Source organism: Triticum aestivum, chromosome 6A (assembly GCF_018294505.1).
Source record: "Triticum aestivum cultivar Chinese Spring chromosome 6A, IWGSC CS RefSeq v2.1, whole genome shotgun sequence".
In the NCBI taxonomy this organism is placed as follows: domain Eukaryota; kingdom Viridiplantae; phylum Streptophyta; class Magnoliopsida; order Poales; family Poaceae; genus Triticum; species Triticum aestivum.
In genome coordinates this window covers 23,552,273-23,615,956 of record NC_057809.1, presented here as the reverse complement: position 1 = coordinate 23,615,956, position 63,684 = coordinate 23,552,273, and the positions used below count along the sequence as shown (strand labels likewise).

The window sequence follows — 63,684 nt, the reverse complement described above, 5'->3', positions numbered from 1 at the left end:
GAAACTGTATCTTACCTTTGTTATAAAATGAGAGCTCTACAAGTTTTTCTAAAGTGATGCGACGTTTACACTTGTTGTCACGCATGAGGACACCACGTCAGGCAGGTTCATCTGATGGGCCGAGCCGGCCGAAGAGAAAGAAGCGGCCCAACCGTGTATTCGACCCAACGACCTGGGAAATGTGATATGTAGTCAAGCGAGGTTGTCTCAAAAAAAAAAGTAGTCAAGCGAGGAGGGTGATCGGTATCGCAGAAGTGACTGGGTGTAGTCTTTCCCATTTTCCCTTCCTCTATTTCCCGAACCCTAGTTCCTCCTCTCTCCCCGAATCCCCAAATTCCTCTACCCCAATCTCCCTGAATCGATGAACTAGATCAAGAAGAGGCACGTAACAGTTGTTTATCTTGAAAATCATAAAAGGAAAAACAATAGGGTTTAAAATACATAAATGCGCCAAGACTACGACCCAGGATCGCTTGATGGGCAAGCATGTGGCGCATAGACAACTTGGTCTTTTCCCCGTTTGGATTAGGGTGCTGGTTTTTGTTAGCGCACTGGCGTTCCATGCCATGCGGTCGTGTTGTGGACTTGTGGTAGTAGCTCTTGTGTCCAGTTTTCTTTTGTTTCTTTACTGTTCTTCTGAAACTTGATATTTTTTTCCATTTCTGTTTTAACATTATCCATGTTTACACTTTTCCTTTTCATTTTTGGAATACATATCAACTTTTACATAGTGAACATTTAACGTATACAGGTTGAACATTTTTCATATACACGGTCAGCATTTTTCGATACATGCTTAAACTTTATCCGAATACGTGTTGAACATTTTTAAAATTCATATTTAACATTTTTTAATAGACAATGACCATTTGTAAACACATATTGAACGTTTTTCAAAAATTTCACATTTTTTTATAACATGTGAACATTTCCTGAGTGCTAATGAACATTTTTCTGGCACAGATATGTTTTTAGAAAAATTGTGCGGACAATTTTGTACATTTCATGAACATTAAAATTTCATGAAAATATTTTTAATGGGTGAATATTTTTAAAATTTCATGGACAATATTTTTATGTTACAAACAAATTTAAGAATTACATGATCACAATTTTAAATTTTCATGACTTTTAAAAAAACTCAAAAACATATTTAATGACATGAACATTTTTCTTAAATGGCATGAACGTGTAAAATTGCACGAACAATTTTTTACTTTCCATTAACATTTTCTAATGTGGTAAACGTTTATAAATTTTAATGTCTAAACATTATTTACAAATTTATAAGCATTCTTTCTAAATTATAAAAAACCGAGTTGGTGATGATGGTGTGCCTGCCATCTTGCAATATAGACCGTTTGATCTATATCTGACGGATAGAAAGCAAACTATGGCAATTTTGCAAAAAGATACCCGCACCTCTCTCCACATTTGCAGATAAGGCCTTTCCTTGTTCATCCTTATCTCCCACAACCTCATTGTTGAGCAATTAAAAAAGGAAACCTCTGGAACAATCTGGCATGGTGGCCGCATGGGTTTTTACACTCCTCCTCACCCTATCTCTTCTCTTTCTCGAGATATCATTAGTTTTTGCACATGGGATTACTTCCGCATGGGTCAATCACAACATGTGTTTTATAAAAAAATGCATCTTGACGCTCCGTGCAATGCACGGGCATCTTGCTAGTTCTTTCTAAATTGTCATCAACAGTTTTAGAAAGTGTTTTATATAGACGTTATTTTTTTCTTTTCAAAAGAGAGAGCTGACAGACAGCAGTTGTTGACAAGAACGAACTGCAGTGTGCTCATCTTGAACAAAACATATCAACTGCAACGGCAACTGATTTGTATTCTGTCATAAGCTAATAGAAGGGACGTACACAACCGAGAGCAAACATTTGGTGCTCAGGTACCATAGTGCTAGTTTTTTTATATATATTTAGAAGTTTCTAGAAAAATCAAAAAAATTATGTGAAAACTTGAATGTATTTACTAGGGATCCATGAAATTTTGTTTATTAATTTGTAATCTGTACAAAGAACAAAATTCTGGCCAAAAAATAAACAAAAGCGACCCATTGGAAAATATATATTTATATTTTTATACGCCACATGTGAAAGTAAAATATTGTGAAGTTTTGCACATACGGTTTATACATGTGTGTATACAGGACCCTCTAAAAAAAGTCTATACAACAACCCCTCAAAAAAATCCAAGTCTATACAGCAAGCTGAAGTATATATATAGTAAAAACTATATGTTGGGATAACAAAATATACACTCCTAAAAACAAAAGGAAAAGCCAACGCAAGGCTCCATCAAGCCGATAGGTCAATGGCTAGGAGGTGACGCAAGACGGCGGCCCACTGCAATCAGAGAATCCATCATGCTGCCCTGCCAGCCCATGTGGTTGTCAGTGCTGCAAGAAGGCCAAAATTTAAACACAAAGTTAGAGGGACATCGTAAAAAAGACATGCTTGATGATCATCTTGTTATGCGTCGTCCGACGGGTTTAGGTCATCACCACGAACACTAACCATAAGAGGCATTTCCTCCCAACAAGTACAGTTGGCCCGACTTTCCAAGAACTTAACTTAGGCCCCAGAGACCCACGGTCAACTCTCCATAGGAAGCGGGTAGCGGTATGCCAAGCCAACATAGAAGAGCCCCAACGAGGTCAGGTGACAGGATATGACGCCCGGAGTGTCCGGTAGCATTGGTGGGAGGGCCACCCATAAGGCATCCGAAGCTACTGTTTCCTTGGATTATCGAAATGGTATGTTCCAATTCTTATTGTGGGTGGCCAAGGAAATCAGAATCATCAGGTCTGAGCAGATCGCAAAAAGATCAGGAAACTCGTGCAAAGCGGAAACCTGCCAAGCCATTGGTCCAGCGAGAAGATGGTCCCTTCTCCATTGCCTATGATGACGCTGAGCCCAAGGAGAATACCATGTTTGATTGATTAGAGAGACTTATAAAACTGAAAACCTTCCCTACCCCTATGAACGCAGGCAAGAAGAGAATGACCCTACTGGTATTTCACTTTACTAAGTTGCAACCATAAGGCCCTTCATGCCGAGAATCCGCCACACCCATCTGGAAGGCCTCCTTGGAGGCCTGAATCCTCCAACTCCAACTCAAAATGGCAGGACCTTCTGTGTACAAACTAGCCCTAACTTAGTCGCCACCATTTTCTCTCTCTCATCCGTAGAGACTCCCCGAGGCACTATTAATGACCTGGCCAGTGGTGTTGGAGAAAGATGCTGGCCAACAAGGATGCCGCGCTGAGGCATTGGGTCGTTGTTGCCATGTCACGTGCTTGGTGTTTTGCGAGCTTGATAGCGGTTATGTCTATTCTTTCCATACAATTTGTATGCATATATGCTAACTATGTGAAAGGGTTTCCGTGTTATTAGAGAGATAAACAGAAGACGTCCAAGCTAGCGTTATACCATGACGACAAAGGAGTTTTCACTCCAGTTACTAAAAGAAATTACGGATAATTTTTCTGAGAAGCACATCATTGGTCATGGTGGCTATGGAGTAGTTTACAAGGTATGCCAATATGATTATTACCTACGTCGATCTTGTTATAATTTCAAAATGATATAATTGTATGCACCTTCATGAACCAATGTAGCAGGGAGTGCTGGCTGATGGGGAAGAGATTGCTCTCAAAAGGCTTTATCCCGTGCCTGGGCTTGATGACACGCAATTTACGAACGAGTTTAATAATCTTATGAAGGCCCAACATCCAAATGTTACCCGGCTGATTGGCTACTGTTATAATGTAAAAAATGAACGCGTTAAGCTCAATGATAAGTATGTTTTTGCCCATTCGGATGAAAAAGTTCTATGCTTCGAATACTTGAAGGGTGGAAGCCTTGACAAGCACATTTCAGGTATGATGGTGCTCTACTTAAACCTTACTATTATTTTGCATGTAAATCAAAATTAGCCTTATTATTATTATTTTTAGCGTCTTGGTAATATGATGCATGTTTACTTCCACAGATGAATCGTGCGGACTCAATTGGCACACCCGCTTCAAAATTATTAAGGGCATTTGTGAGGGCTTAAATTATCTTCACAATGGATCCAAAGATCCTATTTACCATCTTGACTTGAAACCCGAGAATATAATGTTGGACGAGAATATGGTCCCCAAAATTGGAGATTTTGGTTTGTCGAGACTCTTCCCTTCAGCGCGAACCTATGTCACAATCAAAGTCATAGGAACAATGTAAGTTGATATGCCTCATGATATATAATCAGCTTGTCTGGAAAAATATTGAAAGAAAGTGCATTGGATACATACCATGCAGTGGATACATGCCACCAGAATTCATCGAGAGACGCGAAATTACATCAAAGTTTGATATATTCAGTTTGGGTGTTACAATCACGAGGATAGTGGCTGGATATGACGGCTACTCCAAATGTGCACGCATGTCTCTAGAAGAATTTATTAAGCATGTATGGAAGATATCTTGTATTATGAAAACATTTTTTTCCACATATATTATATTCATATTGTGATGCATTAATTTTCATGCCACCTTTCGCATTGTGTTCCAACTTTGTAGGTGCATGAAAACTGGGAAAAACGGTTACAAGACACAATGTCGTCGTACACACCAGAGCAAGTTACAACATGCATCAAAATAGCATTAAGCTGCGTGGAAAACACGCGTGAGAAAAGGCCTAATATTGCCGAAATTGTTGATAAACTGAACATGGTTGATACAACAGAAAGTTTATCTACAAGCCAGGTATATACGTTGGGCAGAAACATATTACACCCCTTTCCATATTGATCATGTATGTGGCCACTAGTGCCACAATTGTCATTTCTGAGAAGGAGGTACACGTGATTGACCGCATCACATATCCTCTATAATTACCCACACGAACTTCCCACTCATGATGAATGCTTACTTAATAATTTCATTTTGTTCTTTACCTAGTAGTCGTTTTGTACATTTATTATGGGAGTGATAAGTAGGCAAAGTTGATAATTAATCCGCCCATTTGGAAATAGATGGTGTTTTAGACATGGACACCGTGTCCAACATGAATTATGACCATTACTTTTCATATGAATATATAAGTAAAAAATATGTAAGTATTATATTAAGAAAATATTTTCCGTAGAAATCTGAAATCAAATGATGGTGTACTCCTACTAACTAATATAGAACTCACTGAAAATTGTGTTTTAGATAATTTTGACACGGTACTCCTACTAACTAATTAAGCTACTATAGTGATTAGGAAAATATATATATTTCACCAAAATTTTCTTAATAAACACAATTTTCAGTGAGGTCTAGATTAAACTACCGAATCAAACTGATGTACTCCTACTAATTAATAAGCTACTATAGTGATTAGGAAAAGATATATCTTTCACCAAATTGTTTTTGAAAAAAAAAACAGAGCCCCGCGCCCACCCACTAAATGATATCAATTTTGAACTACATATAGTGCAATGTGCATGTTGGGTTTGATATAAATTAAGTCACAACAAATTTATTTTCTAAGATGAAAAAAAATCATTTGATGCTACTATATAGTATTATTGATGTAAACTCTTTTTAAAGAGTAGATTCCATTTTGTACACAGCTTACAAGATGCCTTTATAAAGGACTAATCATCTTAAGTGCTGTATGCCTGTATATGCAGATCGCCAAGAAACGAAGCTGGAACTCAGGTAATTATCTTGATTAATATAGTTCGTCAAGAAAAAACCTAGAATATCATCTGGTCTCTAATTTCAAGTTGCTATTGCCCAAACCAATATCTTCTCATCAGTCTAAGTAGCTCCAAGATCGTGATTAACTGGCAATTGCATCCTGGACCCCAGACATTCTTGTTGAATGAATTTGAGTCTATCGAGAACTGAAAGAAATTATGTTCACCGACCAAACTTCATCATGAATTAAAGAAAGAGCAGTTTTAGCATGCTCCCTCTTACCCCCTCTTACTCCCTCTTTTCACAGGAGAGGTAAGAGTATGTAGTAAGAGTATGTTCAGATCGACTACATACTCTTACCTCTCCTGTGAAAAGAGGACACTTAAGATGAAAAAATTATCAGCGCCCTTGGTGTTCAGTAAACTGCTAGACTTTTCTTTATTTTTAACAGGTGATCAGTTTTTGAAACACCTACCAGAGCGGCTCAGCTTCTTCCCCGTTGGCGCGCGGGACGTTTTGTCGGCGCCGGCTGGCCCTTTCTCCCGCTTGTCCCCGCTCGGAGCCGGTGCCACGCTGGCGGAGTCGACGAAGATGCTGGGATGCCACGTGTACAGCAAATACTTCGGCTCGCGCAAGGCGCGGGAGCGGTGGTGGCGATCGCTGCTGGTGCTCTGGATCATCGGCTCCACGCTCGCCTCCTTCCACCTCTTCCACTACATCAACTCCAACGCCGTCGAGAAGCGCCGGGACTCGCTCGCCAGCATGTGCGACGAGCGCGCCCGCATGCTCCAGGATCAGTTCAACGTCAGCATGAACCACCTCCATGCCCTCGCCATCCTCGTCAACACCTTCCACCACTCCGGGAATCCTTCCTCCATCAACCAGGTACGGCTGGCTCAACTTCTTCTCGCTCTGCTCTCCGTTCCACCTTCAACGGCGACGGCGGAGTCGATTTATGTTTGTTTTCGTTGGCTGCAGGTGACATTCGCGACGTACATGGAGAGGACGGCGTTCGAGCGGCCGCTGACAAGCGGGGTCGCTTACGCGGTGCGGGTCACGCACGCCGAGCGGGACCAGTTCGAGCGGCAGCAGGGGTGGAGCATCAAGAAGATGTACTCCCCGAATTCGCAGGGGGAGGGGGACGCCGCCGGGGCGATGATCCGCGAGCCGGACGAGGAGTACGCCCCTGTCATCTTCGCGCAGGACGCCTACAAGAACGTCATCTCATTTGACATGCTCTCCGGCGCTGTGCGTGAGGATTTGCTTGCTTTCGTATATATCTCGGTTGTTTCCTTTTTTTTCCCGCTGTCAAGCTAACTAGATTTATCCTTTAGCCTAGTGCCCGCCGTCCGTATAAAACCGGAACTGCTGGTGCTCACCATGTGGTTTTACAGCTCAGCGCTGTTGCATGTGTTTTAACAGTATTTTCTTTTACCAACTTACAGTGTGGTTAAAACTAGTCATGATGGCCTTCCCTCAAAAAAAAAAACTTACAGTGTGGTTATTTATTATCTTGGTTTAATTTATTTTGAGGAATAATTGTATATTCGGAATCAATTATGTGTCATGCTAATTTTCCTGGGAACATTGTTTGATGCTAAAGAGGGGCATTTGGTTTGCTTTCGTACAGGATGATCGCGAAAACATCATACGAGCTAGAGAATCTGGGAGGGGTGCTCTGACTGCTCCTTTCCAGCTACTGAATGGCCGCATCGGTGTGATCTTGACATACTCTGTGTACACGTCCGAGGCCGTTGTAAATGCGAGGCCGCAGGAGCTCATCCAAGCTGCCATAGGGTAAAATCTACACGAGCATCTTATTAAAGCCAATATGTTATATATGCAACAGATTCTCTAACTGGTTGCTTTTGCTTGCAAACAGCTATCTAGGTGCCATAATTGATATGGAAGCACTTGTTGATAAGTTGCTTCATCAGCTTGCGGGGAAGCAATCCATCATGGTAAACGTGTATGATACTACTTATGAGTACCCAATCCGTATGTACGGTTCGAATGATAAAGGCAGTGGGATGTACCATAACAGCTCGCTCAACTTTGGCGATCCGTCTAGAAGGCATGTGATGCATTGCAGGTGATTGATTTTTCGCGTTCCCTTTTGTAAGTCCTGCAATAGAGAATTAGGGATGCATTCAACATACTTTTTTTTTTTGCAAGTGATGCATTCAACATACTGTTCACGTGTCTTGTTTAGAAAACTGATCACCTGTTAAACATAAAATAAAAATCTAGCAGTTTACTGAACACCAAGTGGTCTTCATTGGGTTGGCCAGCGCATCTGCGTTTGGGTAGGAGGTCCCAGGAAATGAGGGCATCATCTTAAGTGCAAGAAACTTAAATTATAATACGATGAAATATGATAATATTAATTAATACTCCATGTTTAGAAACAATATGGTTCTAATCCCGTTTGATTGAATTCAAACAATAATTTTATTGTTTCATGTCTGTACCAGTGTAATATTTACAATCTTGTGACACCACCATATATTTTTAAGCTAGTCACTGATATCCCATGATACTAATAAAAGGAGGATGTACCATATAGATGATTGGTGGTTTTGCATTTTTGTGATAAGTTTGGCGATATTTTTCCTTTTATAAGATATTAATATATTTTAGCTAAAATACAATGGCCTATTTTACGGTGACCTCTTTAGGTACACTTGGGAAGATGGACGGTTAGGTGAATGATTGACTTTCTTACTCTGTTCAACCTAGGCTTCGTAGGAGTAGGTGATTATCAATAAGAGTCTACCAAACAGATAGGCTGATGTTTTAATATCTCTCATCTTTTTTGTTGTATTATATCTTTATCCAATAAATCACTACTAGGAAAAAAATATAAGTAGGGTCACATTCGTGATGGGTAGGCTCAGGACCCCACCATTGGTATCTTGGTCAAATACTAGTGGCGGGTAGGAATTATAAACGCCATTGGTGTATACACATCAGTGGCAGACCCAAAATTTCATCTGCTGCTAGTAAATTCTTACCAAAGTAGCCGTGGGTTAAATGCACGAGTGGCGGATGCTCCTAGGTTGCTCGCCGGTGTACTAGTACCACTTGGAGGGCACATATCGCTGACCGCCACACGTATATTTCGCCCTAGGATCAAATTTGATCAAAGTTACCAGTGAAGGGTTCATATCGCCGCACGCCACTAGTGCAATCGCAATAATTGAGGTGGTTGGGCTAGTAGCTTTTCCCACCCATCTTCTTCGTCACTTTCACTTCTCGAAGCTCATCTCCTTCTCCCTCTTATTCCTCTTCCACCATTTCCCATCTAGCCACTCTCACCTCTACCACCTTATGGGACCCATTTTTTCATGTAGCTAGCCACTCTCACTCTCTTTGCCATCTTAACCCATCCATTAATACCCACACACACACTCTCTCTCTCTCTCTCCCATCTCCATTACAAACACTCTCTTTCTCTCTCTACCCTCGTTAATCTAGGTGGAAGTAGCTGGGCCCACCAAATTAAACAACCCCACCCCCTCCATAATAAGTTTGTTGGCTACCTTCCTTAATTAATTAGCTAAGACGCATCATCGATTCAACCTTCACCACCACATTGGATACTTTTCGGCGAGTATTTTTGCAAGACATATGACGCATGAGTATAGTATGGGCATATATTTGGTTGTGTTATGCCAGGGCCATTGAGCCGAGGCAACATTTGGTTGCTCGCGATGAATTTGCTTCCTCTTTGTTGTCTTTCTTTTTCAAGGAATACAAATAAGCGCCAACATTCTGACGAAATGCTGATTCATTTTCATTTCATTGAATTTTTGGCACTCAATACATCCCATTTTAGCAAAGATCATGCCAAAAATTCAAATTTGCATCTTTTTAGAATAAACTAATGAATTCAATTATGTATTTGTTATAGGTGGCGATGGAAAGATGGATCAAAGTTGGATGTATAAAACCAGACCCTGGGTGTCAAAAAAATCCTTTCAAGGTTTGACGAAGTTCTTAGAGGTTGCGGTGCAAGATATGACACAAAGGGGTGCCAAAAAAATATGTTGTACATGTTGTGTTTGCAGAAACATTATTCTCTGTATACACTTGACTCTGGCAAGTTGCATCAACACTTGTTGTAAATGGTTTCATGCCTGGTTGTACAAGATGGCAAGTCATATTGAGGAGGATGATTGGATGTCAGATGAAGAAGCAGGGCATGTAGACTCAGAATAAGAAGGGAGATGGAGCACCAAGAGGCCGGACATGATGAATAGTCTAATGGACATGAAGAGGCCTAATCAGTGAAGTGTCCAACAGACATGAAGAAGCTGAAGCGGACACGACACACATAGGAGGAAAGTTGGCCGGAATGGTCTAGGGCCCTCATGTGCAAGAGTTGATTATGGAAGAGACTACCAGTGCGAGAGGGGCTTGTGGAGAGGCTGCCAAACTGGAGACTCTTAGAAAGACTCAAAAACTCCATTGTACATGGGTTGCAAGCCGAAACACACCCGCCTTAGTGTCACAATCAATCTTGTGGACATCAAGGCAACAACCAATAGCTCGGACACGTCCCTCGATATGAACCTAACGTGCTGCCTAAAAGTATCGATGATGCCAAGAAGGTGGTGTGCCCTCTTGATATGGAGCCGATAAACTACCACGCATGCAAACTACATCTTCTTTATTGGAACAAGCACTCTAAGCTTAACTCACAGAATATAGCTTCATCAAGCGGGTTGGTGAAAATATCGATAAGTTGCATCTTGGTGCCAACATGCAAAATTTCAATGTCTTTGTGTGCCACATGATCGTGAAGAAAATGATGACAATATAAATATTCTTGGTTTAGCTATGTTGCATGGGGTTCTCAGTGATCTGGATTGCACTTTCATTGTCACATAAAAGAGGCATTTTGTCACATTCACTAGTAGAAAACCGAACATTAGGAGCGCCTCCTCCCCCCCCCCCCCCCCCGAAGCGGTTGTTGTGACCAAACAGAACAAAGTCGCCTATAATACCACCATCGGATGTGGTTATTTTTCCTATCCAAAGCACTGGACGCAGTCAGGATAACAAAACCGCCCACGATATATACTGGAGGTAGTTGGTAATTAGTAACCGCCTCTAGTTTCCCATTGTCCAATGCTACAACTGTGAACAACACTGACCCCTCATCACTGACCGACCACCATTCATTGGGCATAGATGAGGCCTATCACTGACTGGCAACGAAATGCTCGTCGGTGATATGTTGTTGAAGCCATGAATGGGTGGTTAGTGATGAGTCAAGGCATGAACCACATTATGTCATCAGTGAACGGCTTATCATCACTGACTGGTCAAATTCCTTGGCCAGTCAGTGGTGCAGGTACTTCCACTGACCTCTGCTTTTGTAGTCGGTTCGTGATGACTCTCCCACAAAAATGCTGGATTATCCAGTGTTATCTCTGACTATGTCTTTTACCGGCCCATCAGTGATGATTCACCTATATATAATCCGTTTGAACAAATAGCAGTGTGTATTCCTTCACGCGCCATTTCGCCAGCTAATGAGGTGGTGAGCTGCCTATGTCTTGATAACTGCGGCTTTTTATGTGCTCTTAGTCAAAGGCTTCTCCGAAGCCTCTGATCCACCCTTCCACATTAGTTTGATCAATGCATTATCATGAAAACACAAATTGCATATGTGTGCAAGATCGGTTTTGTCACCCTTATTTATTATTTTTCGATGTGAAGCATCCTTGTACCTTTGGAAGTGCTAAGTAATTGTATATATCTTTGGGGTAGATGTCTCAAATATGGATGTTTGAGAATAGGGCGACAGATGATTTCATCGAGAAGTTGGAAGGGTTTCTTCAAGTCTCCCTCCTACACATGGAGGTTAATGGCAGACAAAAGATGTGTAGTCTATGTCGTAGATGTGACAACACGAGAATGGCTGGATAGAAAGACGAATTGCAATATCATTTGGTGAAGAGGGGTTTTACTGATGGTTATACACATTGGACATCGCACGGTGAGTGTCATGCATGCTGCCAAGCTTCGTGACATCGAATCATCTATATGTATGACATTTAAAAAACAATTCATTTCTTTCTTATTCGTATTCTGATATTGTGGACAAAGATTCAAGAATGGGTATCTCTTTGGGCTCTAACGAACATGAGGTGGCCATTCCGGTTAATGAGTTGTGGACTTGGAAACTGATAGGGCTTGTGTTATGTTACAAAAAATCATCTCGGTGACACCTCCCGTGGATGATGATCCATGTGGGTTGTTAATTCCTATGGTCCAAGATTTGTGCGTAATTTAACCCCGAGGAGGACATGGCACCAGAGAGTCATGTTGTTGACTCTCTGGTACCTCTAAATTCAAAGGTCTTGTACCCGCAATAAGAAGAAATGTTATCTTTCCGCGGTGCATTGTAGTATCCATAATAAGGTCAAAAATAAGTTTCATGGCGAATGAGTGGAATATTTTAGTGGTCTTCGACACTTGTCTAAAAGATGGTTTCTTTCAGAACTTCTAGAGAGCAGAATTTGGACTTCATTGCTCTCATGGAGAGGGGTTGTTCGAATTTTGCCACATGTTTTCTAGACTTCTTATGTGGTGGTCTTGGTTACTGGGTTTTCTTACCACCAAGGGGAAGATCCAAGGGAATTTTGCTAGGTATGAATAATTCTAAACTTGAGGTTCTGGATATGGAGGTTGGTGATTTTGTGGTCAAATTTCATGTTTGCTTGAGAAGTGATGGCTTCTCATGGGCTCTTGTGGCTGCTTATGGGGCAATCCAGCATGAGCTTAAACCCGACTTCCTTACTGAGCTTTCTAGGATTTGTGGTTTGGAGTCTCTACCCATGTTGGTGGGTGGTGATTTTAGCATTATTTGAAGACATGAAGTGAAGAATAACAATAGTTTCGATGTGAAGAGGCCTTTTATGTTGAATGCCACTATTGAGAGCATAGACCTCAGAGAGATAGCTCTACCTGGCTGTCGGTTTACTTTGACTAACAATTTACCCTCACCAATCTATGAATTGTTAAATCATGTCTTGATGAGTGTTGTGTGGGAGAAAAAGTTTTCTCTGGTGATGGTTCGTGCTCTCCAAAGAAGTATCTCTGACCACAGTCTTCTTCTTTTGGATTCCGGTGAGGCGGCTCATCGGGAAATAAGCCCACTTTTTTCCTTTCAAACATCTTGGTTTGAGGGAATTAGACCGCATCAAAGACGACGTTCAGCAATGAGCAAGGGCGGGCGCCAAAGGATTAGACCACATTATCCTTGTAACCGAACTTAGTAATGGGGCTGAGCACCCCCGTTAATGCGGACACCGGCTAGCGTATTGTAACGCCCTCGATGCGGCTATATCTCCCACGTGTCGAGGCACGACTTAGAGGCGTAGCCGCATTGAAAGCAATGTCGCAAGTCGGGAAATCATCACACATCCCATGTACATAAATAATATAAAGGGGAATAACATAGTTGGCTTACACTCGCCACGTCACATCAAAGTACATAAATAACATCCATCATACAATCACTCATGGCCCAACTACGGCGCCAAAATAGAAAAGACCCCCAACATGCGACAAGGCCCTGAATCTAACCCCGAATAGGCATCCCTACCGATCATCCGGAAAAGACACATAGTAACGCTGAGAGTCCTCGTCGTACTCCCACTTCAGCTCGAGCGCGCCATCTGGAGCGGTATCATCTGTCCCTGCATCTGGTGTAATAGTAATCTGTGAGCCACAGGGACTCAGCAATCTCGCACCCTCGCGATCAAAACTATTTAAGCTTAATAGGTAGGAAAGGGGTCATGTATAAGTGGAGCTGCAGCAAGCGACTAGCATGTATGGTGGCTAACTTATTCGCAAAAGAGAGCGAGAAGAGGAGGCAAAGCGCGAGCGAGGAACTAGGGAGCAACCTGCGCAAACATAACTCCAACGTCGTGTCCACTTCCCGGACTCCGCCGAGAAGAGGCCATCACGGCAACACACTCAGTTGATTCATTTTAATTAATTAAGGTTCAAGTTATCTACAACCGGACATTAACAAATTCCCATCTGCCCATAACAGCGGGCACGGCTTTCGAAAGATCAATCCCTGCAGGGGGGTCCCAACTTAGCCCATAACAAGCTCTCACGGTCAACGAAGGAATAGACCTCCACCCAAGACACACCGATCAGACTCGGTATCCCGGTACAACAAGATGATTCGACAGGTTAAAACAAGTCCAGCAACACCGCCCGAATGTGCCGACAAATCCCGATAGGAGCTGCACATATCTCTTTCTCAGGGCACGCTCGGATAGGTCAAGCTACGAGTAAAACCAACCCTCGAGTTTCCCCGAGGTGGCCCCGCAGGCTGCCTGGTTCGGACCAACACTCAGAGGAGCACTGGCCCGTGGGGGGCTAAAATAAAGATGACCCTCGGGCTCCGGAAACCCAAGGGAAAAAGAGGCTAGGTGGAAAATGGTAAAACCAATGTTGGGCATTGCTGGAAAAGCTTTAATCAAGGCGAACTATCAAGGGGTTCCCATTATAGCCCAACCGCGTAAGGGACGCAATAATCCGGGAACATAACACCGATATGACGGAAACTAGGGCGGCAAGAGTGGAACAAAACACTAGGCGAGAGGCCGAGCCTTCCACCCTTTACCAAGTATATAGATGAATAAGATAACATAGCAATATAATGATATCCCAACAAGTAAATAAATGTTCCAACAAGGAACGGCTCCAATCTTCACCTGCAACTAACAACGCTATAAGAAGGGGCTGAGCAAAGCGGTAACATAGCCAATCAACGGTTTGCTAGGACAAAGGTGGGTTAGAGGCTCAATCATGGCAATTGGGAGGCTGACAAGCAAGTGATAGGCATCGTAGCAATGGCAAAGCAAAAGAGCGAGCAAACTAGCATAGCAAAGATAGTAGTGATTTCGAGGGTATGATCATCTTGCCTGCACAGTTGTCAGAGTTGACTGGATCCTCAAAAGCAAACTCAACGGGCTCCTCGTTAGCGAACTCGTCTCCTGGCTCTACCCAACAGCACAAACAAGCAACAAGGATACAATCAACCACGTGCAAGGGCAACCAATAATATGCAAAGATGGTATGCTATGCGGGATGCGATGCGGGATGCAAAATGCAAGACGTGACAGGAAATGCATGAACCTGGCCTCAACTTGGAAAACCAAGTGTGCCACTGGATAGAGAGGAAGAAATCCCCTGAAAACGATATAAAGATCATGGAAATCGGAGCTACGGTTTGGAAATGGCAAGCGTTTTACGAAACGAACCGATCTGCGATTTACAGCAAGTAGGCTCCTAAATGCAACGAAATGAACATGCTATAGCCACCAAACATGAAAACAAATTGCATGGAAGGGATGTACTCAAGAAGCTTAACAAATCACCAGGACTGAGGCATAGGCAAATTCATCCATTAAGGGGTTCAAACAAGTATGGCAAAACTGAATAAGCAAAACAGATTTCAGACAGCGAAATTAACGCTAGTCTGGAATTTCAGACCACGATGCTCTCTTCGGAGCAGCAAAACAACATGAAGCATAACCTGAACATGGCAAGTAAGAGCATGGTATGGAGCTACTCAACAAGCTTAACAAAACACCCAAAATGACCTGGGGCCAAAAGGGTTCACAAAATACTCTAACAAGCACACGAACATCGATGAAACACAATCAGTTTTCAGACTTAGTGAAAACTGGGACATGCTGAAATTATAACTCACGGAGGCATGTAAACGAGCTCGATGCTCTCACTACGGTGCAAGTCATGGCAAGGCAAGCATATATCCATTAAGAAGGCACAAAATGCTAGCTAGACATGGCAAGAACAATGGCATAGCATGCATGGATCACTAGCAACAACACCGGCAAAATCGCAAAAGAGTTCACGATCTGCCCAAATTAACAACTATGCAAAAGTTGAGCTCGATTGAGTCAACCTAGGGTGCTCCAACATAACAAGTAAAGACATGGATGGATTAAGCACAACAAGCATAACAAATCACTCTTACTGATCATCCTCAAAAGAGGCACGGATCACTAGGAAACAAGCTGGACATATAGCACCATGAACTAAAACATCCCAGACTTAGTGAAATTACTAAGTCCCTGAAATCAGCAAACTCAGGTACCCCTCTTTGCAAGCTTGCACAAGACAACACACACATCCTAAAAATGCATGGGAGGCACCTCTGGAAAGAAGACAACATGCTTAACAATTCATCCCAAAGGGGCACAGGCATATCATGCACACAATAATCATGGCAAAAATGACAAAAGTCAATGTAGAGCTAACGGATCTGCAATTTAACTCATGATGCCTCTTTCTAACAGCATTTTGGGCACCACGATGACCTCAAATGCAAATGATGCAATGGAATGAAATGATGTACTCGTCGAGACAAAGATTTTGATATATCATATGTCCAAAACGGAGCCACGGGTGCAAAGTTATGATGCGTCAAAGAATGCATAAAAAACTGGGAGGGGAAGGAGAAAGTCAACCGGTTGGATTAGGGTTTCACTGTAGCACCGGATCTGGATCGGGGCGCGGTACTGTAGCTCGCCGGAACGCGAATGACGACGGCCGGCCGGAGAGGAAGGAGGGAGCTCGCCGGCAACGATGGGCGGAGGAGGCCGGAGCCGGTGGGGCGACGGCGCCGGCGTGGAGCTGCGGGTGAGGCCGGGCGACGAGGGCGGCGAGGGGCGGCGAGAGGTGGCCGGCGGGCGACGTGCCGCGGCGGCGTGGCGGCCTCGGCGAGGAGGACGGCGGCCGGCGATGGCGGCTGCGGTGGCGCGGGTCGCCGGCCTCGGGGAAGGAGGCGGCGGGAGGTGAGGAGGAAGGACGCGGGCGGCGGCGCGCCCCGATGGGCCGGGCGGGCCGGCTGCGGGCTCGCCGGGCCGCGACGGCGGGTGGCGGCGGAGGTGCCACGTGGCGGCACCGGAGTGGGCGCGGGCGGACCGGACAATGTCCGTCGGCGGGGAAATTGGTCCGGCGCGCGCGAGGGGGTGGATCTCGGGTTTGGACGAGGGGGGTCCGGATTTGGAATGGGGGGTCTATTTATAGGCATAGAGGGAGCTAGGAGAGTCCAAATGAGGTGCGGTTTTCGCCCACACGATCGTGATCGAACGACCGAGATGATGGAGCAGAGTTTGGTGGGTTTTGGGCCAAATTGGAGGGGTGTTGGGCTGCAACACACACGAGGCCTTTTCGTTCCCTCGGTTAACCGTTGGAGTATCAAACGAAGTCCAAATGACCCGAAACTTGACAGGCGGTCTACCGGTAGTAAACCAAGGCCGCATGGCAAGTCTCGGTCCAATCCGGAAATGTTTAATCCCCACACACGAAAGAAAGCTAGAAATGGCCACCGGAGGAGAACGAAGCGCCAGAATGCAAAACGGACAACGGGGAAAATGCTCGAATGCATGAGATGAACATGTATGCAAATGCAATGCACGTGATGACATGATATGAGATGCACGAAAACAAAAACAACACACGGAGACAAAGACCCGAACCCGAGGAATAAATATAACTTAATGTCGGAAACAGCAAGAGTTGGAGTACAAATTGGGAAAGTTACATATGGGGCGTTACAACACTCCACCACTACGAAAAGATCTCGTCCCGAGATCTAGGACTGAAAGAACTCCGGGTACTCAGAACGGAGGTGATCCTCGCGTTCCCAGGTAGCTTCACGGTCGGAATGGTGTGACCACTTGACTTTGAGAAATTTGATTGACTTGTTGCGAGTTCTGCGTTCAGTCTCTTCCAGGATTGCAACTGGATGCTCACGGTAAGAGAGATCTTCTTGGAGCTCAATGTCCTCGAAGTTGACGGTGCGTTCAGGCGTCTTGAAGCACTTTCGGAGTTGGGAGACATGGAACACATCATGAACATTGGCAAAGTTTGAAGGAAGCTCAAGTTGATAGGCGAGGTCGCCTATCTTGCTGACAATCTTGAAAGGTCCGACGTATCTAGGGGCAAGCTTCCCTTTGATACCGAAGTGACGAGTCCCTTTCATAGGAGAGACGCGGAGGTAAACATGATCTCCGATCTCGAAAGCCAAATCACGGTGCTTGCTATCATAGTAGCTCTTTTGGCGGGATTGGGCTGCTTTGAGGTTATCACGAATGACCTTACACATTTCTTCTGCCTCTGTGATTAGGTCATTACCCAGCAGCTGACGTTCACCGATTTCAGACCAGTTGAGAGGTGTACGGCACTTCCTACCATACAGAATTTCAAATGGGGCCTTGCCCGAACTTGCTTGAAAACTGTTATTGTATGAGAATTCAGCATAAGGAAGACAATCCTCCCACTTCATGCCGAAGGAGATAACACAAGCCCTGAGCATATCTTCAAGAATCTGGTTGACACGCTCGACTTGACCGCTTGTTTGAGGATGGAAAGCAGTGCTGAAGCGAATGCTGGTGCCCATGGCCTTTTGAAAGGAATCCCAAAACTTGGAGGTAAAGATGCTGCCACCGTCTGAAGATATCACTTGAGGAATACCGTGCAGAGAGACAATTCGAGAGGTATAGAGCTCCGCCAATTGAGCTGCAGTGATCGACTCTTTGATAGGCAAAAAGTGAGCCACTTTGGTGAGCTTGTCGATGACAATGAATATAGCATCATTGCCACGCTTGGACTTTGGAAACCCTGTCACGAAGTCCATTTCAATGTGGTCAAACTTCCATTCTGGAATGGCAAGAGGTTGGAGGAGACCTGCTGGCCTTTGGTGTTCTGCCTTCACTCTTCTGCAGACATCACATTCATTCACGAATTGAGCGATCTCGCGCTTCATTCGAGTCCACCAATAAGTTTGCTTCAGATCTTGATACATCTTCGTGCTACCAGGGTGGATGGAGAGGAGAGAGTTGTGAGCCTCATTCATGATCACTTTACGAAGTTCACCTTTGGGCACAACAATTCGATCCTCGAAGAAGAGAGTGTCCTTCTCATCAAGTCGGTAGCACTTGTACTTGGACTGACTCTTTGCAATACCGATCTTCACCTTTTTCACCATAGCATCGAGAAGCTAGGCTTGGCGAATCTGGTCTTCCAAGGTAGGAGAGACTTGAAGGTTGGCGAGGAAACCTTGAGGAACAACTTGCATATTAAGTTTGCGGAAAGCTTCACAAAGCTCGGGTTGATAAGGCTTGAGAATCAGACTGTTGCAATATGCTTTTCTGCTCAAAGCGTCAGCAATCACATTGGCCTTGCCTGGAGTATACTCGATACTCGGATTGTACTCTTGAATCATTTCGACCCATCGAGTCTACCTGAGGTTGAGATTAGGCTGGGTGAAGATGTACTTGAGACTCTTGTGATCAGTGAAAATGTCCACTTTCCTTTCCAATAGAAGATGTCTCCAAGTCAACAATGCATGCACAACTGCCGCCAACTCAAGATCATGAGTGGGGTAGTTCTTCTCATTAGGCTTCAACTGGCGAGAGGTATAAGCAACAACTTTCTTCTCTTGCATCAGTACAGCACCTAGACCTTGGAGAGAGGCATCACAAAAGACCTCGTACGGCTTGGTTTCATCAGGCGGAGTTAGAATTGGAGCAGTGATCAATTTCTCTTTCAAAGCGTTGAAAGCAATATCACACTCCGGAGACCAGACGTACTTGACGTGCTTCTGAAGAAGATTTAAGAGAGGCTTCGCGATCTTGGAGAAGTTTTCAACGAATCTTCGGCAATAGCTTGCGAGACCGAGGAAGCTACGGAGTTGCTTCACATTCTAAGGAGGTTCCCAATTAACAATTGTAGACACCTTCTCAGGATCCACGGAAATGCCCTTGGCAGAGATAATATGACCAAGATAAAGAACCTCATCGAGCCAAAATTCACACTTGGAGAACTTGGCGTAGAACTGATGTTCCCTTAGCTTGTCAAGAACCAAACGCAAGTGTTTGGCATGATCTTCCTTGTTCTTCGAGAAAACCAGAATGTCGTCGAGATAGACCAAAACGAAATCATTGGTGTAGGGGTTGAAGATGAAGTTCATCATGCGAGAGAACGTCGGAGGAGCGTTGGCGAGGCCAAAAGACATGACAGTGTATTCATATGACCCATAGCTTGTTCTGAATGCCGTCTTGGGAATATCTTGCTCACGAATGCGAATTTGATGATAACCCATACGGAGGTCAAGCTTGGAGAATACTTGGGCACCCTTGAGTTGTTCGAACAGCTCATTAATGTTGAGAAGTGGGTATTTGTTCTTGATGGTCTTCTTGTTCAATGGACGATAATCAACACAAAGTCGGTCCGTTCCATCCTTCTTCTTCACAAAAAGAACACCACAACCCCACGGAGAAGTACTAGGCCGAATGAGACCCATTCTTTCTTGAACATCGAGTTGTTTCTTCAACTCCTTCAACTCTTCGGGGCCGAGCTTGTAGGGACGTTTGCACACAGGTTCCGTACCGGGCTCAAGTTCAATAACAAATTCAACCGGCCACTTTGGAGGCATGCCTGGGAGTTCTTCTGGGAAGACGTCTTGATACTCACAAACAACCGGAATCTGCGAAATAGCATCCAATTCACCCTTCTCATTGAGAGAGAACAACTGGATGGTATTACCCCGAGCAGCAAAGACAATGACATCCTCAGACGAATGCGTCAGTTGAATCTGCCTGGCTGCACAATCAAGCTGAGCTTTATGCTTAGAGAGCCAGTCCATCCCAAGAATAAGATCGATATCAGAATTGCCAAGAACCATTGGAGAAGCTAGAAACTTGAAATCGCCCATCGTGATAGAGACATCTGGCACCTCCAGACTTGCACTCAATCGTTTGCCAGGAGAAACGATATCCATTTGTTTACCCAAATGAGAAGAAACGAACTCATGCTTGGTAAAAAGTGGCTTTGACATGAAACAATGTGATGCACCCGTGTCAAAAAGAACTCTTGCGGGAATAGAATTAACTGGAAAGTTACCCATGATGACATCTGAAGAATCCTCTGCCTAAGCTGCATTCAGCAAGTTGACCTTAGCGTGCTTGGGTTTATGCTTGACCACAGCTGTACTTGCCGATCTGACAGGAGGAGGAGGAGGAAGACGCCTCTGGTTGAAACACTTGTTGGCGTAGTGACCCTTCTGTTGGCACTTGTTGCATGTGACCTCTGAGAGCGGACGGTGGTACAGAGCACTTGATCTTGGAGCTTGAGATGAAGTCTTGTTCTGAAAGCCTGGGTTGGGTGGGTGGGATGAACCACTGCCACCTTTGCTCTTCTGCTGATACGGCTGACGGAACGGAGGAGGAGGAAGCCAATACTTCTGCTGCTTGGACACTTGAGTAGAGGAAGAAGGCGTAGTGTCTCTGACTCGCTTCCTGGAAGCATCACACCTTAACTGAGCAGCCTCTTGCTTCAGTGCCATGTTGTAGAACTCATCGTATCTCAGCGGCTCAAAGAGGACAAGAGCGAGCTGAATTTCTTCACGAAGGCCACCTCTGAACTGATAGATCATGCTCTTCTCATCAGGAACATCCTGCTTAGCAAAACGGGCGAGCTTCTGGAACAACTTGTTGTAGTCATAGACAGACAAAGAGCCTTGCTTCAGATTGCGGAATTCTTCACGTTTGCTTTCAGTCACACTTTGAGGGATGTGATGAGCTCGGAAATCACGACGGAAATCATCCCAAGTGATCAAACGTCCACCTCTGGAATCCCGGTACTGCTGGAACCACTCTGCGGCCTGATCCTTGAGCTGGAAAGAAGCGAACTTGACGAAATCTTCAGGTCTGACGTTGCTGCATTCAAAATGCTTGCCCAGATCGACTAACCAATCATCAGCATCGGTAGCATCAACGCAGTTGCTGAACGTCTTTGGACCATTTGCGAGGAACTGGTTCAGAGTTGCAAAATGGTTCTGGTTGTTGCCTTGATTCCCTTGACTGCTTTGATTCCGCTCTTGGATGATTTGCATGATCAACTGTGTATTAGCATTAGTAGCGGCCATCACAGCTTGCCATGCTTCCGGAGGAGGCGGAGGTGGTGGCGGATCTTGATTCTGGTTCTGACTGGTGCTCTTAGTGGGAGCCATCCTGAAGAGGTTGACCACCGTTAGCACATAGACAGATAAATGAAGCTGAAACCAACGGAATGAAAATTGCAACATAAAGTCTTCACATCCGAACAAAATGAACGAATGCACTTCTCTTGAAGTGGTCACATATTCCTAAATTGTGAAGCCACGAAGAATCAGGTAGAAGAGGTACATCAACGAGGGATGGAATCAACATATGACGTCGAAGCAGAACGAATACCACAACTCGAAATAAAACCAAGGGTTGGCTTGCGGAATAAGCCGGAACAAATATATGATAGAAATTTCGTCCGAAGTTTTCGTGGTGGGACCTACACGGGCTCGACCGTACAGCACCATCATGTACAAGGCAGTGCACATGACATACGAAGCGTCCCCGAGTTAGCATAGCCAAGGACTCTTTAAGACACAACGAGGCCACTGTAAAATCGACCGTGAATAGGCGAACCACTAGACGTCGAACCCCAATTTCATATCACACATCTGTCGGAAAGATATCCTAACAGCTACTTGAATTCCCACCTATGAAACTCCCGAAACTTTCTGGTTATGCAATCAGGTGTTGGGGATACAGGGGAAGCATAATATCTCACCCAAGCTAGCAAATCCTACATCCAGCTGCATCCATCCTTCAACACATAACCAAGAAACCTTCGGAAACCATCTATCTCAACCTTCGAAAAGCATCCGTTATACAAGTTATGGCGATACTCCCGAACTCCCGCCCTAGTACTGGGTGGCGTCGAGGTTATCTCACCAACGAACTGCATAAAGGAGATTTTCGATGTCGCGCACATATCTCAAGTATACCAGAATTGCAACGATAGAATTATGATGACAACACCTCAGAGCTCAACTCCCCGGGACACTTCCACTAAACCCCTGACAGGAGGCACCAAGACAGTATTCTCATCATAAGCCATCGGAACAAAACCAAGATACTCGCGTGATCCTAAAAAAACTTTTTAGTGAAATTTGAGAAGAGAAGAGTCAAAACTCTACGTCAGGATGCCTTACCAGAGCGATGAGGAGACTAGGAAGTAAAAAAACAATTCCTAAGCTCTCTGATATATAATTCCTAAGGACTCAAAACATTTTTCTAGACACAACTCGGCTGCTAAAAACGATCAAGCAATGGGGGCTCCTAAGGTCGGGGAAGGCTCTGATTACCAACTTGTAACGCCCTCGATGCGGCTATATCTCCCACGTGTCGAGGCACGACTTAGAGGCATAGCCGCATTGAAAGCAATGTCGCAAGTCGGGAAATCATCACACATCCCATGTACATAAATAATATAAAGGGGAATAACATAGTTGGCTTACACTCGCCACGTCACATCAAAGTACATAAATAACATCCATCATACAATCACTCATGGCCCAACTACGGCGCCAAAATAGAAAAGACCCCCAACATGTGACAAGGCCCTGAATCTAACCCCGAATAGGCATCCCTACCGATCATCCGGAAAAGACACATAGTAACGCTGAGAGTCCTCGTCGTACTCCCACTTCAGCTCGAGCGCGCCATCTGGAGCGGTATCATCTGTCCCTGCATCTGGTGTAATAGTAATCTGTGAGCCACAGGGACTCAGCAATCTCGCACCCTCGCGATCAAGACTATTTAAGCTTAATAGGTAGGAAAGGGGTCATGTATAAGTGGAGCTGCAGCAAGCGACTAGCATGTATGGTGGCTAACTTATTCGCAAAAGAGAGCGAGAAGAGGAGGCAAAGCGCGAGCGAGGAACTAGGGAGCAACCTACGCAAACATAACTCCAACGCCGTGTCCACTTCCCGGACTCCGCCGAGAAGAGGCCATCACGGCAACACACTCAGTTGATTCATTTTAATTAATTAAGGTTCAAGTTATCTACAACCGTACATTAACAAATTCCTATCTGCCCATAACCGCGGGCACGGCTTTCGAAAGATCAATCCCTGCAGGGGGGGTCCCAACTTAGCCCATAACAAGCTCTCACGATCAACGAAGGAATAGACCTCCACCCAAGACACACCGATCAGACTCGGTATCCCGGTACAACAAGATGATTCGACAGGTTAAAACAAGTCCAGCAACACCGCCCGAATGTGCCGACAAATCCCGATAGGAGCTGCACATATCTCTTTCTCAGGGCACGCTCGGATAGGTCAAGCTACGAGTAAAACCAACCCTCGAGTTTCTCCGAGGTGGCCCCGCAGGCTGCCTGGTTCGGACCAACACTCAGAGGAGCACTGGCCCATGGGGGGCTAAAATAAAGATGACCCTCGGGCTCCGGAAACCCAAGGGAAAAAGAGGTTAGGTGGAAAATGGTAAAACCAATGTTGGGCATTGCTGGAAAAGCTTTAATCAAGGCGAACTATCAAGGGGTTCCCATTATAGCCCAACCGCGTAAGGGACGCAACAATCCGGGAACATAACACCGATATGACGGAAACTAGGGCGGCAAGAGTGGAACAAAACACTAGGCGAGAGGCCGAGCCTTCCACCCTTTACCAAGTATATAGATGAATAAAGATAACATAGCAATATAATGATATCCCAATAAGTAAATAAATGTTCCAACAAGGAACGGCTCCAATCTTCACCTGCAACTAACAACGCTATAAGAAGGGGCTGAGCAAAGCGGTAACATAGCCAATCAACGGTTTGCTAGGACAAAGGTGTGTTAGAGGCTCAATCATGGCAATTGGGAGGCTGACAAGCAAGTGGTAGGCATCGTAGCAATGGCAAAGCAAAAGAGCGAGCAAACTAGCATAGCAAAGATAGTAGTGATTTCGAGGGTATGATCATCTTGCCTGCACAGTTGTCAGAGTTGACTGGATACTCAAAAGCAAACTCAACGGGCTCCTCGTTAGCGAACTCGTCTCCCGGCTCTACCCAACAGCACAAACAAGCAACAAGGATACAATCAACCACGTGCAAGGGCAACCAATAATATGCAAAGATGGTATGCTATGCGGGATGCGATGCGGGATGCAAAATGCAAGACGTGACAGGAAATGCATGAACCTGGCCTCAACTTGGAAAACCAAGTGTGCCACTGGATAGAGGGGAAGAAATCCCCTGAAAACGATATAAAGATCATGGAAATCGGAGCTACGGTTTGGAAATGGCAAGCGTTTTACGAAACGAACCGATCTGCGATTTACAGCAAGTAGGCTCCTAAATGCAACGAAATGAACATGCTACAGCCACCAAACATGAAAACAAATTGCATGGCAGGGATGTACTCAAGAAGCTTAACAAATCACTAGGACTGAGGCATAGGCAAATTCATCCATTAAGGGGTTCAAACAAGCATGGCAAAACTGAATAAGCAAAACAGATTTCAGACTTAGCGAAATTAACGCTAGTCTGGAATTTCAGACCACGATGCTCTCTTCGGAGCAGCAAAACAACATGAAGCATAACCTGAAAATGGCAAGTAAGAGCATGGCATGGAGCTACTCAACAAGCTTAACAAAACACCCAAAATGACCTGGGGCCAAAAGGGTTCACAAAATACTCTAACAAGCACACGAACATCGATGAAACACAATCGGTTTTCAGACTTAGTGAAAACTGGGACATGCTGAAATTATAACTCACGGGGGCATGTAAACGAGCTCGATGCTCTCACTACGGTGCAAGTCATGGCAAGGCAAGCATATATCCATTAAGAAGGCACAAAATTCTAGCTAGATATGGCAATAACAATGGCATAGCATGCATGGATCACTAGCAACAACACCCGCAAAATCGCAAAAGAGTTCACGATCTGCCCAAATTAAGAACTATGCAAAAGTTGAGCTCGATTGAGTCAACCTAGGGTGCTCCAACATAACAAGTAAAGATATGGATGGATTAAGCACAACAAGGATAACAAATCACTCTTACTGATCATCCTCAAAAGAGGCACGGATCACTAGGAAACAAGCTGGACATATAGCATCATGAACTAAAACATCCCAGACTTAGTGAAATTACTAAGTCCCTGAAATCAGCAAACTCAGGTACCCCTCTTTGCAAGCTTGCACAAGACAACACACACATCCGAAAAATGCATGGGAGGCACCTCTGGAAATAAGACAACATGCTTAACAATTCATCCCAAAGGGGCACGGGCATATCATGCACACAATAATCGTGGCAAAAATGACAAAAGTCAATGTAGAGCTAACGGATCTGCAATTTAACTCATGATGTCTCCTTCTAACAGCATTTTGGGCACCAAGATGACCTCAAATGCAAATGATGCAATGGAATGAAATGATGTACTCGTCGAGACGAAGATTTTGATATATCATATGTCCAAAACGAAGCCACGGGTGCAAAGTTATGATGCGTCAAAGAATGCATAAAAACTGAGAGGGGAAGGACAAAGTCAACCGGGTGGATTAGGGTTTCACTGTAGCACCGGATCTGGATCGGGGCGCGGTACTGTAGCTCGCCGGAACGCGAACGACGACGGCCGGCCGGAGAGGAAGGAGGGAGCTCGCCGGCGACGATGGGCGGAGGAGGCCGGAGCCGGTGGGGCGACGGCGCCGGCGTGGAGCCGCGGGCGAGGCCGGGCGACGAGGGCGGCGAGGGGCGGCGAGAGGTGGCCGGCGGGCGACGTGCCGCGGCGGCGTGGCGGCCTCGGCGAGGAGGACGGCGGCCGCCGATGGCGGCTGCGTTGGCGCGGGTCGCCGGCCTCGGGGAAGGAGGCGGCGGGAGGCGAGGAGGAAGGACGCGGGCGGCGGCGCGCCCCGATGGGCCGGGCGGGCCGGCTGCGGGCTCGCCGGGCCGCGGCGGCGGGTGGCGGCGGAGGTGCCACGTGGCGGCACCGGAGTGGGCGCGGGCGGACCGGACAATGTCCGTCGGCGGGGAAATTTGTCCGGCGCGCGCGAGGGGGTGGATCTAGGGTTTGGACGAGGGGGGTCCGGATTTGGAATGGGGGGTCTATTTATAGGCATAAGTGGAGCTAGGAGAGTCCAAATGAGGTGCGGTTTTTGCCCACACGATCGTGATCGAACGACCGAGATGATGGAGCAGAGTTTGGTGGGTTTTTGGGCCAAATTGGAGGGGTGTTGGGCTGCAACACACACGAGGCCTTTTCGGTCCCTCGGTTAACCGTTGGAGTATCAAACGAAGTCCAAATGACCCGAAACTTGACAGGCGGTCTACCGGTAGTAAACCAAGGCCGCATGGCAAGTCTCGGTCCAATCCGGAAATGTTTAATCCCCACACACGAAAGAAAGCTAGAAATGGTCACCAGAGGAGAACGAAGCGCCGGAATGCAAAACGGACAACGGAGAAAATGCTCGAATGCATGAGATGAACATGTATGCAAATGCAATGCACGTGATGACATGATATGAGATGCACGAAAACAAAAACAACACACGGAGACAAAGACCCGAACCCGAGGAATAAATATAACTTAATGCCGGAAACGGCAAGAGTTGGAGTATAAATTGAGAAAGTTACATATGGGGCGTTACACGTATGTCATTAGAAGTAGCTCCCTGTACTTCATCCTCCTTCGATCCTATTAATGAAATGATACGTATCAGGCGTATTCCCCCCCTCCCCCCCAAAAAAAAATCTTATACAATATTAATGCAATGCCAACTATACATATTGATGAGCTAGCATCTGTACTCCTAATTAAAAGGGGAGTTTGTGCGTCGTTTCATTGGTACCCAGGGTCCACCATCGATCGAAGGACTTCCCGTCACGCCCCCACCGATTTTCCTATCCCGCTCTGGTTTTCTCCCCTATCTAAAATCAGGCCCAACCCACCCATGCAACAAAAAAGAACCAGAAAACCAGGCTACCCCTCCTCCCCTCGTGCGATCCTAGGCACGCATGATGTGCTAGGGCCTAGGGCACAAAAGCACATGCAAAATCGCTGTGCAAGCCCATTACAGGCATATCGAGATCTTCGAAATGCCCTGGGGCTGCCACCAGTTCAGGTCACCCAGAGGACGAGGCAGAAAGGTGACCACTACAACCCCTTCATGCTGGATGGTGGGGGCTGTATTGGATACCACCGCTGCAGGAGTGAGACTGAGAGTGACCTTGTGCAGCACGGACATAACGTCCCTCAGAACTTGCACAGGCTGGATTGCCCAGTGAGGGACGTTGGTTTATTTCGGGTTTCTGGAATGTTTTCGACAATTTCCAAGGACGACTCCAAGCTCGCCTTGTTGACAATGAGTTCAAGGCCATGTATGTATACGAGGAAAGGGGCCAAAACTGCGTCTTCTCACCCGTGTGGAACCAGAACCTCGAGAAGGACATCCTCTATAAACCAACTTGAGGATGGATTGGCACCACACAAGAACCTATACATAATGTTGCACAATGATAACGAGCAATTCGGGAAACATTCTAATAAGAGACACAGAGATAATGAGGAATTTGAGGAACCTTGGCACTCTAGAAGATATGAAAAACAAAAATTTACACTGAAGTTAGTACAAAGTTGAGACACTTATTTTGGGATGGAGGGAGTAGTAAGCAAGCCTCTTCTCATATATGGGCAAAGTCTTCAAGATGATACTTAATTTGATTAATTTTTTTTGCAAACATGTTGTTTCACATAGAAATAATTGTACATTGAAAAAGCATGTCTCACGATAAACTAAAACCACGACACTTATTTTGGATCAGAGGGAGTATCATTTTTATGTTTTGGGTGCTACAGTTGTTCCTTCCCTATGGATAACCAAACATAAATGTTTGGCTGGTGTAAAATTCTGCAGGGATTTTCATTTTGGATGGCAAAATTGGTTTGATATATGATGTTGCATAGAGTTATGACGGCCAGGGTCAGTGGGGCTCGTGTGGGGGAAGAGCAATGTCTTCGTAACACGGAGCGCACGCGCTGTAAGTGCCACGCGTCATATGTCTGTTGTGCCGTGGATACATTTTGGTACTTTTTATTATTACGGAGGGGCTAATTCTTGCCCTCCCAAAACTACCAAAAAAAAAGAACTCTAAGTTCAGGTTGCAGGACGTATATATTGTTCTGCATCATTATCCATTTTCCCCTTCTGTTTTCCTACCAAATTGTCATATACTCCCTCTGTCCCAAAATAAACTTTGTACTAACATTATTACAAAGTTAGCGTAAAATTGAGTCACTTACTTTGGGAGGGGGTATTCAGGAACGGAGGGAGCAGTGACTAGTCACAGAAATGTGCTTGATTAGATTCAGATGCCTAGAACTCACCGCTAAATAGATATATCATGATCACCTAGAAATCCACTCAGGCCTCGATTGGAATGTCGTTTCCAGCGCTTTTACACCTGTAAAATATACAGACCACGACCCGTCGTTTTGATTCTCAGCTGGAATTAGTTCACGGCTGGTAAAATACACTTGTAAAACAAATACAGGTGTATAAAAATACACCGATTCCAAACAGGGCCTCAATCTGTGTGTCCATGCCGTGCAAAAATCAGCACACTTGCACACGTGCAAAACTCACCGCTAAATGTGTTTGACTTTTTAGCACAAAAAAGCAGCACACAGTTTTCCAGATTGAAGGGCTGATGCACCAAACTGCACAATTCAAACCCAACTCGACATTAAACTACATCTCTGCACATCAGTTCTCCCAACCACAGCTTCTGTCTCCAGATTCATGATTCACTCACGCAAGGCTCGGAACATACGAACTTGGTAAGGGAAAACATTAGAGATTTACAAAGTGGTCAAAAACGACATAATCTTGTTCTACTGGCGAGCTCTTCGTCCCAGGAGCCTCTCTTCCTCTCCGGTGAGATCAAGTTTAGTACAGGTCATAAAATGGTCTCGTGAAAATTGGCCGCATGCGGTTCCCGCGTGGAAACCCTGATGATCAGCTCACCCTGTTTGTGCACATCAAAATTGCCTCTTTCAACCCTTCTTTGTCTAGTGACGTCTCCACCATCACCTGCACAGGAGTAGGCCAACACTACGTACGTGAGCAGCTGGAATTTTTAGTATACTTGCACATTCAAATAAGCATGACGTCGGAACTTGGAAGTCAGTACCTCTTGCACATTGTTTCCATATCGTGCAAGGACCTTATATTTCTGACCAACCAGAGATGCCATATATACCTGATGAGTAATACGGAGTAGACGGCTTTAGTTCCATGAACCAGGCTGCATAATTGTGTGACCACTAAACATTTCAATATTTCATCGTACCTGAAACGTTGGAGCTAATCCCGGGCTCCGAAAGAACCTTCCTTTGTAAACATCTTTAACTTGCTCTATGTTTTTCAGCTCCTCGATAAGGGAATCCACCTCAGGCCACTACAATAGCATATATTTCAATTTCCAGTACTCTCGGATCATGCTCAATGAAACATTCAAACATAAGCTCGTGCATACCTCAAAATCTGCTTGTGCGGGTTCGAGAGATCCATCAATTGATGCTTCATCGCCAATGACTGCTTCCAATGCCCCTACTGGCGGACTTGGCTGCATAGCAGGGGAAAAGACAAGAGCAACAACTGAGAAAAAAAAAACTATCTGAAACTAGTGACTAAACACTGAGAAAACACGAGGACAAGGGAGGAACCGCCGAACATCCCAGTACCTTTACATCTTTAAGTGACAAAAAGATACGGCTATTGTTGAAATCCAGTTGAATAACTTTAGCATCAACAACCTGCGAACAAAATAACGTTAGTAGCCAATATTAAATATAACTATGAGCATTTTAGCGCCACTGAACTGCGTTGTTAAGTATAGAGTGACCCATGTAAGAAATGAGGAAAATACATGGTTATTTCCAAGGAAAACATAACGTCATTATCCAGAGATTAGAAGCTTCAATAGAAAACTTAGAAGAGCAAAAGGCTAAATAACAGAACTAATCACAATTGCTAAAGGATTACCTGACCAATTCTGTAAGAAACTGATGGATCTAAGGTCTCATCCCAGGACACTTCCCACTGTTGAATCAGTGCAGGAACTCCTTCAACCTTTGAAAGAAATAGTTAGCTGCTGAACTTGAAGGAAAAAGACAAACAACAAAAGGCATGAGACCTACCTCAACAAATATCCCAAAGTAAACAAATCGCTTGATAGTGCATGTGACTATATCTCCAACATTAAGCTTAGCCTGCATAATAAGAAAATTATATTTATGGCTGTGTGCCAACAGGATCAGATACACAGGCAATGCCTTCACTCTAATAGGATACTAATGCTGGCAAGGATCTTTCAGCTCAAGGAATGACAGTGTCACCAAGACTAAATTTTTCTGATTATATTAATGCAAAGGGTGCAGCTAGTAAGAACTACGATGCACGTACAGGAAGCTCAATAAATGTTCTTCTGCAAAACTTGGCTAAATCAATGAGACAATTCGACTTGAAATATTTAATAGGTTTCTGTGATTTCATCATAAAAATCGAGAATTTCAAAGAGTCCAGAAGTACCATCAGGCTTTTCCTTTTCTGAATCAACTCGTCACTTTCTTTTGGCCTCATGGAGAAAAATAGTCGCTTGGAATTTCTATCAGCCAGGACAACAGACACTCGGAGCCTCTGCAAAACGATGGAAATGTTACAAAAGAATGCAAATGAGTAGTTGAATATTGGGACACGAGGACCAGAGTCATACTTGACCGATAAATGATGATAAGAACTTGGATTTCTCTTCGTCATATGTTCGGAGAAGTTCTTCAAACTTCAGCCTAGACTGCAGAGTTCCTTGGTCCTGATGAGCTACTTCTGAAACTGATTCTGGTTCTATGCTCCTATCATTAACCTCGGAACCTTCCTCCATGCTCATACTCTGCTTGTACAAGGAAGGATCACCACCCTTCCTTCTTAACCAAGTCTCAAAAGCTAAGAATTTCCATTTTGTAGCAAGATTACGATATGGTAAGAAACCTATCATTGAGTCGAGTGACACCTGGTGAGGATTTCAAGACAAAGCTCAGACAAAAACAGGGATATAATTTGATAAGAATAAGCGATTTCAGAAGGACCAAGTACATACCACAAAACCCTTCGCACTGCAGTTAATAAGTTCCACCTCAACCCTTTCTCCAGTACTTGCATAATGCTCTAGCCTTGTCCAGTCACTCTCAGTAATATCCTGTATTAGTGATTCGGTAGCTCAGTATTCATATTAGCAAGAACCAAAAAGGCTAGTAGGGGGGGGGGGGGGGGGGACTATCTCCTCCCACAAAAGTTGCATTCGCTCCAGTAAGTTCCGTTGTTATTTGTGCACAACAATCAGATGATGAAGCTCAAATATCTGGAGATTTATATTACCTCTAATGTTGATGATAAGACATTGCCCCCATCGTCAACGTAACTTTTTTTATAATCACTATCACTTTTCTTCTCAGCATCCACTTGAGATGGTGAAGTTTCAACAGGCAGGTCTTTCCTACAATGTAATAATTGCCACATTAGCTCGGCAGGTGAATCAACATGGAGGAAACCACAAAGACAATATTACTTCGCAAACACAAGAGCAGAGACAAAGGGGATAAATAGTGCAACTCGAGCTTCACCGAACCATTGGATACCAAGTGATGAAAATGTTCATAAAAATATAACTGTAGTGTTCCATCAGAATGTACCTCGGTCTTCCTTGCAAGAAAGCTTGCATAGAAAAATTATTGTCGGCCACTGATGGTTTATCCAGAGCAGGAGAGTCTATTTGTTGAGTTAAACTTTCCTCAGATGGTTGCAGTCCTTGAGAATACTAACATAACATTAGCGCCATGGATGATAGAAAACTAATTACAGGTCTCTTATGCCTTCCTTACCTTCCTCGCGTTCATCGGTATCCTCTCCAGCAGCAACTAAGGTTGACCCAAGTGCATTAGCAGTCTCTTTTGCGGCCTCTGGCTTTTGAAGAAGAGAAATGTTTGATAAATCCTCATCCATATCCTTCCTCATTTTCAAGTCAAGATTTGGTTTCATCTTCAGCTCCGGCTCCTGTTCATCATCTTCACTCTGATGCACAACGGGTTTACGCAAGGTGACGTCCACAAGATCCTCTGTTGCGGTATTTCCAACCTCACTTGTCTCTGTTCCTGCAGCTAAACTCTCCTTGCTAGGCCAACTATCTTGCACCAGCTTAGCTTGAACTTTTGGTTTGCTCCCCATTGGCCGCATCAAGGTCAAAGAAGGCTTATTTACCTTTGGTTTGATCGCTGCTGGTCTCACAAAAGTCAAAGGAGGTTCTACTTGCTTCGGTTTGCTTCCCGCTGGCCGTATCATAGCCAAAGAAGCCTCATCCAGCTTTGGTTTGCTCACTGCAGGCCTTGAAACACCCAAAGGTTGTTTTTCTTTCATTGGTGCGCTTATTGCCTCTCCTGTGGTGGCAGTCTTGTCCGTCTTATTAGCCTCCATGAACTCCTTCAAAATAACATCCAGCGTGTCCTTTTTGCTGGCAACTAGTTTCTCTACATCGAGGGATGAAGCATCGGGGTCTGACTTCTTGAGCAGTATCTGAAGGAGTAATTCCAGAACATGTAAGGGGTCACAATTGCTGAGGATAATCAAGCGACATAAACCAAACGTTTCAGAAGTTCAGAACACAACACCAATGTGTACTGCCAACTTGTCATATTGTGTGACAGACGGGTTCATGGTTGACAGATCGTGCTTTAAATCTCTCTACTTCCGTACTTGCAAATAAAAGTAATACAGCTAGCATACTTGCATTCTTGTAAAATGACAGTAATTAATACACCTACTCGTATAAGGAACTGCTTATGAGTCTCTGACGAATAACAACAGGGAACAGTCTGTGTCGCCAGAAACTTCCCAACAAATATAAAACTATAATTGTCTATTAGAAACAAAATATTTTAGAAAACTAGTTTGGCATGATTGATATAAACTACTCCCTCCGTCCCATAATATAAGAGCGTTTTTGACACTACACTAGTATAAAAAATGCTCTTACACTATGGGACAGAGGGGGTAGTAAACTGTGAGTCCCAACTTAAACTGAAGCTAATACACAGGAGGGCCATCCAAAATCAAACACAGATAACAGCACATGGGGCAGTATATTTTACTGAAAGTTGCAGTGGTTTGTCACCATGAAGACACAAACTAAAGTAATGGCAAATGCAGCTAAATTTGAACACTAAACTACGCGCAAACATTTCTACTGAAGTGCTCACCAGCGATCATACCGCTATAAAATATCTGACCATCTCATCAAGTACTGTAGTATATATGGATTTGCATTCTTGATTTCCAGTGTTCAGGTGAGACAGTATTTCAAAACCTTATCCAGAGCCTAGGGACGAGACAATTCGCGGCAATACTACTAATTAAGGAAGCAGAGCAGCTACCTTGGCGAGGGTGAGCTTGGGGTCCTCCCCGAGGAACCGCCCGAACTCGAGCTCCATCATGTCCCACTTGTCCAGAGCCGGCAGGTCCCCTCCGTCCCCGCCCCCGCCAGCGCGCGGCGGCGGCAGCGGGCGGACGAGGCGCACCCGTCCGGCGCTGGCGCGCGAGGAGGAGGAGGAGGAGGCCCCTCTGCCGCCGCGGCGCCGGAGCGCGACGGAGGGCCGCGCGGCCGCGAAGACGCCGGCCGCGGGGGCGGCGGCGAAGGCTTCCATGGCTGGCCGGAGAGGTTTATTGGCGGAATGGAGAGGCGCGGTGGTGGTAACGGATAAACCTGCGGCCTTGGCCCCCCCTTCTCTCCTTGCGGGGAGGCCGTGAATGGCCGGATTTCCGCCGCGTGGTGCCCCCTGCACCGTCCGGTCGGAAATCGGGGCTAGTTTCCGGTTTTGCTTGCAGAACATAAAGCTTTTTTATATATTTATTTTCATTTATGCTCTCTTCTTTTTATCTGCAAATCATTCCATTTGTATTCTTTTGTTGTTGTCTAGATTGAAGTTATTCTCTTTGTTTCGAGAAACTAACTGGCCTCAGACCGTCAGTAATATGCACCAAGAAGTAATCATCTGGAATGACTAAGCACCAGAACTAGATCAGTACTGCAAGTCCATTTTTAATAGATGATCTTGGCCTTGACTGCTTCCATTCAGTGGCGGAGATAGGGGGACCAGCAGGGGCCCTGCCCCCCCCCCCCCCCCCCTAACAATATGGATGTAGTGCTAATTTGCTGATGATCAGTGCAAAAATCAGTGATTATCTACTGTTAAAAGCTTATTTTTCATTGTCTTGGCCCATCCCAGCCTGTTTTAGCGGCCTACGGCCCAGTGATATAAATTTCCTGGCTCCGCCACTGCTTCCATTGCGCACATATGTGGCTAGGGTGTAGGAATACTCATGGTCAGACGCACAACAGAGAAAATATATACATATCATGGGCAAATATACAACGGCAGGATAATTTCTACAAACATCAAAATCACACCTAGCCCGACTTCCGAACACCGAGGACATATCTGGTGCACCTAGGGAACTGGCCCAATCTGGGTACACGAACAGAATATATATCTATCTTGTTATTAAATTAGATCTGCTGCAGCAACAGGGTTTCTCAGCCAAGTTCAGAAATTGGGTTGCCGTCCTTTGGGCTTCGTCCTCTTCGCGAGCCCTAATGAATGGTATTCCGAGTGTGCCCATCAAACTTGGAAAGGGGCTAAGGAAGGGAGATCCCCTCTCACCCCTGCTTTTCGTCATCACTATTGACCCCTTGCAGTAGTTGCTAGACAAGCTACAGATCAAGGCCTTCTGCATTGGCTCCGTAGACGGGCCATATCTGTGCGAACTTCTCTCTACATGGACGACACGGCCATCTTCGTCACTCCTATCAAAGAGGACATCGACAATCTTACTGTGATCTTGACCAACTTCGAAGATGTCACGGGTCTCATGGCTAATCCTCTAAAGAGTATCGTGGATCCAATTCGATGCATGAACATTGACCTTGATGACATTCTGCAAAGTTTCCCAGCCACCCCTGCGGGCTTACCTTCAATGATATGTACCAAAAAATAATCATCTGAAATGACTAAGCAGTAGAACTAAATCAGTACTGCAAATCCATTTTTAATACATGATCTTGGCCTTGACCGCTTCCATTTCACACATCTGTGGTTAGGGTGTAGAAATACCCATGGACAGACACACAATAGAGAATATATATACATACCATGGGCAAATATACAACAGCAGGATAATTTCTACAAACAGCAAAATCACACCTAGTTCGACTTCCAAACACCGAGGATGTGTCTAGTGCACCTGGGGTACCGGCCCAATATGGGCACACAAACATAATATATATCTATCTTGTTATTAAATTAGATCTGATGCAGCTACGGGGTTTCTCGGCCAACTTTAGAAATTGGGTTGCCCTCCTTTGGGCTTCGTCCTCTTCGCGAGTCCTAATGAATGGTATTCCGAGTGTGCCAACAGAACTTGGGAAGGGGCTAAGGCAGGGAGATCCTCTCTCACCCGTTCTTTTCGTCATCACTATTGACCCCTTGCAGTAGTTGCTAGACAAAGCTACATATCAGGGCCTTCGGCATTGCCTCCGTGGACGGGCCACCTCTATGCAAACCTCTCTCTACGCGGACGACGCGACCATCTTCGTCGCTCCTATCAAAGAGGACATCGACAATCTTGCTGCGATCTTGACCAACTTCGGAGATGTCACGGGTCTCATGGCTAGTCCTCTAAAGAGTATCGTGGCTCCAATTCGATTGACGAATATTGACCTTGATGACATTCTACAAAGTTTCTCGGCCACCTCTGCGTTATTTGGGTTTACCTCTATCCATGCACAAATTAAAGAAGTCAGATTCCTGGTGGACAAAGTGGCTGGGAAGCTTCCACCCTGGCAAGGTAGAAATATCAACATAGCTGGTCGTTCCGCTCTGGTCAAGTTGGTGTTATCCTCTCAAGCCATTTACTATCTAACCGCTCTGGACATTCCAACCGAACCAAAGAAGATGTCACTAAGATACAGAGAGCTTTCTTGTCGGCGAGCATGGATAAGGTAACAGGAGGTCAATGCAAGGTCAACTGGAAATTGGTTTGCAGAGCTACCAATCTGGGTGGTTTGGGTATCCTCGATCTAGACAAATTTGTCAGGGCTCTCAAGCTGCGTTGCCTGTGGTTTCAGTGGACCGATCCACAGAGAGCGTGGGTGGGTTTCGACATCCCTTGCGATGACCAAGAACAAGGATCTTTTCTATGCGGCGACGACAATCACTATGGGTGACGGAGGTTTGACAAGTTTCTTGGTTACAAGGGTAAAAGTTGAAAGACAACGCACTAGGCATCTTCGCCGTCTCCAAACAAACTAAAACAAGTGTCTCCAGTGCCTTAGTGGACAATAATTGGGTACGTCATATAGACAGTGGCGGATATAGGACCCTGGCCGCGGGGGGGGGGGGGGGGGGGGGGGCCTGGGCCTGGGGCGTGAGATTGAATTACTTCATTGACTCTAGCCCATTATGCACTGTAGCAGCACTGTAGCAACCTGGGGCCCTGGGCTTGGCCCAATCCTGGGTCCGCCCCTGCATATAGATATGCATGAGGGTCTCACCGTTGACCTCATTCAACAATTTTTCAACTTATGGGTCAAGGTTCAGGAGGTGTCGTTAGTGGTCGGAACTAAGGATATCATTCGATGGAAATTCACTACAGATGGATGCTACTCTGCCTCCACGGCTTACAGAATGCAGTTCGCAGGATTAATAAAGTCTGATATGCCAAGGATGGTCTGGAAAATATGGGCCCCACCGAAAATTAGATTGTTCTCATGGCTCATTTTGCAGGATCGAGTGTGGACGGCGAATAGATTATCTCGGAGAGGTAGGCCAAATTGTGGTCTTTGTCAGCTGTGCAGAAGAGAACCGGAAAATGGCGGCACATCTTATTTTCAAATGCCGCTACTCTGTCAGGATTTGGGAGGCAATATTTGCATGGCTAGGGATACAATCACAAGTTAGCGGTTGGATCACACTTACATCGGTGGCAACGTGGTGGAACGAAAGGGGCGGCCTTTTCGGCGTCAACAGGAAGGCCTACAATTCTTTGAAAATGGTAGTATGTTGGGCACTTTGGAATGAGAGAAATGGGAGGGTGTTTCGCAACAAGGCCTCCTTCCCCACAATTGTTGTTGAGTCGATTAAGATAGAGGCGAGATTATGGGTACTTGCAGGGGCAAGGTTACTGGGTAACATTTTACCGGGAGAGTGATCCCTTGTTCTTTATTTGACCTTTGTGGTCATGTAACATGTAGACTTTGTTCTTCTCTTCTTATTAAATGAGATGAGGCAAATCTTTTGCCTCCGTTTCAGAAACAGAAATTAAATTTAGCTAAAAATTGAAAGCACACCTCAAGAAACCAAAAAGATAAATCATGACATAATAGTAGTTATTTTAAACTGGGCTGTGGATTGGGCCAGTCACTATTACAGCTGAATTTGTTGTTTTTGTTTCTCTTGATGTAGGTTGAATTTACCATTGCAATTTTGTGGCATATTAGATCTGTGCTATTTCTATGTACTCAATTATTTTCATAATACGCGAGTTTTTTGAGACACAAAGCTTTGTTAAAGTGTTGTGCTATTTCCCGCACCAAGATTTTTTGAGGCACCAAGATTTGTTGTGTCTAAAAGACCAAAGCCCAAGATCGGCAGTAGCAGAACGTACAGCATGGCTGATCGCTGGCCTATTCCCGCGGAAAACGACGCCATGGCGATGATTACAAATGGTCCACAGAAGCAGCAGGTGCACTGTGTCCCAGTGCAAGCAGAACCTGTGATTTCCAACTGTGCCGGTTTTTTGAGGGATCTCACATAGTCCTAACAGAATAAAGCATAGATAATGCTCTCCGCCACATATCCAACAAACAGCTGCAGCAACTCCGGGCTCTATTCTACCCTTCTGGATGAGTGACCATACTACAGACCAAAAGCACCATATGGAAAATGGAACCAATACACGGCTCATTTGTCACAAGTACCACAAATAGTTGGGAAAAGAATCATTTATAAGATCTTTTGGCTCATGGTTCTGATGGTTAGATCTTTTGGCTCATGGCTCTGATGGTCATGTATATATCATCATCCGTTTTCTTTTCAGAAACGAACTGACTTCAGCGATATAGCCCCCCCACCCCCCAAAAAAAAATAATCTGAACTGAATGTAAGCACTAGAGTAGATGAGTAGTGCAAGTCAACTTGTAACAGAGGCTCTTGGCCTTTCGCCTTGCTACTTCCCTTCCACACACTTGCAGTTCCATAGGGTGTACCAATAGCAGGTTCAGCCATGGCCATGGGCAGACATACGACAGGGTAGAAAATATGTTGACAACAACGGTAGGATAATTTCCACATACAACAAAATCACACCAAGTCCGACTTCTTGCAGTCTTATAGTTAACCATATAATTCAGCAGGTACTATGTGACAAACTGACACAACAATCATTGTCGGATCAAGGCCAAAGATTGCAGACAAAACGGAGCCAAAAATGGACCAACTTAGTGGTCAATTGTCGAGTTCGCGTCCGAACATCAGCACCATCTTGAATCATCAACGCATCAGCCTGACCTCCAGCATTCGCTTCAACCGCTTTTCTGACCCAGCTCTATGCGCTTGAACTTGCAGCGCCGCCTTGTTCCAGCATCTCCTCAGCCACATTCTCAACACCTGTTCAGTATCTCAAGGTTATGATGCATGTTCAAACTGCATACATTCATGAGCTTGTGAGCAAAGAGGAACAACAGGATTGGCCCTATCATTGGGCAGTACTTGGTACACTGCTTACGTAAAAAGCATGTGATAAAGGAGAATAGATGAGATGGGATATTAGGACCTAAAACAAACGACACAAAATAAATGGGAAATCCACCTTCGAGCCAATTGATTTATCGACCACAAAGACTCGCTTGCTTTTACCTCTTGATATAAATGTAAATGGCAGCACAAATTTGAATACATGGATAGACAAAGGCTATGCATGTAAAACATAAGCAAATGTATCCTAAAAGAACTTAAAAGTTGTAAATTAACTCTCAGTATATGGTAGCTTCGTGTTGCAAGGTTCATAAATTAGTCAGAGTCCCAAATTTCTAACTTAACTCTCAATAGTCGATAAACAGGCCCGTAGCAGACACCTGTGCAGTCTACTACACAGGGCCCAACTTAGGAGGGGGCCTAATTTTTTATACTACTAATAAATGCATCTAGCAATTAGTGTTAGCTGGGAATCCGTCATTGTTATATTTGGGTCGAATATATTATGTATGCAAGGGGTTATGTGGACTTGAAGTTGTAATTGATGTGGTTAGGTACGAGTTGTGTAGGAGTCGGACATTTGTATTGAAAGTGCGTTATATCGACTAGAGGTTTATGAAAGTCTTCAAAACGTGGAAGTTATGAAGACAAACAGAATGGACAAGCCTATCACTATGCAGCGGAAGTTAGATTACACAAGGCAAGCCATGGTCAAGTATACAATATAGTGAAAGCACAGTGACAACAGCTTCAGTGTAATGAGGATCAGATAGGAAAAAGTTATGAAGCCAAACAAATCATACAGTCAAGTTGTGAAGACAGAAGATAAAGCTAGCATGCAATGGCTTCACAATGTGTAATGATAAGTAAGGGGAGGTGAAGATGAAACCAGTGACACGCTGAAGACAATGGTTTGTTGGACCAGTTCCAGTTGCTGTGACAACTGTACGTCTGGTTGGAGCGGCTAGGTATTTAAACCAAAGGACACACAGTCCCGGACACCCAGTCCTGAACACGCAGCTCAGGACACCCAGTCCTCACCGTTTTCTCCTTGAGCTAAGGTTACACAGACCTCGCCCAATCACTCTGGTAAGTCTTCAAGGTAGACTCCCAAACCTTCACAGACTTCGTTCACCAGCAATCCACAATTTCTCTTGGATACTCAGAACGCGACGCCTAACCGGCTGGAGGATGCACAGTCCTCAAGTGTAATAAGTCTTCAGATCACTCAGACAAGAAGACTTAAGTGATGCCCAATTACTCTGGCTCTGGGTGGTTAGGGCTTTTCTCTTCGCTAGGGATTTTCTCTCAAAGGCTTCGAGGTGGGTTGCTCTCAAACGACAAAAGCCGTGCACTGAAATCTGAGCAACCAACCGTTTATGGTTGTAGGGGATGGACTATTTATAGCCACTGGACAACCCGACCTGATTTGTCCGAAATGACCCTTGATCACTAAGGAACCGACACGTGTACCAACAGTCGGATTTCGAACTCACACGGCAACTTTACTTGGGCTACAAGCAAAGCTGACTTGTCCGTATCTGAACAAGATTTGCTCTCATAGTCTTCGCTCGAAGACATAGGATTTGAATTAGGCATCACTTCAGTCATCCCGACTGGTTCTCTTGGACCCCACTTAACAGTACGGTGGTTCCTATGACACAACATGAATGAAGTAAAACTACAAAGGATCTAAGTCTTCGAGTTCCATAAGCTTCATGGGGAGTCTTCACATGTCATTGTCTTCGACATGAATGTCTTCATAAACCACCATTGTCTTCAATGTCTTCGTACATTTTTAGGGGTCATCTCTGGTAGCTAAACCGAATCAATGAGGGACTTCTACCTGTGTTATCCTGCAATTCTCACAAACACATTAGTCCCTCAACTAGGTTTGTCGTCAATACTCCAAAACCAACTAGGGGTGGCACTAGATGCACTTACATGTATCCTAGCCTCTTATATACGGAGGGGCACCACACATTGTAACCCATGATGACTTGATAGCAACAAGTACGCGGGGGAGCCGACGGCTTGTGCCGGCGCCCGGGCGGCCGGTGTTGCGGTATCTTGGGGAGGAGCGCCCGTAGTCATGCCCCGGGGATGTAGCCATATCGATGAACCTCGTTAACAAATATCGTGCCTCGGTGTGTCGTCTATGATCTTGCATTAGTGTTTTATTCTAACAAATGGTATCATGAGCAAGGTTGCGAGAAGGCTATGCGGAAGATCATCCGGAGGTACGAGGATCATGCTCGAAGGGTGCCATGAAACGTTCGATTGGCGCAAGGTGGAGCATGGCGGCGATCACGGATGCGGTCGGTGGTGTCGGACACTTCGGGCAGGAGGCCTGGACCGTTCGATGGGCTGCGGTCGGTAAGGATTGGCTAGACGTGGCGATCGGACCAGCGTAGTGGCTGTTGAAGACGTTGCGGAGGCGGCGGATTCGACTCGCGATCAGACCGATGACCAGACGTGGGGGACAGCTGGATAGATCGGAGTCTGAGACGATGCACTCGGTGTTGTACAAGGGCGGTGGTGCGACACTGCGGACGAATTGTGTCAACGATGCGGGTAGCCAGGATACGGCACGGCTCGTGCACGAACGACAGGTGGCGTCTGTTTCAGCAAGGTTGGCGTACAGCGAATACGCTCGGCAGGGCAAGTTACAGATCGCTGGTGAGAACCAAGAATCAAAGGCAGAGGCTGTTGTCGGAACTAGCGACGGATAATTTTTTGATGAAACACGGAATCATCAAGGAAAGAAAAGGTTGTGGTTGCTGGCGTTCGTACGGAAGACGAGCCTCGTGTGGCTGTCGGTCTCGAGCAGCGGGACACGCAGGCAAAGGGCAACACAGGATCAGCAGGTCTACTCGGATGAGGTGCAGCGCAAGTTACGAATTCGTACTGGCACAGGAGTCCAGGGCCAGCTGATAAACGGTGTACGTGCGTGTGGATCGATGTTTTGGTCCAGGGGACAAGCCTACCGCTGGTTATGATTGGAAAATAGAAAAGGAAGAGACGTGTGCATGCAAACTGGATCCGTTTGAGACTTGTTTGTAGACTTGGGTTTCCGTGTGAGGGAAGGAAAAATAGCACCACTGTATCTAGCGTATATAAAGGGCTGGGGCGACGGAGGCAGCAAAGGCATAAGACCTTTCCCAATGCATTGATGCTAAAGCAAGATGCTAAGTGCATTACAATGCTTAGTAACTAATGTCTCCAATGCATCAGTGCTTAAGTATTGTAGCTAAGACTCATCTATTTAATTGTTTAGTACTAATAGAACTTTTTCATGTATTGGTTGGTAGTCTTTTTGCCTAGGTTCACGTGCTTAGCATTGGTTTTTATTGGGGTCACCATAATGCTCTCTCTCCTCTTTAATTGCTTTGCCACATCATTTTTCTGCCTATGTGGCACCCTTAGCACCTGTACACCGTGGAGCACTGGGAAGGGCCTAAAAAACCAATCTGCAGGTTCAGGAAAAGGTGGAGGTGTCTAGTTTCGGTGACGGCCACGGTGATTTCTGAAGGCAGATTGGGTGCGGTGCAAGTCAGGTTTCTTGGTAGATCGCGGACTGCCGCGTGGCTTCAGACGAGGAATACGGGATCAGTAATCTTTTTCGTGAGGAAGTCACAGAGGAAAACGAGAGCGGTCAGACCGGTGGCAACAGGTCGGTTAGATCGCGGCTCGGCATGGCGTCGAGGTTCATCAAATTTGATGTGGAGAAATTTGATGACATGGATAACTTCGGTCTATGGCAGACAAGAGTCAAGGATATTCTGGCGCAGTAGGGAATCTTGAAGGGCTTGGAGGAGATGAAGGCGGCCAAGGTTGACAACGATGCATGGGAGGATATGCAAGTCCAGGCGGCCGCTACCATACGGCTTTGTCTTGCGGATCAGGTCATGTATCATGTCATGGACGAAGATACTTCTAAGGGAATTTGGGACAAGTTGGCAAATCGTTATATGTCCAAGTCAGCGACCAATAAGTTGTATTTGAAGCAAAAGTTCTATGGGCTGAAGATGCAGGAGGGGTCGGATATTGTGGAGCATGTGAATGCCTTTAATCAATCGGTCACGGATCTAGCACGTCTGGATGTGAAGATTGAGGACGAGGATAAGGCACTACTTCTTGTTTCATTGCCACTGTCCTATGAGCATTTGGTCATTACGTTGACACATGAAAAGACAACCATCAATAATGAGGAAGTCACTGCAGCGTTGCTTGGACATGAGTTGATGAAGCAAAAGAATGCTGCAGAAAAGGGAGAGTACTCAAGGTTTAGGGTTGGCAGTTAAAGGTTATCAGCTCAGGAAGGGACAAGAGGCAAAGAAGAAAAAGAAGAAAAAGGTGCAGTGCTATAGGTGCAAGGATTGGGGACATATAAAGAGGGAATGCACAGAACAGAATGGTGGGGCAAGTGCTAATGCGGCTACTCATGGTGATGGCTCGGACAGTGATAGTGATGTTCTCGCAGTATCAAATAGGCGGTCAACAAAAACTGAAGCGTGGATGTTGGATTCAGCTTGCTCTTTTCATGTGACGCCCAACAGGGAGTGGTTCTCTTCGTACAAGTCTGGTGAGTTTGGTTTAGCCTATGTGGGCGATGACACAGGTTATCGTGTTGCTGGAGTAGGTGACATCAAAATCAAGATGTTTGACGGAGTTGAGCGGATACTTCGGGGAGTCAGGCATGTGCCAGGCTAAGGAGGAATCTAATTTCGCTTGGTGTTCTTCATGATGGTGGTATGGAATTCCGTTCTGATCGGGATAAGAAGGCCATGAAAATCATGAAAGATGGGGTGACCTTGATGATAGGAGAGAGGACGGCTTCGCATCTTTACAAGTTGCAAGGGAGCACTATTGCAGATGGAGCCATGGAGAGTGGAGCTGCACGAGTAGCAGTAGAGTCACACGGTGGCGGCGGGTCTGGCCCGTCGGGTAGTTCTTAGTAAGCTACAAAGAAGACAACCCAAGTCCGGAGTACATGGAGGTTCGAGTATGGACGACTTCTAGGTGGTGGAGAATATTCACCAAGGTGGAGTTTGTTATATTTGTGTCTAATATATTATGTACGCAAGGGGTTACGTGGACTTAGAGTTGTAATTGGTGTGGTTAGGTACGAGTTGTGTAGGAGTCGGACACTTGTATCCTAGGCCTCTTATATAAGGAGGGGCACCACACATTGTAACCCATGACGACTTGATAGCAATTGGTATGCCGGGGAGCCGACGGCTTGTGCCGGCGCCCGGGCGGCCGGTGTTGCGGTATCTTGGGGTTCTATTCCCCCTCGTTTCCATGCCTACACTTATTGTTTTCTTGACAATAGTAAGATGTCAATCCTATTAACCCTCGGGAGTTTAGCTTGAGCATTAAGTCACACATTTCACTATTTGAGTTTGAAACTATTATTTAAAAAACAATAATTATTTAGTAACACTAATATTTCTTGAATAAGTAATTTGACCACAGTTTGACCAAAATTCAAAAAAACTGAAATAATTATTTAGCAACACTAATATTCTTGAATAATTATTTAGTAACACTAATATTTCTTGAATAAGTAGTTTGACCTTGGTTTGACCAGATTTGACCAGATTTGACCAAAATTCAAAAAAAATGAAATAATTATTTAGTAACACTAATATTCTCGAATAATTATTTAGTAACAATAATACTTCTTGAATAAGTAGTTTGACTAGATTTAACCAAAATGCAAAAAAAAACTGAAATTTGAGCATAACTTTTTTTCCTTTTAGAATTTGAGGATTCTAAAGATTTGCAAACGGGCCTATGGCAGTCAAAATCAGATGCGGATTTTTTGTGCTGAACATTTTGATATATTATACGTTTTTTCCGACATCGTATGCAAAAGTTATAGCCGTTTTACTTTTTCATAACACTTTTTTGCAAAACATGTCCAAATTTAAGTTTTTTAATTTCCCTAACTAGTAGATGTAGTAATATAACTACATCTCGAAGGATTTTATTTTTTAAAGTTTTTATCATTTTCTTTAAAACTAAAATGGCGGTAAGGAGGGGTAGAGTTTGAGAAATGGGCCCTTTAGTCCTGGTTTAAGACATAAATCGGGACTAAATGGTGTGATGCCCTTTAGTCCCAGTTCATGTCTCAAACCGGGACTAATGCCTTTAGCCGCTCGAAATAGGACTAATGCTCACATTAGTCCCGGTTCATAATACAACCGGGACTAATGTGTATATTGAGCTGTGACTAAAGCCTTGTTTTCTACTAGTGCATATGCGTACCGGCACTGGTTGAAGAAGGCAAATCCTTCAATCCATGGACTAGGCCGCCATTGTCCGGTGCTGAAAGAGAACATGATTGCTCCCAGCCAATTTCCCCACTGTTAGATCGAGACCACTATGGATGAAGTCTCTTCCACGGCCTCCTCCTCGTCGTCAAGGAAGGTCTGCCATCCTGTCCTTAGGTTGTACAAAGAAGCCCAACCCTCGAATTCAAGGATTGGGGGAAGCAGGAGGTACCGCCGGTGCAAGGGATCGCACACTGCCAGGGAAAGATCATGGAAGGGATGTCTGCTGATGAGGATGCGGCCGTTGCGGACGTCCTCGATATCCCAGTAGTGGGCGGGGGTGAAGTAGGGATGTCTGGTGAGGAAGGACAAGGAGAAGTTGGCGACGACGTCAGCTGCGGGCGCGGAAGGATGAGGCCGGATTGTGGGGTGGAATTCTCGGCCGTGATCGAGGAAGCCGAGGAGGGGCGGGGCATGGAGCTTGCGGAAGCGCTGGAGGAAGGAGCGACGGGCGACGAGATGGTAGAAGGAGACGCAGGCGGCGAAGGCGTGGATCAGATCGGTTGGCGTGGGCAGCAGGAGGAAGATCTCTGCCACGAGCTCGTCGGGGATCGGCAGCGGTACCGTCCCCTAGAGGCCGTGGCGTGGCAGAAGCAGACGAGCACGGGGCTCGCGCCAGTGCTCGGAGATGGCCGGCTCGGGGCCATGTTCCGACGCGGCGGTGTCCATCCTGCCGCCCGAGGATGTGGAGCTAGCTTGGAAACCCTATGTGTGCTCGACGGACACGGGGTTGGAGTGTGGAGTGTGGGGATTTGGGGGAATGTGTCCCTTTCTGAAGAACGAATCGGTGTCTTTTAGATGACTTTTTTTAAGGATAAACACTCCACTTTATTGAAGTATTGAAGTTCGGAATTTCATCCACTATTACATCCAGAACAGAGTCTGGAGGAACCATAAGCCATACATTACTTATTTCATCTCCTACGCCTACACGAGCTAGCTTATGTGCCGCCTTATTCACCGAGCATCGCACCTATATTACCTTCACGGCTTCAAAAGACCTCATCATTTCCTTTATCTCCCTAATCCAAGGCCCAACCTGTCACGACCGCCTTTCCAATAAAACATTTATTGAAAAACCGATCTTTGTATTAACCAGTACAGAAGAATTCTTCTTACTGGCAGACAAAACCTTGATACAGAAATCCAGCAGTATTAATATTATACATGGTTGAGCTGAGGATGCTCAATAAATTATTACAAGCATGCCTATATTATACATAGAGGCGAATATGACACAAGGGTATGATGGCATAACTACTGACTCGCAATAGAGGTAGTGGTGGATATGTCACAGTGAGGTGGGTGACATGACTCTGAAACCTTACAGCTCATCAAGCGTCGGAGTGAGGCTTGATGATTTTTATTTGGGTGGCGGAAGCGTGTATAATACAATTGAACAACTCCAGGGTCGCACGGGATTGACTGGGACTCCTCTAGGCGTCGGACTCGCTATCGAACTCTTCATCCATAAGATCGCCTTCGTCAACATCTGGCCAAATCAACAAGCCAGGTGAGTACTTTGAATGTACTCGCAAGACAATTCAAACATAAGATATAACAAATGTAAACATGATGCACATGAGCAGGTCAGTATGCGCAATCAAATAATTGATTTGTACTGCACGATAAATATGAGGAAATCAGGCGGTAGTCCTCCCGAAATCCCAATAAAAATAAGTGAAAACCGATCGGGTGTCTGAAGCGACGCCTCAAAAAGGTGGAAACAAATTGAACATGCCGCAGTCGGGCGTCTAGGCGACACCACATAAAGGGCTTATATTGAAAAGTAAATAACAGGACGTGCCACAGTCGGGCATCTAGGCGACACCACATAAAGGGCTTATATTGAAAAGTAAATAACAGGACGTGCCACAGTCGGGCATCTAGGCGACACCTCGAAAAGGGCTTATTATAAAAATAAATAACAATGATGCCACAGTCGGACGTCTACGCGACATCACATAAAGGGCTTATATCAAAAGTAAATAACAATAATGCCACAGTCGGACGTCTGCGCGACATCACATAAAGGGCTTATATCAAAAGTAAATAACAATAATGCCACACTCGGACGTCTGAGCGACATCACATAAAGGGCTTATAGTTTATCATTCGAATTTAAGTAGCTCATGAATTCAAATAATCACAAGGAAATACTCAGCGTAAAATAATAAACTGGTTAGTCCATTCACATGAATAACCTTCAACCGAGTTTACCACTCTCGGTTGTATGTTTATACTCCGGAGACTGTCACCGGGGTTGACACTGAGATTTGACACGGAGACTGACACTGGCACTGAGATGATGTCCAAGTCCTTGATCGTGGACATGGATACTCGAATGATTTTGACTCTGCAGAGTTTGTACTCTTTAACCACAGCCAACGGATTTCAGTAGTCACAAGGACTAGTTCCGTTTACGGTGTTTTAGAAGAAACACGTCTAACCAGTACACACCCATTCCACATTCCGTTGCCAGGAATCACCCTCGGCAACGTTCAAGAAAAACCTTAAGACGGGAGGCTACAACCTCGAATAGCATGGGATCAAATTTATATCGCGCGCTCTAAGGGGTGCCCCCCTCTCGGTCCCAACCGGAAACACCCATGCCCCCTGACCGGATGACTGGCTTTAATCCAGGGCCATGGAACCCTCATCGCGGTCCCTCTATTTCGTGTGTACCAGGAAAGAGGTTTGCAACTTACTAAACCGCACTCTTTGCAGAAAACATGTGGCAGCACGAAGGGGGAAACGAACGGGATCGAGACTTGACCCATGTTAAAACTGGAGTTCATGGTTGGCATAAAACTGGCGTGCTTCAACAATACCAGCCTGCAACCTATCATGTCACCACATGATCGTGTTATCTTATCATCATAAGAACACATCAACTTCGAAGTTCACCGGTAGGTTGCCTTGCATGTACATAACATTCACAAATGCTTATATAAACATGCTATGAGAAAACTACTCGACCAAACATGCGAAACACTCATCATATCAAAGGTTCAAACATGCTTGCCTGGTTCGGAGAAGTCGGAGTCTAGCTCGGCGAAGTACGCGTCTCCTTTACTCCTCCCGGTATCTACGTATTTAAAGAAAAACCGAATACTACATAAATACCGTGCGTGCACAAAAAGTATCCCAAATATTTTTCAAATAAATATGACAAAAAACTAGACCGAAATATAAAGATGACAAAAAAGTTTTCAAGTTAAAATCATCTTTTGTTTAAAAGTTATAAGAGCTTTAGTCCAGGGACCTTTCTGTAATGAAACAGAAAGTTTTCCGGGTTTATTTTATAAAAACAGGAAACGTTTCAGTCTAGAATACGTCAGTCCAGGGGGAAGACGTGTTTTGCCCGAAGGCGTTTTCAGAAAACGTTTCAAAAAGAAGAAAAAGCTGACGGGGAGGTCCCACCCGTCGGGTTTGAAAACTGAAACAGCGTGCTGGCGCCCGAGGGCCGCGGTGGTCGCCGGCGGCGATCCACGGCGAGGCAGGGGGATCGGGGGTTACCAATGTGTTCACCGTGTTCTTCCGCACCTGTGGGTGGTGGAGTTGAGCGTCGGTGATGTAACGCCCCAAGACCGGAGTTTCAGATACCTTCCATGGGTTCCGAGTTTCGTTGGTGTTTTGTTTGGTTCGTTGCATTCATCCTTGCATCATGTGCATTGCATCATGTCATCATGTCGTCATGTCATAAATCTTTTGCATCTCAACTAAATTAAATGGCATGGATCCTCGATCCATTTAAATCGAGGGAAGGGTGACTTCTCTTTATAACATATCCTCCCAATATTATAGGGAGCTATAACGAAATATTCCATTAGTGTGGGATCACATATAACACACTTGCGAATAATCACATGCCTTTTTCCGCTTCAAGTTTGGTCCCCAAACTTTTCCTGTAATTTCTTTCGTCACTTCCCCGAGCTCCACCTAAATTCCCAACATTTTTGGTCACTTCGGAAACCTGTCCTAGTTCAAACCTTTTGATTTAAATTCAAAGAAATTTGAATTTATTATTTCAATATTGATCATTCCTAATTTCTTGGATCAACACATTTTGTGTGAGTCCAAGAAATTTAACCTCTTGCTCAAATTCGTTCACTAACCCTCTCCTTCATTTTTTTTCTTCTCTCTTTATTCTTCCTTCTTTCTTCTAAGGAGTATGTGTGTGTGAGAGAGAGAGGGGGGGTTGCACCCAGGCCCAGCTGCAGTGGACAGCCCATCTGGGCCTCCCAACGCATAGCCAAGCCGGCCACTAGGCCCAGTAAAGCTCCGCCCGTAACCTAGCCCGATCCCCATCTCCCCTCTCCCTCGTTCCCTCCAGTCCGCCGCCACCCACACCCGCTTGCATCGAGCCAGGGGAAGCCCTGCTCGGTCCCCTCCTTCCTCGACGCACCATCAGAGAGGGAGAGCAGCGCCGCTCTTCCCCGATCCTCGTGTCTGATCTAGAAGCCCGCAGCTCCCTTGCGCCTCCCTTGGAGCCCCGCGCCCGAGACCACCTTGCTGCGCATCGTGCCCGAGGCCCCGCGAGCCTCCCCGCTCGTCCGCCGTGCCTCCTCCCCTCTGCCTCGTCTCCCCGCCCATGGCGCCCCTTCTCTTCCTCCGCCTGGTGCATGCGAAGCCGCACGCCCCTCGTCTCTTCGTCGACATGGCCTGGCGCCCGCGCTTCTACTGCTTCGTCACCGCCCCACGCTCAAGCTCCTCCGTTGCGAGCCTCGTCGCCCCTGCGTCGCGCGAGTCGCCGAGCCCCTGCCTCCCCTACGACCCAGTCGGGCCGCCGCTGCATCCTCTGCAGCGACCGCTCGCCTCCTCTGCATCCTCTGCGTCACGTGGTAGGACGCCTCGTTCCAGGGTAGCCGTCGCCATGCCAAGTCCTTCGGGCCCCTGTGCCCGACGCCACTCGGTTGTTGCTGCTGCTAGATCATGGCCACCCTCGACCCCTGGTTCGGTCAAGCCTTGTACAGGAAAGAAGAAGATGGAAGACCACTTTGGACGTGTGCCTAGAGCCACTCGGATTCGTCAAGATCGTCAAGACCTCCTCCTGTACACAAGTACCACACCGGCAAGATCGACTACATGGACACCAAGTACCCTTTCGGATCTGTGAAGGTCTGCTACCGTCGTCGTGGACTTGACAAGTTCACGAGTACAACTACTTCCTCTACGACCCACGAGAACTGCTACTTTCACTATCGTCGCGAGAACGTCTACTTCCCCTACACCGCAATGAACTCGAACCACTCCGAAAAATGCACGCTTCAAAGGTATAACCCCGAGACGATCACCCGTGGACCGAATGCATGTGTTGTATGAGATGCTCATGTTTGCACCGTGATCGAGTTGTCGCTTGCGATGCCCTCTTTTGCCATGCCACCTTCATGTGGGACACCCGGTATCCGGGATCACTCCCCATCTCTTGCGTGTTCCACACATCCGCACACTTCTCGTTTGCATTGGTATCTCACTCAAGTTGTCGTTGCTGTGGCACCTCTTTCGTTCCGCCATGTGACCAAATGCTTCTTAATGCTCTTATCAACTTTTAATAAAAATTGCATAAACTTGTTCATGTCATCCGCATCATGATTATAACAATTAAAATGTTTAATTTTTTGTTTGCATTAATTTGCTAAATGCATATGGGGATTTACCAGATTCGTTATTTGTTATATCAGGCCCCATTTAAATTGTTTAAATGGTATAGTTTTGTTATGATTCACCTCTTGCCATGTTATCCAACATTTAATATTGTTGAGTACCTAACCGAGAGTGAACTAAATAATTGATGTGGTGTTCCGTCAATATGCAACGGAGTTGCATATTGAGCTCCACTTAATTTGTAGGATTGTTTGTGCACTTTGCCATGCCATGCCTCATTAAACCGGACATGCATCATACTTGGTTGTGCATCATGCCATGATCATGTGTTGGTTGTTTACTATGTTGTTTGCTTCTTTCCGGTGTTTGCTTCTTCGGGTTGATTCCGGTAACGTCGTGTTTGTGAGGACCCGTTCGGCTACATTCGTTTGTCTTCTTCATGGACTGGTTCTTCTTCCTTGCGGGATTTCAGGCAAGATGACCATACCCTCGAAATCACTTCTATCTTTGCTTGCTTAGTTGCTCGCTCTTTTGCTATGCCTATGCTGCGATACCTACCACTTGCTTATCATGCCTCCCATATTGTTGAACCAAGCCTCTAACCCACCTTGTCCTAGCAAACCGTTGATTGGCTATGTTACCGCTTTGCTCAGCCCCTCTTATAGCATTGTTAGTTGCAGGTGAAGATTGAAGTTTGTTCCTTGTTGGAACATGGAGATGTTGTTCCTTGTTGGAACATGTTTACTTGTTGGGATATCACTATATATCTTATTTAATTAATGCATCTATATACTTGGTAAAGGGTGGAAGGCTCGACCTTATGCCTGGTGTTTTGTTCCACTCTTGCCGCCCTAGTTTCCGTCATATCGGTGTTATGTTCCTGGATTTTGCGTCCCTTACGCGGTTGGGCTATAATGGGAACCCCTTGACAGTTCGCCTTAAGTAAAGCTTCTCCAGCAATGCCCAACATTGGTTTTACCATTCGCCACCTAGCCTTTTCTTTCCCTTGAGTCGGCCGGCTCAAGGGTCATCTTTATTTTACCCCCCCCCCCCCGGGCCAGTGCTCCTCTGAGTGTTGGTCCAACTGAGCGATGTCCGAGGCTACCAGGGGCAACTCTGGGCTGGCTTACCCGACGTCTGGCTCATCTGAGTGTGCCCTGAGAAAGAGATATGTGCAGCTCCTATCGGGATTTGTCGGCACATTCGGGCGGTGTTGCTGGTTTAGTTTTACCCTGTCGAAATGTCTTGTTGTATCGGGATACCGAGTCTGATCAGAATGTCTCGGGTGGAGGTTTATTCCTTTGTTGACCATGAGAGCTTGTCATGGGCTAAGTTGGGACACCCCTGCAGGGATTTGAACTTTCGAAAGCCGTGCCCGCGGTTATGGGCAGATGGGAATTTGTTAATGTCCGGTTGTAGAAAACCTGAAGTTGACCTTAATTAAAATGAATCAACTGCACGTGTAACCGTGATGGTCTCTTTCTGGCGGAGTCCGGGAAGTGAACACGGTGTTGGAGTTATGCTTGACGTAGGTTGTTTTAGGATCACTTCTTGATCAGAGATTTCTTGAACGTGCTTTGCCTTCTCTTCTCGCTCTCTTTTGCGTATGTTAGCCACCATTTATGCTAGTCGCTTGCTGCAGCTCCACCTCATACCTTTACCTTACCCATAAGCTTAAATAGTCTTGATCGCGAGGGTGCGAGATTGCTGAGTCCCCGTGGCTCACAGATACTTCCAAAACCAGCTTGCAGGTGCCGATGAGTCCGTGCAGATGATGCAACCAAGCTCAGGAGGAGCTCGATGAAGATCTTGTCCTTTATGTTGTTTCGTTCTAGTTGATCAGTAGTGGAGCCCAGTTGGGGTCGATCGGGGACCTTTGTCGCATTTGGAGTTCTTCTTTTATTTTGGTTCCATAGTCGGACCTTGTTTGTAACTGTTTGATGTAATGCTTTATTCATGTAATTGTGTGAAGTGGCGACTGTAAGCCAACTATGTATCTTTTTCCTCATTATATTACATGGGTTGCGTGAAGATTACCTCACTTGCGACATTGCTTTCAATGCGGTCATGCCTCTAAGTCGTGCTTCGACACGTGGGAGATATAGCCGCATCGAGGGCGTTAGAAGTTGGTATCAGAGCCTTCCCCGACCTTAGGAGCCCCCACTGATTGATCGTTTTTAGCAGTCGAGTGGTGTCTAGAAAAAAATGTTTTGAGTTATTTAGGAATTATATATCGGAGAGTTTAGGAATTCTTTTTACTTCCCAGTCCCCTCATCGCTCTGGTAAGGCATCCTGACGTAGAGTTTTGACTCTTCTCTTCTCAAATTTCACTAATTCTTTTTTTTAGGATCACGCGGGTATCTTGGAATCGTTCCGATGGGTTTCTGATGAGAACATTGTCTTGGTGCCTCCTGTCAGGGGTTTTGTGGAAGTGTCCCGGGGAGTTGAGCTCTGAGGTGTTGTCATCATAATTTTATCGTTGCAGTTCTGGAATACCTGAGTCTAGTACGCCGACATCGAAAATCTCTTTTATGCAGTTCGTTGGTGAGATAACCTCGACGCCACCCAGTACTGGGGCGGGAGTTCGGGAGTATCGCCATAACTTGTATAACGGATGCTTTTCGAAGGTTGAGGTAGACGATTTCCGAAGGTTTCTTGATTATGTGTTGAAGGATGGATACAGGTGGATGTAGGTTTTGCTAGTTTGGGTGAGATATTATGCTTCCCCTGTATCCCCAACACCTGATTGCATAACCGGAAAATTTCGGGGGTTTCATAAGTGGGAATTCAAGTAGCTCTTAGGATATCCTTCCGACGGATGTATGATATGAAATTGGGGTTCGACGTCTAGTGGTCCGCCTATTCACGGTCGATTTTACAGTGGTCTCATTGTGTCTTAAAGAGTCCTTGGCTATGCCAACTCGGGGACGCTTCGTATGTCATGTGCACTGCCTTGTACATGATGGTGCTGTACGATCGAGCCCGTGTAGGCCCCACCACGAAAACTTCGGACGAAATCTGTATCATATGTTTGTTCTGGCTTATTCTGCAAGCCAATCCTTTGTTTTGTTTTGAGTTGTGGTATTCGAGTTGCTTCGAAGTCGAATGTTGATTCCATACCTTTTCCAAGTGGTGTTCTCATATTCCTATGTGAATACTAATCCTTCTCGATCGTCGAGTTTGTCATGTCAATCCTTTTCAACCGGTGTGTCTCTCTTCAAGTGGATCCGATCATTTCAACATCCGCAAGATCCAAGCTCAGTTCTTCTCAACGGTGTTTGTTTCATCCGTTCCAAGTTGTCTTTGTTTTCCCGCCCACCCACCCTTTTTCTTCGACGACTCAGATTTCTTGATCTAGTATCATCTTATTGATGAGAAGCCTCTCCATTATTTTTCCTTCATGTTCTTATCCGGTGATTCTCATGAAGATCCTAACGGAGCTTCAAGTTCATCATTATTTGCTCTTTTCTTCTCCGGTGGGACCAAGTCAAGCTTTGTTGATCATATCTTTTCCTCATTTTAATACCTTCTCATACCGGTGCACCTCTTAATCATCTACTCCTTGCTATTCATTTGTTTCGGAGTGCCGAAGATGTCTCAGAAGATTCCTGTTTCCACTCTGCTTTCGTTCAAGATCTTTCGAGGATGTCACTTCATTCAAGCCATTTAATTCAACCGGTGCAATCTCTCTTCTAAATCATTTCAACGGTGTTTCTTTTGAGTGGGCCCTAACCCATAGGTTTTTTTTCCAGGATCTTACCTGACTCTTCTTATTTTTCCGGAGTTATAATCAAATTCTTTTCGAAGTTTGACGTAAGAATGATTTATCATCAGTCAAATGTCTTTCTCCAAGATCTCTCAAATTCTTTTCATCGTTGGCTCAACTTTTCCATTCTTCATTCCGGTGTGCCTCAATAATTCTTGGTGGTGTTTCTCGTCATCATTTGAAGACCGAAGAAGAGTTTTACCTCCATATCTTATCCGTTCTCTCAGAGAATCGTCGTTCTAATTCGAGGTCATCCTCTCATAATTGTTTGATTGTGAGAATTCTTTTTATCCATCCGGAGCAATTCAGGAGCCTTTTTCAGTTTGTTCTTCCGGAGCCCATCATCTAAGATTTATTCATTCTCAGCTTTCAGCTATCATTCTCCAAATTTTACCGGTGCTTCGTTCAAGTGATCTTTAATCGGCTCGTGATCTCTTCATTCTCATGTATCTAAATTCTCTCAAGCATCTTCGTTCATTTAATAAATTCTTCCCGGTGTTTTCTTTATCTTCTCTTCGTTCATTTTTAATTTGTACGGTGGTTCGTGCAAGATTCCTCTTCTTTCGTTATCATACCAATTCATTCGTTGTTTCGATTCCACCGGTGTTTCGTTGAAGACCTTCTCAAGTTTATGCGATATCTCTCTTAATCCTTTCTACGAGAGTAAGTAATATGCCAAATCCGTTGGCTGTCATCAATTTAATTGGTGAAGGATAAGCATAATGTAATTCTTATTCTTGTTTCATCGAGTAAATTCTATTCCTTAGTCCGGAGGTTCATCAAATTCTCTATTTCAATTGTTTTCCATCTTTTGTTTTCGGAGCTCCAAGTTTCTTCCACATTATATCGTCGCGAAGATCCATATATATCATCGCAAGCCTTCACCTTACATTTTCAATTTCTCCTTCCTTTCGTTTGACCATTCTTTTGTTTACCGGAGTTCTTCATCAAGGTGCTACATGATGGTTCATCGAGGATTTATTTCCTTCTCGAAGCGTTCATCAAGATTCTTTTCTAAGGAGCTCAAGTTTTCTTCATCTTGCTATCCGGAGTGTATTTTTTTCCATATCATTGTAGGTGGTATTATGTCATTCTTGATAATTTGAGTTCATGTCTCATGATTCACATATTGTTAAGAATGAGGTATTTTAAATCCATCAATCTCGTCATTGGAGTTACCTTGGGTTATATTTCACCTAAAGCTTTCCCAAAGGATTGTTGCTAATTATGATGCTTAAAAATGACCCAAGTTCTTTTATTCCCCCAGTGTTATAGTTTCTCGTCTCCTTGTTCATATCAATACAATTCTTTTCCCGCGAGTGGCAGGTTGTCACCTCATAATTTGAGATGCATTTCACAAGACCATATCAAGCTTATTCTTTTCGTTGTTGGTTTTCCAACAACTCCGTTCGACCCTTCTCCTAAAGATGCCTTTTCAAACTCTTTGTGACAGAAGTTGGCATTTTCTTCTCCATTCTTTATTTTAATCATCTATCTTCTATTACTCTCTCTCGGAGGAATTGTGCTGTTGCTCTTTTCAAACCTTTTTTCTTGCCCACATCATGTTTATCATCTTAACCGGAGTGTTGTGCCCCTTTGCTCAAGCACTTTCATTTTATCTAGTCTTTCATCTCTTTTCATCCGAAGTGCTGTCTGAATATGTAATTCCTTATTCCGCTTCCCTACCGGAGTGTTTTTCAACTTCATTTATCTCCATTGTATTCTTTTCTCGATATGGCTTAACCTTTTCAAGTTTCATTGGTCTCACTCGTTTGTCAAAGAAGCAACTTAGTTTTACCTCTTCTTTTTCTCTTCCGTTTGTCCCTCCGGTGCCATTCTAGATCTCGGGACGAGATCCTCTCGTAGTGGTGGAGTGTTGTAACGCCCCAAGACCGTAGTTTCAGATACCTTCCATGGGTTCCGAGTTTCGTTGGTGTTTTGTTTGGTTCGTTGCATTCATCCTTGCATCATGTGCATTGCATCATGTCATCATGTCATAAATCTTTTGCATCTCAACTAAATTAAATGGCATGGATCCTCGATCCATTTAAATCGAGGGAAGGGTGACTTCTCTTTTTAACATATCCTCCCAATATTATAGGGAGCTATAACAAAATATTCCATTAGTGTGGGATCACATATAACACACTTGCGAATAATCACATGCCTTTTTCCGCTTCAAGTTTGGTCCCCAAACTTTTCCTGTAATTTCTTTCGTCACTTCCCCGAGCTCCACCTAAATTCTCAACATTTTTGGGCACTTCGAAAACCTGTCCTAGTTCAAACCTTTTGATTTAAATTCAAAGAAATTTGAATTTATTATTTCAATATTGATCATTCCTAATTTCTTGGATCAACACATTTTGTGTGAGTCCAAGAAATTTAACCTCTTGCTCAAATTCGTTCACTAACCCTTTCCTTCATTTTTTTTTCTTCTCTCTTTATTCTTCCTTCTTTCTTCTAAGGAGTATGTGTGAGAGAGAGGGGGGGTTGCACCCAGGCCCAGCTGCAGCGGACAGCCCACCTGGGCCTCCCAACGCATAGCCAAGCCGGCCACTAGGCCCAGTAAAGCTCCGCCCGTAACCTAGCCCGATCCGCATCTCCCCTCTCCCTCGTTCCCTCCAGTCCGCCGCCACCCACACCCGCTTGCATAGAGCTAGGGGAAGCCCTGCTCGGTCCCCTCCTTCCTCGACGCACCATCAAAGAGGGAGAGCAGCGCCGCTCTTCCCCGATCCTCGTGTCTGATCTGGAAGCCCGGAGCTCCCCTGCGCCTCCCTTGGAGCCCCGCGCCCGAGACCTCCTTGCTGCGCGTCGTGCCCGAGGCCCCGCGAGCCTCCCTGCTCGTCCACCATGCCTCCTCCCCTCTGCCTTGTCTCCCCGCCCATGGCGCCCCTTCTCTTCCTTCGCCTGGTGCATGTGAAGCCGCACGCCCCTCGTCTCTCCGTCGACATGGCCTGGCGCCCGCGCTTTTGCTGCTTCGTCACCGCCCCACGCTCAAGCTCCTCTGTTGCGAGCCTCGTCGCCCCTGCGTCGCGCGAGTCGCCGAGCCCCTGCCTCCCCTACAACCCAGTCGGGCCGCCGCTGCATCCTCTGCAGCAACCGCTTGCCTCCTCTGCATCCTCTGCGTCGCGTGGTAGGACACCTCGTTCCAGGGTAGCCGTCGCCATGCCAAGTCCTCCGGGCCCCTGTGCCCGACGCCACTCGGTTGTTGCTGCTGCTAGATCATGGCCACCCTCGACCCCTGGTTCGGTCAAGCCTTGTACAGGAAAGAAGAAGATGGAAGACCACTTTGGACGTGTGCCTAGAGCCACTCGGATTCGTCAAGATCGTCAAGACCTCCTCCTGTACACAAGTACCACACCGGCAAGATCGACTACATGGACACCAATTACCCTTTCGGATCTGTGAAGGTCTGCTACCGTCGTCGTGGACTTGACAAGTTAACGAGTACAACTACTTCCTCTACGACCCACGAGAACCGCTACTTTCACTATCGTCGCGAGAACGTCTACTTCCCCTACACCGCATCGAACTCGAACCGCTCCGAAAAATGCACGCTTCAAAGGTATAACCCCGAGACGATCACCCATGGACCGAATGCATGTGTTGTATGAGATGCTCATGTTTGCACCGTGATTGAGTTGTCGCTTGCGATGCCCCTCTTTTGCCATGCCACCTTCATGTGGGACACCCGGTATCCGGGATCACTCCCCATCTCTTGCGTGTTCCACACATCCGCACACTTCTCGTTTGCATTGGTATCTCACTCAAGTTGTCATTGCTGTGGCACCTCTTTCGTTCCGCCATGGTGACCAAATGCTTCTTAATGCTCTTATCAACTTTTAATAAAAATTGCATAAACTTGTTCATGTGATCCGCATCATGATTATAACAATTAAAATGTTTAATTTGTTGTTTGCATTAATTTGCTAAATGCATATGGGGATTTACCGGATTCGTTATTTGTTATATCAGGCCCCATTTAAATTGTTTAAATGGTATAGTTTTGTTATGATTCACCTCTTGCCATGTTATCCAACATTTAATATTGTTGAGTACCTAACCGAGAGTGAACTAAATAATTGATGTGGTGTTCCGTCAATATGCAACGGAGTTGCATATTGAGCTCCACTTAATTTGTAGGATTGTTTGTGCACTTTGTCATGCCATGCCTCATTAAACCGGACATGCCTCATACTTGGTTGTGCATCATGCCATGATCATGTGTTGGTTGTTTACTATGTTGTTTGCTTCTTTCCGGTGTTTGCTTCTTCGGGTTGATTCCGGTAACGTCGTGTTTGTGAGGACCCGTTCGGCTACATTCGTTTGTCTTCTTCATGGACTCGTTCTTCTTCCTTGCGGGATTTCAGGCAAGATGACCATACCCTCGAAATCACTTCTATCTTTGCTTGCTTAGTTGCTCGCTCTTTTGCTATGCCTATGCTGCGATACCTACCACTTGCTTATCATGCCTCCCATATTGTTGAACCAAGCCTCTAACCCACCTTGTCCTAGCAAACCGTTGATTGGCTATGTTACCGCTTTGCTCAGCCCCTCTTATAGCGTTGTTAGTTGCAGGTGAAGATTGAAGTTTGTTCCTTGTTGGAACATGGAGATGTTGTTCCTTGTTGGAACATGTTTACTTGTTGGGATATCACTATATATCTTATTTAATTAATGCATCTATATACTTGGTAAAGGGTGGAAGGCTCGACCTTATGCCTGGTGTTTTGTTCCACTCTTGCCACCCTAGTTTCCGTCATATCGGTGTTATGTTCCCGGATTTTGCGTCCCTTACGCGGTTGGGCTATAATGGGAACCCCTTGACAGTTCGCCTTAAGTAAAGCTTCTCCAGCAATGCCCAACATTGGTTTTACCATTCGCCACCTAGCCTTTTCTTTCCCTTGAGTCGGCCGGCTCAAGGGTCATCTTTATTTTACCCCCCCCCCTCCCCGGGCCAGTGCTCCTGTGAGTGTTGGTCCAACTGAGCGATGTCCGAGGCTACCAGGGGCAACTCTGGGCTGGCTTACCTGACGCCTGGCTCATCTGAGTGTGCCCTGAGAAAGAGATGTGTGCAGCTCCTATCGGGATTTGTCGGCACATTCGGGCGGTGTTGCTGGTTTAGTTTTACCCTGTCGAAATATCTTGTTGTACCGGGATACCGAGTCTGATCGGAATGTCTCGGGTGGAGGTCTATTCCTTCGTTGACCGTGAGAGCTTGTCATGGGCTAAGTTGGGACACCCCTGCAGGGATTTGAACTTTCGAAAGCCGTGCTCGTGGTTATGGGCAGATGGGAATTTGTTAATGTCCGGTTGTAGAAAACCTGAAGTTGACCTTAATTAAAATGAATCAACTACGTGTGTAACCGTGATGGTCTCTTTCCGGCGGAGTCCGGGAAGTGAACACGGTGTTGGAGTTATGCTTGACGTAGGTTGTTTTAGGATCACTTCTTGATCATAGATTTCTCGAACGTGCTTTGGCTTCTCTTCTCGCTCTCTTTTGCGTATGTTAGCCACCATTTATGCTAGTCGCTTGCTGCAGCTCCACCTCATACCTTTACCTTACCCATAAGCTTAAATAGTCTTGATCGTGAGGGTGCGAGATTGCTGAGTTCTCGTGGCTCACAGATACTTCCAAAACCAGCTTGCAGGTGCCGATGAGTCCGTGCAGATGACGCAACCAAGCTCAGGAGGAGCTCGATGAAGATCTTGTCCTTTATGTTGTTTCGTTCTAGTTGATCAGTAGTGGAGCCTAGTTGGGGTCGATCGGGGACCTTTGTCGCATTTGGGGTTCTTCTTTTATTTTGGTTCCATAGTCGGACCTTGTTTGTAACTGTTTGATGTAATTCTTTATTCATGTAATTGTGTGAAGTGGCGACTGTAAGCCAAATATGTATCTTTTTCCTTATTATATTACATGGGTTGCGTGAAGATTACCTCACTTGCGACATTGCTTTCAATGCGGTTATGCCTCTAAGTCGTGCTTCGACACGTGGGAGATATAGCCGCATCGAGGGCGTTAGAGGTGAGCACCACGTCGACGGCGGCCCTAACTCCTGCGGACGGTGGTTCGGGCGTTGGTGGATCTTGCCGGGGAAAGCTGCAAATATCGAATTGAGGCTCGGGTTAGGGTACTGGGTGAAGGAAATATGCCCTAGAGGCAATAATAAAGTTATTATTTATTTCCTTATTTCATGATAAATGTTTATTATTCATGCTAGAATTGTATTAACCGGAAACATAATACATGTGTGAATACATAGACAAACAGAGTGTCACTAGTATGCCTCTACTAGACTAGCTCGTTAATCAAAGATGGTTATGTTTCCTAACCATGAACAAAGAGTTGTTATTTGATTAACGAGGTCACATCATTAGTTGAATGATCTGATTGACATGACCCATTCCATTAGCTTAGCACCCGATCGTTTAGTATGTTGCTATTGCTTTCTTCATGACTTATACATGTTCCTATGACTATGAGATTATGCAACTCCCGTTTGCCGGAGGAACACTTTGGGTGCTACCAAACGTCACAACGTAACTGGGTGATTATAAAGGAGTACTACAGGTGTCTCCAAAGGTACATGTTGGGTTGGCGTATTTCGAGATTAGGATTTGTCACTCCGATTGTCGGAGAGGTATCTCTGGGCCCTCTCGGTAATGCACATCACATAAGCCTTGCAAGCATTACAACTAATGTGTTAGTTGTGAGATGATGTATTACGGAACGAGTAAAGAGACTTGCCGGTAACGAGATTGAACTAGGTATTGGATACCGACGATCGAATCTCGGGCAAGTAACATACCGATGACAAAGGGAATAACGTATGTTGTTATGCGGTTTGACCGATAAAGATCTTCGTAGAATATGTAGGAGCCAATATGGGCATCCAGGTCCCGCTATTGGTTATTGACCGGAGACGTGTCTCGGTCATGTCTACACTGTTCTCGAACCGTAGGGTCCGCACGCTTAAGGTTTCGATGACAGTTATATTATGAGTTTATGAGTTTTGATGTACCGAAGGAGTTCGGAGTCCCGGATGAGATCGGGGACATGACGAGGAGTCTCGAAATGGTCGAGACGTAAAGATCGATATATTGGACGACTATATTCGGACTTCGGAAAGGTTCCGAGTTATTCGGGTATTTTTCGGAGTACCGGAGAGTTACGGGAATTTGCCGGGGAGTATATGGGCCTTATTGGGCTATACGGGAATAAAGGAAAGAGGCCAAAAGGAAGGAGGCCTGCGCCCCCCCCCCCCTCTGGTCCGAATTGGACAAGGGGCGCATCCCCCTTTTCCTTATTCCTCTCCCCCTCTTTCCCCTTCTCCTACTCCAACAAGGAAGGAGGGAGTCCTACTCCCGGTGGGAGTAGGACTCCTCTTGGCGCGCCTCTTCCTAGGTCGGCCGGCCCCTCCCCCTTGCTCCTTTATATACGGAGGCAGGGGCACCCCATGACACACAAGTTGATCATTGAGATCGTTCCTTAGCCGTGTGCGGTGCCCCCTGCCACCATATTCCACCTCGATCATATCGTTGTAGTGCTTAGGCGAAGCCCTGCGTCGGTAGAACATCAAGATCGTCACCACGCCGTCGTGCTGACAGAACTCCTCCCCGAAGCTTTGCTGGATCGGAGCCCGGGGATCATCATCGAGCTGTACGTGTGCTAAGAACTCGGAGGTGCCGGAGTAACGGTGCTTGGATCGGTCGGATCGGGAAGACGTACGACTACTTCCTCTACGTTGTGTGATCGCTTCCGCAGTCGGTCTGCGTTGGTACGTAGACAACACTCTCCCCTCTCGTTGCTATGCATCACCATGATCTTGCGTGTGCGTAGGAAATTTTTTGAAATTACTACGTTCCCCAACAGTGGTATCAGAGCCTAGGTTTTATGGTTTGATGTTATTTGCACGAGTAGAACACAAGTGAGTTGTGGGCGATACAAGTCATACTGCCTACCAGCATGTCATACTTTGGTTCGGCGGTATTGTTGGACGAGACGACCCAGACCAACCTTACGCGTACGCTTACGCGAGACCGGTTCCCTCGACGTGCTTTGCACATAGATGGCTTGCGGGCGACTGTCTCTCCAACTTTAGTTGAACCAAGTGTGGCTACGCCCGGTCCTTGAGAAGGTTAAAACGGAGTCTATTTGACAAACTATCGTTGTGGTTTTGATGCGTAGGTGAGATGAGTTCTTGCTTAAGCCCGTAGCAGCCACGTAAAACTTGCAACAACAAAGTAGAGGACGTCTAACTTGTTTTTGCAGGGCATGTTGTGATGTGATATGGTCAAGGCATGATTTTATTGTATGAGATGATCATGTTTTGTAACCGAGTTATCGGCAACTGGCAGGAGCCATATGGTTGTCGCTTTATTATATGCAATGCAATCGCGATGTAATGCTTTACTTTATCACTAAGCGATAGCGATAGTCGTGAAAGCATAAGATTGGCGAGACGACAACGATGCTACGATGGAGATCAAGGTGTCGCGCTGGTGACGATGGTGATCATGACGG

The 63,684-nt window shown here is 45.5% G+C and overlaps 2 protein-coding genes across 2 annotated transcripts; one reads left to right on the top strand and one right to left on the bottom strand.

The window, feature by feature from the left end:
- The first annotated feature begins 3,456 nt into the window (after positions 1-3,456).
- LOC123129345 (uncharacterized) lies at positions 3,457-9,765 on the top strand. The gene is made up of 10 exons (XM_044549548.1): positions 3,457-3,558; positions 3,647-3,905; positions 4,018-4,246; positions 4,329-4,479; positions 4,590-4,775; positions 5,690-5,717; positions 6,151-6,947; positions 7,330-7,496; positions 7,582-7,791; positions 9,613-9,765. The coding sequence occupies exons 1-10, from the start codon at positions 3,457-3,459 to the stop codon at positions 9,647-9,649; spliced, it is 2,166 nt and encodes a 721-aa protein (XP_044405483.1). The 3' UTR covers positions 9,650-9,765.
- Positions 9,766-29,231: 19,466 nt separating this feature from the next.
- On the bottom strand, positions 29,232-34,391 carry LOC101290667 (uncharacterized). Its single transcript, XM_044551418.1, has 14 exons — positions 34,074-34,391; positions 32,529-33,216; positions 32,340-32,454; positions 32,026-32,143; positions 31,748-31,846; positions 31,367-31,660; positions 31,183-31,290; positions 30,792-30,863; positions 30,637-30,723; positions 30,336-30,407; positions 30,128-30,217; positions 29,942-30,049; positions 29,783-29,851; positions 29,232-29,682 (listed from the first exon to the last, which is right to left on the bottom strand). The coding sequence occupies exons 1-14, from the start codon at positions 34,341-34,343 to the stop codon at positions 29,608-29,610; spliced, it is 2,265 nt and encodes a 754-aa protein (XP_044407353.1). The 5' UTR covers positions 34,344-34,391; the 3' UTR covers positions 29,232-29,607.
- Positions 34,392-63,684: the final 29,293 nt, after the last annotated feature.

Coding starts and splice junctions, on each gene's coding strand:
- LOC123129345 (XM_044549548.1), top strand. CDS start 3,457: ATGACGACAAAGGAGTTTTCACTCCAGTTACTAAAAGAAATTACGGAT. Junction 4,480..4,589: donor TAGAAGAATTTATTAAGCAT/GTATGGAAGATA, acceptor CCAACTTTGTAG/GTGCATGAAAACTGGGAAAA. Junction 6,948..7,329: donor TTGACATGCTCTCCGGCGCT/GTGCGTGAGGAT, acceptor GCTTTCGTACAG/GATGATCGCGAAAACATCAT.
- LOC101290667 (XM_044551418.1), bottom strand. CDS start 34,343: ATGGAAGCCTTCGCCGCCGCCCCCGCGGCCGGCGTCTTCGCGGCCGCG. Junction 30,408..30,636: donor TTTCTTACAGAATTGGTCAG/GTAATCCTTTAG, acceptor TTTTGTTCGCAG/GTTGTTGATGCTAAAGTTAT. Junction 30,050..30,127: donor CCGCACAAGCAGATTTTGAG/GTATGCACGAGC, acceptor ATGCTATTGTAG/TGGCCTGAGGTGGATTCCCT.